Below are 72,089 nucleotides of genomic sequence, written 5' to 3'. Positions count from 1 at the left end.
GTAAGGCTCACCAGCCATGGTGCGTACCTGAGGAGGGCTCGCCAGCCATGACGCGTTGTAAGGCTCGCTAGCCATGGTGCGTATATGAGGAGGGCTCACCAGCCGCGATGCGTAGTAAGGCTCGCCAGCCATGGGGCGTATCTGAGGAGGGCTCGCCAACCACGATGCGTAGTAAGGCTTGCCAGCCATGATGCGGTCGGTTAATGGACCGTGAGAATAGCCGCGTCGGATGGGCTTGTTTTGAAAGTAGAGAACTCGTGATGCCGCCGTGGGAATGGTGAATTTGAATTTTCACTATTACTGTTGTTGGAATAAGCGGGTTCTGCGAGGAAGCCCCCTGTCGACATTTGAAGGAATAGTGAATTTAGAATCTTCATTATTCATTTGCTTTTTGAATTTGAAGTGGCGGTTTTGATCGCCGTCTGTTCGAATTTTGAAGGAAAGAGCAAATTTTGAATTTTGCTATCGCGTTTGGAGTGACGGTTTATGTGCCACCGTTGACATCTGAAAGAAATAGTGAATTTGGAATCTTCACTATTATTGTCGAAGTGACGGTTTATGTGCCGCCGTTGACGTGTGTGGGATATAGTGAATTTGGAATCTTCACCATTATTTTTGAAGTGACGGTTTATGTGTCGCCGTTGACATGTGTGGGAAATAATGAATTTGGAATCTTCACCATTATTTTCGAAGTGACGGTTTATGTTGCCGTCGTTTGAATTTTGAGGAAATAGTGAATTTTGAATCTTCACTATCATTTTGTTTTTGGAGGGAAAATGGCGGTTTTGATCGCCGTTTGTTTGAAATTTTTTGAACAAAAACAGTGAATTTATATTTTCACTATTTGTTTTTTTGTATTTGAGAAAACGACGGTCCTTAAGGTCGTCGATGAAAATTTGAAGTTTGTTATGTGGAAATTGGGCCAAAGCCCAAAATTCGCTGAATAGAGCAAGGGGAGGCCTGGTTTAGGTGCGAGCCACCTGGCGAACCAAGGGGGCTTCCCTATTTTCTGTAAAAGACGCGAGGCTTGGCTGCATATCATCCTCACTCATCTTCAACCTTTCGACACAAGAAAACCCAAAAAACGCCATTGTTGGCCCTTTAGCTTGCTTTCATTTGCGCCGATATCATCAATGTCATCTCAAGGTATGTATTTGCTCTTGAATCCATTTAAATTTGTTGATCATTTGATAGATTTAATTAGGGCGAATGTTTTACCATAGAAAATGATTTGGGCGTTTTTGATTGAGCCCATTTCAAGCGAAATTGATGATTGCATTAGGTTAGAAACCTGTTTAGGAGTATGGGGGTGCTTTTAGTTTGCATTTTGGTCCCCGTTCCCGCTCCCTATGCTCGAAAAACGTGAGTGAGGTGAGAAACCGTCTCATCTCGGAATGCCAAGTTTATTTGCTTGGATAATGGGCCCCACTAGGATGCATTGTAGTCGGGAAAGACCGTATTTGCCATTGTAGACCTTTGTTGGGTATTGTGGGCAAAATTGGAGTTTTTTGCCTTTTGTGACGGTCTTATGTCTGACAAAATAAGCGCTTGTTTGAGCTTGTATTGAGTCTGTTTGCCTTGAAATGGACCTTATTGGTAGTTTAGGTCAGCTTGAGGCGCGATATAATCACGTTTTCCTCTTTGCGGTCGTTTTTGAATTATTGACCGGCTTGTGCTCAAATTGGCGTATAAATTGCCTTTTTGTGCCGTAGAAAAATCTTCCGTTGCATTGGGAATGCATTTTGGGTTGTTGGCGGACCTCGTGTGGGTCATGGGGTGCCATTTTTGTTTGTTGTTCTGACTCGTCTTTTTCTTGAAAAGAAGGGCGAGTCGTTTTTGTGCGTTTTAGTGAATTGTTTTTTGTTTGGTTGGGTTTGGGGCGGGATTGCCCTTACTTTGCTTTGCAGGTTGTTTTTTTGTTCTGGGTTTGTCCAATTTACGCCGTCATAATGCCGAAATTTCGGCTGACGTTTTTTGTTTATTCTTTTGATCGCAGGGTACCATTTGGGACCTACGGGGCCCGTCGTGGAGACCTTGGAGGAGGAAGATGATCCTGGAGGGGAAGGGTCGACTGTTTTTTGTTACAGGCTTGGTTGTGTTTCTCCCTGGCGGCCTTTGCCCGGCCAATGATCGGGTATCGATCATTGGTCGTTGTCTGCAGAGGTTCGGATAACTGATGAGTGGGGTTCAATACGGGCGTGTTATCCCATGTTTCCACTTTTGATCGTTGTCGAATTCTGGTGATTGGGGTTCAACATTGGGGTAGCGTCCTGAGTTATGATCCTCGGTTGTCGTGTCGTCCGAAATCTGACAGGCATCATTTTTCTTTTTGTCGTGGAGCAGGAACGAGGTATTACCGCCATGGTAACCACCTCTGCTTCCGCTGTTGCTCCTCTATTTCTTGTGTTGCTCCCTTTCTTTTCTGTTTGAGAGGATAGAGAGTGCTTAGTTCGGTAGGTGGCGGATAGCCCCCAGTTCGTTGTCTTAGGCCAGTGTCTGTATGATAGATGGTTGTTTTAGGCCAGTGTGTGTATGATAGATGTCTGTACTGGATCCTATTTGTATGGTCAGTTGTCCGTATCAAACGTGTGCTGATGTATTTTGCGTGAGGCGGTTTGTATATATGTGTTTTGGATTGTGGTTCATCTTGTGATTTTGGCTTTTTTGTGTTGTGTTTCGGAGGAGCGCTGTCAGCTGTCGATTATCCTTTTGCTATGCACTAGTTCCTGCATCGTTAGTGTAGAAAACAGGCAACAGATAGCACATATACATAAATGCAAACACGTAAAAGCATTTGATTGAAAAACAAAAAATTAACCAAGATGAGTTGGAGTTAAAATTTGAAATTTGAAATTTGAAATTAAGTTTGAAATATTCCGCGACAAGTCGTCACGCTTGGAATTCAAAAGGAATTAATTTGAAAATTGAGCAATTAACTCGTGTCGTGAATTAAATTGCATCGAAATGTTATTGAAATTGATTTGTGACTCGAAAAATTTCAAACTCAATCCGTCAGGGAAGAATTTTTAGAAAATATTTTTACGAGCATATTTGATTTTTGAGGTCAAGACTCGAATTTGTGAGTGCTTGAAATTTTGAGGAAAACTGATGTCGTGTTATCAATTTTCGATTTTTATTTTTAATGGGAAAATTGCGAAAAAGCGAAATTTTTTTGGAATTTCGACTGACATGGAAACGATCCGTCGCGGATTGGGGCCACTAGCCCTTCCCCCCTTTGAAAAAAATAAAGAAAAATTCGTATGTTTAAAGCTGCGTCATGGAAACCGTGTCGGATTTCGTAAAACGCGAAAACAAGGAAATGTGAGTGTGAGGAAACACAAAATGTCCTGGATCATCCAAAGAGGCGCGAGCGTCCTGGCGGGAGGTTTTAGGTGTCAGAAGAAAACACAACTTGAAAGAGACAAGTCAAAAGCGGGAATCCTGGAGAAGGCCTAAAGAGGCGCGAGCAGCCTGGCGATGGAATCCAGCTCTCCCCTTTTTCTGAAAAACGCGCTGATTGTTTTTGTATAAATAGTGATGTTTGCGCTTCATCGTTTCATCATCAAAAACATCTCTACAATACTTCTTCCTCTTCTTCTTCCACGAAAATATTTCATGGATGCTTTTGAGAATGCGTTGTGACAATGGTGCCGGGATTTGTCGCCTCCCAAAAAGTATCAACTTGTTTGCGTGGGAGTTGGTCAATTGTTGGTGCTCCATTAAGTCAAGGTGCAACCTTCATTTCTCGAAGCATGTTCTCGGTTTTGGGATTCGAAACACCATGTTTTCGTCTTCCCGAAGGGTGAAATTTGTCCTCTTGCCGAAGAAGTTGGAGCCATTGGCGGGTGGCCGGGTTGATTTCCGTTGCTTCCTCCGACTCGGTTGTGCTATTAGGAGAAATTCTGTTCTATGTTGGGTTTGTCGACGAGTCAAGTCAACTTCCTCCTTGCTCCACATGGTGTGGACATGTTAGCTCTTATCAACATCTTTTCCACTCGGTTAGATGCCAATGTTTCGGAGGTGGCTAGGAGAAGGGCCCTTGTTCATGTGGTTGAGCAAATGGAGCATGGTAGAGATCCATCGTGGTTGGTGCTTGGCGAGATCATCCAAGCCTTGGACAAGGAAGGCTCTTGTGGAGAAGCTCCTTCATTTGGGCCCCCAAGGATCCTTCAAGTGTGGCTATTGGAGAGGCTAAGATATGTAGAGCCTCCGGCTGATTCTTCTTCTTATTCCTTCCGTCACCTTACCATGAGGAAGAAATTGTACTCGGATAGTTTTGCTTCTAGCGAGGCTTATTGGGCCGCAAGATTGGCGGAGGAGGGTGGTCCTCACATCCGTTGGGTGGTGCCATGGTGGCACTTGAGGTCCTTCACTGGGTTGTCCGCTTCGGGTGCTAGTCCTCATTCTTTGATGGTGGTGGGTTTGAAGGTTGCTTCCTTCATTTATCCCGAAAGGCTCATGAGGCAAATGGGGTGTCAACAAAAGGTGCCCTCTCAAGATACTCTTGTCCAAGAGAATGTCTTCCGGAACTCCGAGCTTGTGGATGTCTTCAAAAGGTGGTGGGTCACTCGGCCGCTTTGGGAGGTACCGGACCCCGTTGCCACGACATGGGTGACTCCCGCTTATGTCAAGTGGTCAAGAGCTCCGTCCTTGGAAGAGAGGTCCAAATTCCGTAAGGACAAGGTCGTCGACTTGAAGTATCGAGAGGTTGGCAAGGCCAACCGTGCCTTCTTTGAGGAGTATGTTGATGGGGTTAGCTCCGATGTGATAAGACCACCAAAGAGGAGAAGCTCGGGTCCCAAGAACATGGTGGGCCGTGCATTGGCTCGTTTTGGGTCGAACATGGGGTTTTGTGCTAGACCGGAGGCCATCGCCGTCTTAGATCCGTTGAGGATCCGTTCCGAGGAGGAAATCCATGCTAGACGGGCCAACAAGAAGAATAAGGGGAAGATGTACCCCGAGGGAAAAGTCAAGGGTAGAATGGAAGAATGAAGACTTCCATTACCCACTTTATTATTATGTTGTATTATTGTTGTGAGTTTTTATTATGTTGTACTAGCTAGTTATTGTGTGTTTTGTGATAGTTTTATTATGTGAGGTGTTTCAGTTGACAGCTTAGCTTTGACAAGTTGTAGACTCGTCGAGCTTCATTTGTTGTTGAAATTGTAATCCCTCCCATTATTAATTAAATAAGGGGATTGCTCGTGTCGAAAATTGTGAACACTTGTTTCTTCCATCCATTCTGTAAAGGCAATTCGATTTGAATTATCCTAAACATATGCACTTGGGAAAGTGGTATTTATGTGAGGAAGGGAGAAAAGCTTATTGTTGTATTTTGTGGGAAAGGGGAATGTCTTTCCCTTTCTTTTTTTTGATGGGGATGATGTTTTATATGTGGGTGATGTTTCTTTTTTGATTATGGGGATGGTTGTATCCTCCTTGTATAAGAAAGGACTGCCTACGTATTCACCTGAAGAGGTGAAATCAAACCATGATCGTAGTTCGAAATGCTTTGTAAATTTGATTGGGTTTTGTGGTTGTATCCCTCGCGTATAAGAGGGACTGCCTACGTATCCACCTGAAGAGGTGAAATCAAACCATGCTCGTAGTTCAGGGTTTTTTTTTTGTTTTAGTGCAAATGGATGTTGCCTTTGACAGATCAAAGGACATTCGAAACGGGCAAGGTGCCGCAGCTTAGACTCGATAAAACATGCAATATCAAATCAGAACGCGTTTGAGGAACTTGACTTGAAAAGGGTTGAGGTGGTTGCTAGTTGTAAAACTAGGCTAGGTCGTTGGTTGCTATGGTTCAAGGGTAGTATTTCTTGAGTTGGTCTAGGTTGGTTGGGTTTGTGAAATCCTCCCCATCTAGGTTACACAGTCTCACTGCACCCCCCGAAAGTATTTTCTTGACCAGGTATGGCCCGACCCAGTTGGGTTTGAATTTTCCCTTCGGATCGATGGGTAACGGTGCTCGGACCGACTTGAGGACCAAGTCGCCCTCCTGGATGTTCCTGGGTTTGACCCTCTTGTTAAATGCCCGTTGTATACGTCGTTGGTATAGTTGGACGTTGTGCAAGGCGTTGAGTCGTCGTTCGTCTAGAAGAGTGAGTTGTTCGTACCTTCGACGGGTCCATTCCGCCTCAGGGATTTGACTCTCCAGTAGGATGCGTAGAGAAGGGACCTCTAACTCTACCGGTTGAACCGCCTCCATGCCATATGCTAGGTAGAATAGTTGTCTTGCATTTTCTTGATACTGGCGACAAGAGTTTTGTTAGCTGCCTCCACCGCTCCGTTAGTTTGGGGACGGTAGGGGGATGATCGATGTCGTTTGATCTTGTATTTGTCCAGTAAGGCCTGAGTTTCCGCCCGGAAGTGAGAGCCTTGATCGCTGATGATCTCATGGGGTACCCCATATCGGCAGATGATGTTGTTCTGGATGAACATGGCCACTTGTTTGGCGGTCAAGACTTTATATGACTACGCTTCCACCCATTTGGTGAAGTAGTCGATGGCGACGAGGACGAACCAATGCCCCTTAGTGCCTATCGGGTTAACCCTCCCGATGATGTCGATGACCCAGGTTGAGAAAGGCCAGGGTGAGGTCATTGTGTATAAAAGGGATGGTGGTATATGTTGTATGTTGGCGAAGATTTGGCAATTGTGGCAATGTTTGACCTAGCCGCATGATTTTCGGGGTAAGCATCATTGCGCTCATATGAGGGCCATATTCTCCGTCGTGGACCTCTCCCATGACCTTTTTGGCTTTGTGATGGTCAATACAAAGGAGGAGAATTCCTTGGGGTGTTCTTTTGTATAGTCGATTTTGGTTTATCACGAATTGTGATGCAAGTAAGCGGATGGCTCTTTGTCCTCTTTGATCAGAGTTGGGAGGGAATTCGTTTTTGGTTTTGTAGTTGAGGATGGCTTGGTACCAAGGTTCGGCATGGTTTTCCTTGTCGTCGTTGATGGCACAAATGTTGATACTGTCGTAGAGTACCAAAGATAAATTTATAAATTCCGATCTACTACTATAGATAGTGGCAGTCAGGGTCGAACCTCAGGGAGGCGATGCAATTATTAGTCGTCTAATTTCAGTCTAAGGTAACAGTTATGAGGGGGTTTGATTTGAATGAATCTATAACTAATGGCAATAAAATTTAAATTAAACTAAAGCAAATAAAAGAGCGATTAAAGAAATAAGATGAAATCAAATATTAAAAGGGTGCTAAGATGGTCGGTTCACTGTAGTTTCGGCGGCGGTATCCTAAGTAAGTCTAAAACAATCACGTGAGACGGGAAAATAAGAAGTCCTCTCGGTCCATTCTTAACAGGTAACATCTTTCGATCTAGCAACGGGTCCCTAATATCACTAATACTGACTCTCGTCCTGAAAAGTGATTTAAAAGTCTAAATTAACTTATCTCTCGATCTTATTAATTTAGTCGTCTTAATTAGGTAGTCTATTTCCCTCCCCTATCTTTCGATCTTATCGGGTCGGTCAATTCTTAAGCATTCAACTAGTCGCGTGCACTCGATTCGTCAAATATAACAATTAAATTAATTAAAACGAAGGTAATCTCACGTGGCCGGTCGATCGACCAGGTAGGCCAGTCGATCGACCATGGCGCGATTTCAGGTCTACCAATTCTAATGCCGCCCAACCTACAGATCCCCTACATCTTAACACGAATGATTTAGCTACTCATGATATTGATAATAACAGCAATAAAATTAACTAATAAAGTAAACGAATTCATACTTAAAATAACTGAACAAATAAATACCATAAAACGATAATTTGGCTTCGGGAGATCTAACCTAGCAATTCTAAACTATGAACGAATGAAAGCAATGAAACTGAATATAAGAAAAGAAGAATACCGTAAAAAGAATTGAAGAGGAAACATCAAAACCAAATGCGGAATGTAAACTTTATTGACGGAGAATTAAACTAAAGAACCCTAATTAATTTGATGATAAAAGACTTGATGCCTCCTGGTTACGTTATATAGATAAACATACGTAACTTTATTCTAAAACCTAATTACAATGGGCTTCGGAATTCTCGTTCTTTTAATTCTCGTCAGATTCACGGTTTGGTCGATCGACCACTGGGACCGGTCGATCGACTGAACTGTGCTGAACAGTAGCTTCTGTCTTGTTTCAGGAATCGCGCGCTGGTCGATCGACCATAGGCATCAGTCGATCGACCACTGTAGCTGGTAGTCGCTTCTAAATTCTTCATAAAGTTGTCTTTCAGGCCTCGAAATGCGCACCAAGTTCGTTTCTCGAGTAAATACTTCACGTCAAATGCAATGCAAGGTACTTAGGGACGGATTCGGCTCGATTTCCGCTGGATTCTTCACATTTCTGCAATATAATACAAAAACACGAAAGTAGACGGAAATAGGGAAAATAGTAGCATAAACTACTTGATTGAGCTCTGAAATGCGTGTAAAATGGGGTGTAAAACATCATATTTAGGACATGCATCAAACTTCCCTAAACCAAACCCTTGCTTGTCCCCAAGCAAGAACTAGACTCGATCCTAAAACCTAATGGAACGAGTTCAATCTCAGAGCGAAATGCAAACTGTAAAGCCTAAGCCAATTTAATGCAACAAATCAACAATCAATTAGCAATATGAATCATGCAAACGAGTTATGTAGTCGTTAAAAACTGCTGAACCGTCAACTATAGAGACTTATCATTATGGACTCTCACGGGTCGCTCATATCACACAATGAATACGGGTGAGTAAATGTAAAGATAGAAAGAAGTAATATTGTAGAGACTCTCACGTAACTACGACCTATAAGACCATGCCTGCAATCTTGTATGAAAATAATCTCTACAACCGTACATATGCATTCCAACCAAACAAATGACCATGACACATGCCGAGGTAAATATGGATATGTGAGGTACTGGGTAAGAAGGGCAAAACAATTATGGGAATGTGGAGGTATAGGTGATCAAGCTAGTACCTAAACAAAACCATATGACAACATCCAACTTCTTGCTCAAGATTTTCGATAAAACCAGTGCTAATTATCAAGCACTAAACTCACAATCTCCAATAGATGTAACTCCCCATAAGATACAAATACAGCATGGGAGCAAAAATCGCCATTTAATAAATACTTTGAATTATGCGATTTTGATTTCTTTATCTTCTCGGGCTTCAGTCGATCGACCAATGAGTCCAGTCGACCGACAATAGATCGAACTTGTTTTTCTTTTTTTTTTCTTTTTTTTCTTCTTTTTTTTTCAATTCTATTTTTCTTTCTTTCTTTCCTTCCTTTTTCATCTTCCCAACATCATCTCAAAATGAGCATTAGCTACCAAAAACAAAGTAACAATCCCAAGAACATAAACTACTAGCTTGACAAGGGCAGGCTAAGTGTAGGATGTAGTAACGGGACAAAAAGGCTATTTCTGGCAGTGTGAAGTTTATGGGAGAAATGAATAAAGGGGTGACCTCTTCCACATATGTCAACTAACCACGAACCGAATGCATACAGGTATTAAGCAGATTAAGTTCATATTTGTGCATACTGATATAACATGTCTCATAAGGAGTGACTACTCACATCCTAGATGAACTGGTCATGAATGACACCAGTTATAAGCTCTAAATCTCAGAAATATAAGTAGCTTGCCATAAATCTAAGTCAAGTCTCAAGATTCAGCGAGTAAATTAACGAAAACTCGTAGACTATGCATATATGATTCTCTTAATAACATGTCAATTAAGCAAGGCTTAGGCATAAACAACTGCAAATGCAATGTCATCATTGGAATACTACCGTTCCGACTCGACCTATATGCTAAAATAAACGTGAAATTTTTTGAAATTTTCCAAATTTTTTTGAATTTTGATTTTTTTGTATATATAGGAAATAAAATAACCAAATGCAAACTGAAGTGCAATAAACGTGAATGCAAGCAAATGAAATGCAACGCAAAACCCTTCCCCAAACCAAATCACACAATGCCCTCATTGTGTAAAATTATGTAATGAGATAAACAAAGGAAATGGGATTTTGCGGTAAATTAAATAAATAAGACATGAAAAGGACTCGGAAGCTCACAAGACTTTAAGCGCAGCAAAAGGAAACCTCCCCAAACCAGCGTGAGCTAGGAGGTTTCAGTAGCCAGCAGTACTACCATAAGTACCTGAAAAGAAACAAAATACCGCGCGTAATTCCGAGAAGGCAATTTATTAAACGCAAAATTATGTGCAAAATACGAAAATAGAAGAAAACAGAAATGAATCGGAGAATAAAGTGGAGAAAAAGACTCCCTCAACTCCGCAAATCGACCAAACACGGCAGGGGAGTGATCGAAAACAGGTACAACAGCGGAAGCGGTCGATCGACCATATCAGGCAGTCGATCGACCAGAGTGAACAGGAACAGAAGCTCCTGGTGTCGCGGCTCAGTCGATCGACCAGAGTGAACAGGAACAGAAGCTCCTGGTGTCGCGGCTCAGTCGATCGACCATAGGAGGCAGTCGATCGACCAGAAAACCTGCTGTAAGTTCTGATTTTCTTCGAATTAGCTCAATAAATTGAGCTAATATGGTCTATGAACCTGCAAATACACATAATAAAGCGGCCAAAATTGCGCAAAACCCAAAGTAACAGTCTAAAGTATAAATAAATCCTAAGCAAACTTATTAATGCGAAGTCTCGCGCAAACCAAAACAATAAAAAGTCTAACAAAAGCAATAAAATGTTTTGTTTAAAAAGCCTTAGTCAACTAATAGTTGATCAAGAATGGCCACGGAATGGCCCACTTGCTCGGCTTCTGTCTACAAGAAGTAGCCTCTACAGTGCTCATCTCCTCAGCGGCACTCCTAACAACCTCGACATCCACAGAACTCAACGGATCAACATCTCGGACATCTTCCCAGTCAATGACCTCGTCTGGCTCGTCGAAGTCCAAATCGGACTCTGTCACTTTGACTGGCTCCTCATCAGGCTCCCCATCTGTGCCATAGCTAAGACATCCTAGGCCGCCTCTTTGAACGATTGGCTCCTTCACAGCTGGAGCAACATGCGGCTCTTCCTTCCCCAAACCAGTTCCTGCAATATCCAAAACAGAAGAATCTTCCTCCAATTTGCTCCCAATCTGGGGCGGAGGTGTTACAACAGAAATAGGCATAGAGGCAGGTATGTCAGAGAGCACAAAATAAGATTTCTTCTCAGAAATCGCATTACAAGTGACTGGCCACATAGGATCTTTCTTCTTAGCTGTCTGGGCAAAGACAATGAAATGTTTCCCTACATTAAAGGTCAATGTCCCTGAGCCAACATCTGTAACTGCACCAGCAGTGTGCAGAAATGGTCTACCCAAAATGATAGGAATGTGAGCATCCTCGGGCATATCTAGCACAACGAAGTCAACTTGGAAAAAGAACTTTCCTATTTGCACAGGAATTTCCTCTAAGACTCCTATAGGCTGGACCGCAGAACGATCAGCCATCTGTACTGTCATGTTGGTGACTACAAACCTAGTCAATTTCAATTTCTTAGCAAGACTCAAACGCATAACGCTAATACTGGCTCCTAGATCACATAATGCCCTCTCGATTGAGAAGGTGCCAATATTACATGGGACTGAAAAGCTACCTGGGTCTTCTAGCTTATGAGGTGCAGCATGAGTTAAATAAGAACATGACTCCTCAGTTAGTGCGACAGATTGCACAGTATCAAGTGGCTTCTTTTTAGACAAAAGTTGCTTCATAAATTTCATGTAAGCAGGCACTTGGTTAACTAATTCAAGAAAGGAACTTGCATATTTAAACTACGAATAACATTTTCAAATTTGTTAAACGATACCTGTTCCTTTGTCGGCACCAATCTCTCTGGGTACAGGGCTATAAGAAGCAACTTATCCCTCTCCTCTAGATCTCTCATACCGGCATCAGTGGATTTAGGCTGAAAATCCACTACCTTCTCCTTGTTGAAGCTCGAACCTTCTTCAGACCGTCTCAAGAATGAGCCATTAATCGTCATTGGTTCATACTTTGGAACCGGAACAGACCCATCAGCATTTGGGTCTTGCCTCAATAATTTCGGAGTTGTCGTACCCCGAAACAAGTGGTCCCTCAAGTTATTTGGCATTGGAGGACGAAAAGGTTCAACATCAGCAGCGTTTTCAGTCGATCGACCATGTTGGTCAGTCGATCACTGACTTCCTCAGAACCAGAAGCAGTAGTGTTGCGCGGACTGGTCGATCGACCGGGTATATCAGTCGATCGACTGATATACCTGGTAAACGTCTTTTTCTTGCTACTGTTCGTTCCAGCCTTTTCTTGCTTGGTTCCGCCTCATCTTTTCCAGTAGCATCCTCGACCATAGCGGTCCCATCAAAGGTATACCCACTCCTCAAAGTGATAGCATTTAGGGTCTCTTTTTGATCCGACTGCGACGGTAAATGCCCCGGAGCTCGAGTTGAACTTTTGCTTGCCAAGTGAGCAATTTGACTCTCCAACATTTTCGTAGAAGTCTCTCTTGCTTGAGACTCCTTTTGCAGCACACCCGACAGATTTTGAACCTGTTTTTCAACTCAGAAATGTCGGAACTTTGAAATTGCTGCTGCTGAGGCACATAGGGAGGCTTTTGAAACTGTTGTTGCTTATGAGGGGGCACATAACTTTGCTGCTGCTGCTGCTGTGGACCCGGATTAAGGACATTCTGGTTAGTCCACCTCAAATTGGGGTGGACATTAGAGGAATCGGGATATGTACCAGTCTGTCTATAATGTTAAAAGGCAGCACAAGACTCATAGGGACTAGGACAAAAATCCGAAACATGTCCCTCAGCTTCACATCTTTTACATGTAAAGGGACCGTCTGAAACAGCATTAACTTGGTAAATACCTCCCTTTTTAGATCCTCTTGCAAGCTCATACTTATCAAATCTCGCCGTAAGAGCCTCTAATGCAGCTACAGAAGGGGATTCAGCAGCTCTCCTTTGATTTCCCCTGGAATTTCCATGCTCAGCATTATGGGTGGCCATATCATCAATGATTTTCCACCCCTTTGTTTCTCCAACATTCTCCTGGAATATGCCATTAGCTGCAGCATCCAGGATAGCCCTCTGATCGTCATAAAGCCCATTATAAAACTGATTGCATAGGCTCCATTTCTCGAACCCATGGTGCGGAATAGTTCACACCAGCTTCTTGAAACGGACCCATGCCTCATGAAAATTCTCATAAGGACCCTGTTTAAAGCTCGTGATCTGAGCTCTAATGGCATTGGTCTTCGAGGCAGAGAAATATTTCTTTTAGAATGCTAGGGCCAGCGAATTCCAAGCAGTGATCCCGTTAGCAGCTCGATCCAGATCTCGGTACCACTCCCTTGCGGCATCACGAAGTGAGAATATGAACATCGTCTCCTTCACCTGGTCTTGGGTCACACCTGCTGGTGGGGGTATGGAGCAGCAGTAGTCAATGAATGTCTCCATATGTTTAGCTGCATCTTCATTTGCAGCTCCCCCAAATTGGTTTCTCTCAACCAAATTAATATAAGACGGTTTCGGTTCGAATTTTCTGTCCGTCCCTGGTAGTGCGAATCCCTTATAGACATTCTCAGCTGTTGGCTCGGAGTGACTAGCTATACTTGCTTCTTCAGCCATGTGTGGAGATGTGACGGTCTCAGCTGAGGAAGTAGAAATAGGTGACAAAGGTGGATCCTCCTCAAACAGCTTGTTCTCGTAGTAACTAGACAGAGTACTCAGCTCTTCCTCTATCGGCAATACTCTAGATGATCGTCTCAACTCGCGCAAAGTCCTTTCGATCTCAGGATCTAATGGTCGCAATTCACCACCCTGTGACCTGCGCATAAGAGGAAACTACAAGTAGAATATGAGAATAGTTTAAGGAACAGATGTCCCTTAAACTAAGAGAAAGACTAAAAATAAAACAACTAAAAATTTTAAACAATTGCCTCCCCGGCAACGGCGCCAAAATTTGATACCGTCGTAGAGTACCAAAGATAAATTTATAAATTCCGAACTACTACTATAGATAGTGGCAGTCAGGGTCGAACCACAGGGAGGCGATGCAATTATTAGTCGTCTAATTTCAGTCTAAGGTAACAGTTATGAGGGGGTTTGATTTGAATGAATCTATAACTAATGGCAATAAAATTTAAATTAAACTAAAACAAATAAAAGAGCGATTAAAGAAATAAGATGAAATCAAATATTAAAAGGGTGCTAAGATGGTCGGTTCACTGTAGTTTCGGCGGCGGTATCCTAAGTAAGTCTAAAACAATCACGTGAGACGGGAAAATAAGAAGTCTTCTCGGTCCATTCTTAACAGGTAGCATCTTTCGATCTAGTTACGGGTCCCTAATATCACTAATACTGACTCTCGTCCTGAAAAGTGATTTAAAAGTCTAAATTAACTTATCTCTCGATCTTATTAATTTAGTCGTCTTAATTAGGTAGTCTATTTGCCTCCCCTATCTTTCGATCTTATCGGGTCTGTCAATTCCTAAGCATTCAACTAGTCGCGTGCACTCGATTCGTCAAATATAGCAATTAAATAAATTAAAACGAAGGTAATCTCACGTGGCCGGTCGATCGACCATGGCGCGATTTCAGGTCTACCAATTCTAATGCCGCCCAACCTACAGATCCCCTACATCTTAACACGAATGATTTAGCTACTCATGATATTGATAATAAAAGCAATAAAATTAACTAATAGAGTAAACGAATTCATACTTAAAATAACTGAACAAATAAATACCATAAAACGATATTTTGGCTTCGGGAGATCTAACCTAGCAATTCTAAACTATGAATAAATGAAAGCAATGAAACTGAATATAAGAACAGAAGAATACCGTAAAAAGAATTGAAGAGGAACGATCAAAACCAAATGCGGAATGTAAACTTTATTGACGGAGAATTAAACTAAAGAACCCTAATTAATTTGATGATAAAAGACTTGATGCCTCCTGGTTACGTTATATATATAAACATACGTAACTTTATTCTAAAACCTAATTACAATGGGCTTCGGAATTCTCGTTCTTTTAATTCCCGTCAGATTCACGGTTTGGTCGATCGACCACTGGGACCGGTCGATCGACTGAACTATGCTGAACAGTAGCTTCTAACTTGTTTCAGGAATCACGCGCTGGTCGATCGACCATAGGCATCAGTCGATCGACCACTGTAGCTGGTAGTCGCTTCTAAATTCTTCATAAGTTGTCTTTCAGGCCTCGAAATGCGCACCAAGTTTGTTTCTCGAGTAAATACTTCACGTCAAATGCAATGCAAGGTACTTAGGGACGGATTCGGCTCGATTTCTGCTGGATTCTTCAAATTTCTGCAATATAATACAAAAACACGAAAGTAGACGGAAATAGGGAAAATAGTAGCATAAACTACTTGATTGAGCTCTGAAATGCGTGTAAAATGGGGTGTAAAACATCATATTTAGGACACGCATCAAATGTGAGCTGGCTCGCTCCTTCTCTCGACACATAGGGGCATCGATGTCATGTCGTGAGCGCGGCAAGTTTTGCCAGGGCATCAGCATATTGATTTTTCTCTCGTGGCAAGTGGAAGTAGTCGACCTGGTCGAAGAACTCGGCCTCTTGATTGATCTTTGCTCGGTAGGGAGCTAAACTATCACTTCAGATTTTCCATGACCCCGACACCTGATTGATAATGAGCGAGGAATTGCCGTGGCCCCTCGGTCTTTTGATGCCAAGTGTGATGGCTGTTTGCAGGCCGATGAGACATGCTTCATATTCGGCGGCATTGTTGGTGACGGCAAAGTCTAGTTTGACCAAGATCGGAACGTGTTCTCCCTCCGGTGATATTAGAAGGATTCCTACCCCGAGGCCTCTCAGATTAGATGTACCGTCGAAGTATAGGTCCCATGCGTCGGAGTCGGCACAACGGATGTCTTCGTCAGGAAGTGACCAGGTGTCGGTCGTTAGATCCTCGTTGACGGGATTCTCTGCTAGGAAATCGGCAACTGCTCTTCCCTTGATAACCTTGAGGGGTACAAACTTGAGATCAAACTCGGACAGCATGAGCGTCTACCTAGACAGCCTTCCATTTAGTACGGGTTTTTCGAAGATGTATTTGACCGGGTCCATCTTGGAGTAGATGTGGACCGTGTAGCGAAGCATGTAATGCCGCAGCTTCTTTGTTGACCATACTAGGGCAAGGCATGTCTTTTCCAGTTGAGTATACCTTGTCTCGTACTCGATGAACTTTTTGTTGATGTAGTAGATGGCTCGTTCTTCGCCGTCGACTGTTTGTGCTAGCATAGCTCCCATGGCCGTGTTGGTAACAGTCAGGTACAGGGATAGAGGAATCCCCTGTTTAGGTGGAATGAGGACAGGAGGTTTGGATAGGATTTCCTTTATCCTGTCGAAGGCCTTTTGACAGTCGTCGTCCCAATCGGTGTGATCGGAGGCGCGAAGTTTCTTGAATATCGGTTCGCAAATCATGGTGAGCTTGGCAATGAAGCGACTGATGTATTGGACCTGACCGAGAAATGCCCGAATCTCTTTCTCGTTCCTAGGCCGTGGCATTTGTTGAAGGGCTTTGATTTTGGTTGGGTCAATCTCAATGCCTCTTTTGCTGACGACAAGTCCCAAGAGTTTTCCGGAGGTGACCCCGAATTCACACTTCTGAGGATTTAGTCTCATGTTATACTTCCGCAGACGAGCGAAGAATTTCCGAAGGGCGTTGATGTGGCAGTCCTGTTCTCTTGATTTGACAATCATGTCATCGACATACACCTCTACCTCTTTGTGCATCATATCATGTAAGAGAGTGGTAGCGGTTCTTTGATAGGTAGCCCCGGCGTTGATGAGACTGAAAGGCATAACTGTGTAGCAATATGTACCCCACTGTGTAGTGAAAGTAGTCTTGTTGATGTGACCATATTTAGCGCATATTTAGCCCCCGAATTAGCCTTGTTCCCTTGCTTTTTAGTGCATATTTGGGTCATTTATTATCTTTAGTTCTATGTTTTGCATATTCTTTGAGATTTTGATCCCTTGGTAGGAAAGGAGTAAGAATCTTGCATTTTCATGGCAAAACAAGACTAAATTGATTGAATTCAATGACCAAGCATCAAGGAGAGACAAGATTAGAAGGCCTTTATACATATGATAGTAGATGCGCAATGTTGAGAAAGGATCCTTGAGTCCCCAAGGAAATCCCCAAGGAATTTATGAAGAAAAGGGAAGAAAAGAAGAAGAAGTCTTGCTGAGGCACAATCCGTGCGGATTGTCCACAATCCGGCCGTCCTCCACCTGCACAATCCGTGCGGTTTTCCACCAAGACGCTCGGGTTTGTCCTCCACAATCCGCCCGGATTCTCTCCAATCCGCTCGTGTTCCTTCGCCAGAATCCGCCCGTCCCGACCCTAATCCGCCCGGATTCCTCTACAGCGCGATTTCCTCTTCTCCAAGCAACAAAGAAAGAAGCCCTTCCTTCGAAAAATACCGGCTCCTCCCTGCTCAATCTAAAAAGTGTAATGACTAGTTTAGCCCTTAGTTAACCCTAATGCATCCCCCTAATTTCCACTATAAATACCCCATTAGTCTAATTAGAAGAGCATGTTCTTCTTATCAATAATTAGAGTAGTTAATATCAACCAAATCTCTCTTTAGTTTTGTAATCAACAATTAATCAAGTTCTAATACAAGTTTTATTTCCTTAATCTCTCTTTTGTTCATCCTTTATTTTGGGTAATTGAAGATTATTTGGGTTATTATTGGGAGATTGACAACCTCTCAATCAAGCATCAAGTACTTCTTTTATCTTTGCTTTATTATTGGAATCATTAGTAGGTATAATTCTCTTCATCCCTTTTTAATTATTGTTAATTACTTTCATTTATTCATCATGTTTCATTTTGTTGGTATGATTGACAACCTTGCTAGCATGATCAACATGATAATGAGTGAGTAGTCTCTTAGCTAGGGTTAATGGGTGATTAGGGGAAACCAACATGGGGAATGATTCATGCTTAAATTAATATGCTTTCATGTTTTATTTGCTTGCTTGTTTTGATCTCAACTCATGCACATGTTATATTTGATGAAATGCTAAGCCTATGAATCCTTGCATTTACCACCATCTCCTATCTTTTCAATGAGACTTGTAAGACATAACCCAACTCGAGTCTCATTAGACCATGCATGTTGTTGAGTAGGGAAGATTAAGTCGACTTGTAGGTGTTGTACAATCTAATCGATTGGGCTCCGGGACCCAAACTTTCCTAGGATTGTAAGATATAACCCAACTCAATCCATCACAACAATAATTGCTTGCTTATAATTTGAGAACATGTTTGTATGATCAATTCCCATGATTCCCCTATGATCCCATGACACCCTAGTGCTTTTTAATCAATTGTTTACACCTCTTTTAATTCATCTTGCTTGTTTATTTCCATTGCTATTTTAGTTAGTGACCTTCTACATCAACCCAAATTGTGACACCCCTAAGACACCACTAGTTTCAATAGAAATCTCATTTCAATACCCGTCCCTTGGGATCCGACCTTTACTTGCCTCTTTACTAATTGTAGAGTTGTTTGTGAAGTTATAAATTGTGTTTTGATTCGGACGTGACCCAACGACCACACCTTTAATTGTGAACACGAAACGGACCGATCAAAAATGGCGCCGCTGCCGGGGACGGTGTTTGTTTGATTTAGATTTCCTTTTTATTGTTATTAGTTGTGTCTTTCTTCACCTTGGGGAAGTAAAACTCCTCAAGGTTTGTTCTAATTGTTTTTAAGTTGTTTGATATTTTGCATGTCTAGAAGGTCACAAGGTGATTTGTTACCTTTTCACCGTGAAATTGAAAGAACCTTGACGAACAATAGGAGACTTGCTAGAAGGAATTTGAGAGGTATTAGTGAAGTTATTCAACCAACTATTGAGTTCATCAACCCTTTCGCAATAGAAGGAGAGGAGAACCCATTACACAATACCCCACAAAATCAACCTACAATGCCTAAATTCTCGTCACATTCCGTACCCACCGAGGATAACCTACCCAATGGTACTCCTACACCACAACATCTAACCGGAAATTCTATTGCCAAATCCGCCTTTATCCAATTAGTCGAAAGGAGCCAATTTGGGGGGATGCCTAGTGAAGACCCTCATTCTCATATGGAAACCTTTTGCGACTATTGTGATGCAATCTCTCAAACCGGTGTGACTCAAGACCAAATTCGATGGGTCTTATTTCCTTTATCTCTAATCGGCACCGCGAAACAATGGTTGAAGGGCCTTGATAAGGCCACTCTCGGAATAGATTCTTGGAAGAAGTTGGCTCTAGCTTTCTACAAAAAATTCTACCCACCGGAAAAGACTAACATGCTAAGAGCTCAAATTCCGGGTTTTAAGCAAAGGGATGAAGAATCTTTGTATGAAGCTTGGGAGCGGTTCAAGGGAATTTGTCGCTCATGTCCTCACCATGGACTTAGCGAATGGTTCTTGGTACAACAATTTTGGAATGGTTTATATGAAGATTCAAGGAACATTCTCAACATGGGATCAAATGGAATGTTCACCGAAGTTGATGACAATCAAACATGGAACAAGATTGAGGAAATGGCGGTCCATAATTCACAATATAGTAGACCTCGCAAGGCTACTAGAGGAGGAAAGCATGAAGTGGACTCCGTTACTCAATTGGGTGCTCAACTTAGTGCTCATATTGACACAATCAATTTGAAGTTTGAAAAAGCTATGGCTAGACTTGAAGAAGTCTCAAAATCACCAAAGCATCATGTTAATGCCATGACGGCATCCTCATCAATCCCAAGTGGGATATGTGAGAATTGTGGGACTTTGGGACATGACCAAGGTGAATGTAGGGGAACAAATGAACAAGTGAATGCTTTCCAAGCATACAAGAGTGGTACCCCTTATTCCAACTATTACAATGAAAACACCAAATTCCATCCAAATCTCTCATAAAAAAGCCAAAATGTCCAAAACCCTCAAACAACATACACTCCACCACCCATGAGAAACCAAAATCAAAGACCCTTTTACAATCAAAACCAAGGTTACCAAAATCAAAATCCATACAATCACCAAAACGACCAAGGTTTTGATGTCCAAAAAGCGGTCCTCCAAATGCAAATGAATCAACAAGAGTTTTTCACTCAAATGCAAAAAGATAGTCAAGCAAAGGAAACCACCATCAACAACATCCTAGCTCACACCAAGATGTTGGAAACCCAATTGACTCAACTAGCATCTTCAAGCTCACAAAGACAAAAGGGGCAATTACCACCTCAAAGTAATCCCCCAAGACATGAAACGGTTAGTGCCATTCACTTGAGAAGTGGTACAAGGTATGAAGCACCGAAGAAGCAAGTTGAGGATGAAGTTGTGGAAGCTAGTGATAAGGAAGAAATTGTGCAAAACTCCAAAGATGGAGAATCATCAAAAGAAGGAAGTTCAAAGAAAGATGAAGACAAGGTCAAGGAAAAGGAGCCCATTGTGATTAGACTTCCTTTTCCAAGTCGTCAAGCCAAGCCCAAATTTGACGATCAACTTGGAAAGTTCATGGAAATTGTGAAGAATTTGGAAGTCTCGATTCCTTTCACGGAATTAATCAATCACGTGCCGGCCTATGCGAAATACATGAAAGATATCCTCACAAAGAAGAAGTCAATCCGGAAACTTGAGACTATCGCCTTCACTAAGGTGAGTAGTGCAATACTTCAAGGGAGTTCACCTCCAAAACTAAAGGATCCGGGAAGCTTCTCAATACCGTGTACCATTGGCGACACAACGATCAACAAAGCCTTATGTGATCTAGGGGCTAGTGTGAGTGTTATGCCGTACTCGGTGAGTAAAAGGTTAGGGATGGGAGAGCTTAAATGCACCAACATCACACTCCAAATGGCCGATAGATCGACGAAGACACCATTAGGGATATGGGAAGATGTCCCCGTACGAATTGGGAAGTTTTTCATCCCGGTGGACTTTGTCATTGTTGATATGGAGGAAGATTCCAACATTCCAATCATTCTAGGAAGACCTTTCCTACACACCGCGGGTGCGATGATTGATGTGAAACATGGTGAGCTCACTCTAAGAGTGGGAGATGAAAGCATAACCTTTAATCTTGACAAGACTATGAGAGCTCCTCGTTTGCATGAATCGTGTTTCATGATTGATCATTATAGCCGAAAGGATGAGAGGAAGAAATCGGAACTCCAATGGAAGAAGAAAATTGAAGATGCTCCATTCCAAGAGCAAGTGAATTGTGACAAGGAGAGCTTGCAAAGCTCCTCAAAATCAATCAAAGAAGAAAAGGATGGCCTCATCGGCCAAGAGAAGAATTTGGGAGAGTTGTCTCCATCAAATCAAGAAATTTTTAATGATCAACTTAATGAAGTTTGTGGTCTTTGGGACGACGAATTTGAAGGGATTTTTAATCCCTACATTGGTAATGCCATCAATCAAGATCAACAACAAGGGCAAAGGACTATTGAAGACCTGTACCATGATAATGAACAAGCTTTTGATTACTTTTTCAAGGTGTTGAGCAACATCAACAACACCTTGAACATGCCCCCTTGACATCTCATCAAGAATGAGAGTTTGGTGGAGTCCTCCCTAAACCACCATTTGTAAATATTTCTAACTCCCTAACTCGCATTTCAATACTTGTATTACATTTTTGTCATCTTTGGATTTTTATTTACTTTGATCAAGATAATTGTCATGTTTGAGAGAAGTGAGGGAGGGACTAATAATTTCAATTGATGTGTAGTGCTTTAGCTTTGTGTGGGGATGACGATTGCCTAGGCTAAATCATGCCTTAGTAGCGCCCCCACAATGACGAACACGAGATATGAAGAAGAATGAAAGGACGATAAGGGATATGCATTGTACACGGATGGAACTGAATCCGGGTACAAAGGGGTACAATCCGAGCGGATTCAAGAGAATCCGCCCGTTTTCATGCAATCCGAGCGTACTGGGCAGAAGACGCACGTCCCTATGAGATGCAATTTTGAAATATTTTTGACTGTAAGAGAATCCGGGCGTCCTGAGCAGCAATCCGCCCGTCTCTGAAAATCCGTCCGTCTTGGAAAGAAGACGCCCGTCTTCTTTGCTAAGGAAAACAGGAAAAATTTCCTGGACTGAAATCCGTCCGTCTTCTGAAGAATCCGCCCGTCCTGTATCAAGCAAATCCGAGCGTCTTCTCTTGAATACGCCCGTCTTTAGGCGAGTTTTATCAAACCCAGAAAGTGCAGAATCCGCCCGTATTGGGCAGAAACCGGACGGATTGCCCCTGCAGTTTGAATTTTTCGGTCTTTATAAAATCCCTCCCACCTTCATTCATTCATTCATTCATTCATAACACTACTTCAAAACATCAAAACCCTCATCCTCTCCATCACAAAAACAAAATTCCTCAACTACATTCACCAAAATCAAATCAAATCATCCTTCTAACAACAAATTAATCACTCCTTCTTCAATAAAAATCAAAACCAAGCACAAAATCTTCAACCTTTGAGTCGATTTTTGAATTCATAAAGGCAAAGCCTTTCACCTTTAAATCGATTTGGGTACACTACAAATTGAAGATTTTTCATTCTTTTCTTGGTTAATTCATCAATGGCAAGGACTAAGGGAGCAACAAAGGCAACAAAGGCACCAAAGACACTTTCACAAAGGCAAAAGGCTCTTTAAGCAAAGAAAGCATTGGCTATGGTGGTAGCAACACCAAACTTGGAAGTGCAACAACAACAACAACCTTCTATGGGAGCAACAACATCTTCTACTCCGGAAATCAATCAACTTTTGCATTATCCGGAGGTAACTTTTATTTCCGAAACCCATAGAAATACTTTTGCCAAGTTTGCTAGGAAATCATTTCAATCCACTAAATTTATTTGTGAAGACACCTTGGGAAAGTTGGGTGTCCTTGAGCAAACTAGAGCCTTTTTCAAAGCCATGGGGTTAGAGAAATTATTTGAATCAAAAGAATTGACATACCCCTCCCTTACCTTGGATTTTTTGAGTTCTTTGAAAGTCACCAAAGTTGAGAGTAGGGAGAATCTCGAGTTTCGTCTAGCTAATGTTAGTAGACGCATTTCCTTTAGGGAATTGGGTGGAATCTTGGGTCTTAGTGATGAACCGAGTTATTTTAAGAATTATGGAAAGTATGACCCCGACCCTCTTTGGGAGGCAATTTCTGGAAGGAAATTTGAGGACTTTCATGCGAGTCGTGCTCTTTTAGTCCACCATCCGGGCATAAGAGTATGGCACAAGGTCATGGGAAACACCATTATTGCAAGGAAAGATACCAACCATTTCACCAAACTTGATTTTATTCTTCTTGAATCGGCTTTGAACATTGGAAGAGTACACACCAAGCCTTACAATTCTTTGAGGCTCTTGGTAGATAGATGGCTCAACATTGATTGTGGGAAAAAGGGCACTACCGTTATTGTCAATGGCGGCCTAGTCACTATCCTAGCTAAGTACTTTGATCCTAACTTCAACAAGGATAACAAGTACAAAGCAAAGGAGGGTGGTCATCTTGTTGATTTGCATACTATGATACACAAGTACAAGTGGGTTGCCCATAACCCCCTTGACACTAAGTATGGATGGCTCACTAGTGAAGCTAGATCGTTCACTTTGCCTTCAAAGATTTGTCGTCTAAGTGTCCACCGGACCAATTATCTACTTCCCCTTTCTAAAGAGGCCGAGTATATTATCCAACAACAAAAGGGTGAACTTGAAATACCCTCCTCTTCCATTGTCATACCACCTTACCCCTTTGAGTATCAAGAGTTCAAACCGGAAGGAGTTGAAGCTAGAAATGATTATTTAACTCTTCTCATGCAAGCAATGCACAAGCAAGCCTTTGAGGATCGGAAAAATGCTTACTTGGCTCAATATCCGCCCCTCTTACACTTAGCTAGGCAAGGACTACTTGATCCATCATGTCCTTTGCCTAGTTGGGCGGATAGAGAAGTCCTTTTTCCGGGTGCATCTAGGGTCGTTTCGGGTGACAATGAGGTTGTTGGTAATGAAGAAGTTGATGATAACATTGATGAGAAAGCAAGTGAAGAAGGAGAGAAGGATGGTAAAGAAGATGATGAGCAAGATAAGGAAGAAAGTGATGAAGCAAATGAAGAGGGAAGTGGCAATGAGACCACTTCTAATGAGGAAAGTGATGATGGTGATGATATGATGGAAGATTAGCAAGCCTTGGAGGCTCCTACCCTCTCATGGTTTGTCTATATCTCTCTTTGTTTTTAATTATTTTTCTTGATCATTGTTGGAGTAGTCCTAGCACCATAGAGGACTCACACCTCGGTACCATTGAGGTGTTCTCATTTTATTGTTCCCATTTTCAAAATCCAAAATGACAAATTAGTTTCATGTATTGCATAGTGTGTGCATGAACTACACCCATCCTTGGACATTAGCATTAGTGTCTCACTCGGTTTGGGGAAGTTAATGCATACACAACGGGAGGTAATCTAAATTATCCTCTCCGTCATAACAAAAACCATGCATCATGTAGTATAGCTTAGTGTAGATTGCATTTAGTATAGAAATCATGCATCATCTTTGCATAATTTCCATCACTTTGGCCATTGAGGACAATGCCCATATTAGTGTGGGGATGGGAATTCTAACATTTAACTCTTATTCAAAAATCCAAAAAAATTGAAAAATTTCGAAAATTATAAAAATTTGAAAATTGAAAACCCAAAAACATGTTTATTTCCTTTTATAGTCTTGTGTATATTGTTTTGTATATATTGTGTTTGTTCTATCCTTGTTCACATTGATCGACTACGCCACATCCGAGACATGAGGATATTGAAGACCGCATGGTATGATCTTTCCAATCTCCTTTTTCCTCTTTATGTTAATGACTATGTGGCTTTATTTTGATTGATGCGGTATAACAATGTGAACTTAGGACTTGCATTTAGTTTATATGTCATATTAGTTGGTAGAATCATTTGCATTAGGATGTTTATATGCTAGTTGCATCATGGCATGTAGTTGCATGTTAGAAAATTTTGTGAAACCGTCTACTTGGGAAGCTTGACAAGTGTATATAGGCCCTAGTAGATGCTTTTTGTTCTTAAGACTTTGCTTGTTAGAATGCTTGTAAAACACCCTAGGATGTGTCATGCTAGTATCCTTTGACCCATGGATTAAGGCCTAGTCAAGATTACCTCGTGGTGTGATAACTCCTTGGCTACCGTTTATTCCAAGGTGACCCTTGAAACCATGCAACTATCATTCATCCATGTTCTACCACATTTTTGTCAACAAAAGGGAATGGGCACAAAAAGAAATCAATTTGAGTTCAATGAAATGAAAAGTGAAAGAAAGTTTGCAAAAATGCATCAAATGAAAAGAGGAGCAAAAATAGAACTCCTATGCTTCAAATATAAGCCACCCTCACTACATATGGGGTGAATTTGAAAATGTTCAAAAGAAAATGCAAAAAGTTGAAAAATTGTCAAGTGTTGAAAAGCCAAAAATCAAAAGAAATGGCAAAGAAAGTGTTCTCAAATGTCAAATGCCATAAATAATTGGGGGGAAAAACAAAAACAAAGCAAACTCCCAAAGTGAAACTCAAATGTGTATTGATCCCTTTATCCATCATATCCATTTTTGTGCATGGTAGAGAGGGGACGACCCTTCTTCTTGTCTAGGCAAGAGGGGGAATTCCGCGATCCTCCAGTGTTTCTAACACCATAGGGAGTCTACTCTTGACAAAAGCATTAAACGATCGAGGACAAAGGTAACCTAGCTTAACACAACTTGGAGGTGATTTATTGGTATCCTTCTAGGCTTAGTATTTTGAAGAAATTGCATCTATGAAGGAATGTGTACCCTTGAATTGCTTCCCTTGTAGATAATTTCCGCCACTTAGATGAGGAAAGTGGCTATTCTTTTGTAGATGCATCCATTATGTGATTTTGTGTGCTTAATGTTTGGATGTGTCGCCATTTTGGCAAGACCCACCTTGCCTTGCAAGAAGGCATCCTACCTCATGGTTGTCTTGTTGTGAGTTGAAGGGGCGGAGTGAGACCCGCTAATTGTCTCATATCGGCTATGTTATTAGGTTAGTTTAAATAATGGTCCTAGTCTTTGTCACCTCTTTACTCGGGACGAGCAAAGGTTCGGTTTGGGGATATTTGATGTGACCATAATTAGCGTATATTTAGCCCCCGAATTAGCCTTGTTCCCATGCTTTTTAGTGCATATTTGGGTCATTTATTATCTTTAGTTCTTTGTTTTGCATATTCTTTGAGATTTTGATCCCTTGGTAGGAAAGGAGTAAGAATCTTGCATTTTCATGGCAAAACAAGACTAAATTGATTGAATTCAATGACCAAGCATCAAGGAGAGACAAGATTAGAAGGCCTTTGTACATATGATAGTAGATGAGCAATGTTGAGAAAGGATCCTTGAGTCCCCAAGGAAATCCCCAAGGAATTTATGAAGAAAAGGGAAGAAAAGAAGAAGAAGTCTTGCTGAGGCACAATCCGTGCGGATTGTCCACAATCCGGCCGTCCTCCACCTGCACAATCCGTGCGGTTTTCCACCAAGACGCTCGGGTTTGTCCTCCACAATCCGCCCGGATTCTCTCCAATCCGCTCGGGTTCCATCGCCAGAATCCGCCCGTCCCGACCCTAATCCACCCGGATTCCTCTACAGCGCGATTTCCTCTTCTCCAAGCAACAAATAAAGAAGCCCTTCCTTCGAAAAATACCGGCTCCTCCCTGCTCAATCTAAAAAGTGTAATTACTAGTTTAGCCCTTAGTTAACCCTAATGCATCCCCCTAATTTCCACTATAAATACCCCATTAGTCTAATTAGAAGAGCATGTTCTTCTTATCAATAATTAGAGTAGTTAATATCAACCAAATCTCTCTTTAGTTTTGTAATCAACAATTAATCAAGTTCTATTACAAGTTTTATTTCCTTAATCTCTCTTTTGTTCATCCTTTATTTTGGGTAATTGAAGATTATTTGGGTTATTATTGAGAGATTGACAACCTCTCAATCAAGCATCAAGTACTTCTTTTATCTTTGCTTTATTATTGGAATCATTAGTAGGTATAATTCTCTTAATCCCTTTTTAATTATTGTTAATTACTTTCATTTATTCATCATGTTTCATTTTGTTGGTATGATTGACAACCTTGCTAGCATGATCAACATGATAATGAGTGAGTAGTCTCTTAGCTAGGGTTAATGGGTGATTAGGGGAAACCAACATGGGGAATGATTCATGCTTAAATTAATATGCTTTCATGTTTTATTTGCTTGCTTGTTTTGATCTCAACTCATGCACATGTTATATTTGATGAAATGCTAAGCCTATGAATCCTTGCATTTACCACCATCTCCTATCTTTTCAATGAGACTTGTAAGACATAACCCAACTCGAGTCTCATTAGACCATGCATGTTGTTGAGTAGGGAAGATTAAGTCGACTTGTAGGTGTTGTACAATCTAATCGATTCGGCTCCGGGACCCAAAATTTCCTAGGATTGTAAGATATAACCCAACTCAATCCATCACAACAATAATTGCTTGCTTATAATTTGAGAACATGTTTGTATGATCAATTCCCATGATTCCCCTATGATCCCATGACACCCTAGTTCTTTTTAGTCAATTGTTTACACCTCTTTTAATTCATCTTGCTTGTTTATTTCCATTGCTATTTTAGTTAGTGACCTTCTACATCAACCCAAATTGTGACACCCCTAAGACACCACTAGTTTCAATAGAAATCTCATTTCAATACCCGTCCCTTGGGATCCGACCTTTACTTGCCTCTTTACTAATTGTAGAGTTGTTTGTGAAGTTATAAATTGTGTTTTGATTTGGACGTGACCCAACGACCACACCTTTAATTGTGAACACGAAACGGACCGATCACTTGTGCATGTCTTCCTCAGCCCTTTTGATCTGGTTGTCCCCAGCATACCCATCCATAAATGATAGGAGAGCATGTTCAGCAGTGTTGTCTACCAGAATGTCAACGTGTGGCAAAGGGAAGTCGTCCTTTGGACTCGCCTTGTTCAGATCCCTGAAGTCGACGTAAACTCGAATTCTCCCATCTTTCTTCGGTACAGAAATAGTGTTGGCCACCCAGTCAGAGTATTCAAACACTTTGATGAAAACAGCCTTGAACTGTTTATCTACTTCTTCCTTGATTTTCAGGGCCCATTCAGGACGCATCCGGCGTAGCTTCTGCTTCACGGGTTTAGCTCCGGGCTTAATGGGTATCCGGTGCTCCGCAATTTCCCAATCCCGGCATATCTCTCAGAGGACCAGGCGAATACGTCCTTGTATTCGTGGAGGAGGTCAATGAACGGTTGTCTTTCCGAGGGGTCCAGGGTTATCCCTATCCTAAGTTCCTGAGGTGTGTTGTCGGTTCCTACGTTAATAGGTTCGGTCTCCTCAATGATGGGGGTTCTGGTTTCCCGTTTGTCAAGTTCTTTGGCAAGGTGAGGTGGGTAGTCACTCAAGTCGAATTCCTCATAGTCATTCAGAATTGCATTGCAGTTAAATTGAGACGAGTCATAAGCAAACTTAGCGTTCATTAAGTTGACACGAGCGAAAAGCTCGGAGAGGACAGACATCTCGTGGTCGTTCAGAGGTGACACAGCAGAGGAGGTGGCCCCTGGAACAGGCTCCAGGTTGTCACCTTTCATTGGAGTGGGGGTGACCCTAGTAGACTCAGCCTCTGAATCAGCTACAACCTTATGATAAAACAGTGGGAAGGGGACCTTGACTGGGACATCAGGAGTGTTAGGAGCTATGACAGACTCTGACTCCGACTCAGACTCAGATTCAGATTCTTCTTTGCTTCCCTCTTTGAACATAGGGCCTTCTCCAGTTGTGATCTTGAGAATGCGGCCTTGGAGATCTGTCCACTTGACGGTCTTCCTCCAGCCTTGTGTAGCTTTCTCCGGGTCAGTGTCGGAGATCAAGGCAGTTGGGTCAAACTGATTGTCCTTCAGGACGATACTGAAATTGTCCTCATATTCGTGGTGTTTGATGTTATCTTCTCCAAAGAGAAGAGTGACAACTTGTCCGTCGAGGCATGAGGACTGCTTAGACTCGGTTGATGCAGCTTCGGTGTTGTCGGGGATGAAGTAGCGGTCCTAGAAGACTTCCACACCCGGGTACCTGGCCTTGGCAACAGAGTCATAGATCGGCTCCGGAAAGCCATGGTAGAGCTCTGACTCTCCCTCGGGGACAAAGTATCCATTGAGGGTCGGATGATATGGACGGAGGATAACTCCGTGCTTCTTGCGTTTTTGAACTAGGAGGTACATCTCCTGGATATCTTCATCAGTAGGCTTATATCCCAGCCTGAAGGGAATGTTGGGGATCTTAGCCTTTTTCAAGGGAGGTAAGGTGCTCTTCAGTGGAATGAGGGGCAAACCCGGGAAGTAACCCTGGCGCATCATGATGCGGTTGACTGTGAGGTTGGCAAACGGGTCACAATGAAAGGGTGTCGATTCATCAATTATGGCATCCACAGCTTGGAATCCCCACATTTCATTATCATCTTCCTCAATGGTCTGGGAGGCTATTCCCTTTCTCATTACAGCTTTGGTCGGGGAAGCAGGAATCGTGATTGTTTTCCCGTTGAAGGGGACCCTGATTTTCTGGTCGAGAGTCGAGGTAACTGCCTTGACGGCGTGAATCCAGGGACATCCCAGGAGCATATTGAAAGAGGCGTCAATGTCGACCACTTGAAAAATGGTTTGCCTTTCCAGCGGTCCGGTTGCGACAGTCAGAGTGATAAGCCCCACAACCTTGCGACGAGTGCCGTCGTAGGCGCGTACTCCTTGATTTGTCGGGACCAAATAAGCTTCCTTAATACCCAGTTACTGAGCAGTCTTGAGGGGAATGACATTCACTACGGATCCATCATCCACAAGGACCATGGGCACATTCATCTTGAGACATTGTACGGTAATGTAAAGGGCAAGGCTATGATTGGCTCCGAAAGGAGGGATATCTTCGTCAGAGAAGACGACTGGGTTGTTCAAGTCAGGGGCGTCCCTTGTCATATGTGCCACTATTTCTTCGGGGGAAGAGGTGGAGGGCACAGTTAGTTTTCCCAAGGCCTGTAGCAAAGCCTGTCGATGTTCAAAGGACGTCGCGATCAGTTGCCAGATCGAGATCTCGGCTTTTGCCTTCTGAAGCTGTTTGAGGATTGAATTCTCTGGGGCCTTCGGTTGAGTGTCTACTTCCGGAACAACTTGGTCGTTTGTTGTTGGAACGACCGTTGAACTGTTCGGGTTCTGATAGGGGCGTCCGGACCGGGTAAGGTGACCGATCTCTTTCGCCCTTTTCTCTTTCCCTGGGATAATATAGACATCTTCAACATCGTCTCTCCAGATGCCATTGATTTCAGGATCTCGAAGGCACCTTGGAGGGGTATTCCTTGGAGGCAGTTTTTGTGAGGGATATTTCTGTGAGGTTATTTTTGTGAGGGTAATTTTTGTGTGTTTGATTATTGTGAGGGTGATTATTGTGAGGATAATTATTGTGAGGTGCATGCCAGAATGGTCGCGGGAGCAATCCGTCTTGGTGAGGGTAGTTTTGGGCGCTCGGGGGACTCTCCCTTGAGCGTGGTGGTGGAGGATTAAAGATAAGTCGACGGTAGGCATCGTCAAGTCGGGTAATCCTCTCGGAAAGGCTGGCTATAGCTTCCTCAACCTGTTGGAACATGGTGAGCATAGTCGCGACACTGAACACAAATACCCCGTCTGAGGGATCTTTCTCCAAGGCATTCACCTCGTCATCAATTGGCAGGATGAGGTGAGAGAAGTCCAGAGTTGGCTCATCGTTGGAGATGGCGTGGATTCCCAGAGGATTTGTTTTGTTGTTTGGCTTAGTTGGTGGGGGTAAAGGCAAATCCCCTTCTCAATCATGTCTTGGATGATGTGTTTGAGTTTGAAGCAGGTTTCGGTATCATGCCCTTTCCCTTGATGGTACTGACAGTAGGCATTGGGATTCCAGAAGCAGGATTTCTTAGCATCGATCGGATCTGGGGTGGGTCCGATTGGTTGTAACTTTCCCTGGTCCATGAGCCTCTTCAGGGCACTTGCATAAGTTGACCCTATATTAGTGAACACTCTCTAGGGGCGTTCAGCTCTCTTAGCAGATGGTTCAACGAGGTTGATCTCATCGATCTTGTTTGTTTGGCCATAAGGGCGAGACCCGGTTGAGGCGGATCCTTGGTAGCCTCTGCCAGTGGTCTTGGCTAGGACACCCTTTCGGAGGCCATCTTCAATGCGTGTTACTAAAATTTGCAGATTCTGGAAGATCTTTATATTTTGGTACCTCAGTAAGTTGGCATACACTGGGCGGAGATTGTTGACGAACTTTTCCACCAAAGTTGACTCACTCGGCTTGCTGACAAGCTGAGTACTTACCCTCCTCCAACGGGTTAAGAACTCGGTGAATCCCTCCTTGTCGTTCTGGGTTAGGACCTTAAGGGTACGGGTATTGGCTTGGATTTCAACATTGTCAGCGTATTGCTTAGAAAATTCAACCGCGATCTCATCCCAGGTAGTAAGGTTCTTCGGGTCGAGGGAGTAGCACCACTGACGAGGGATCGGTTCCAAGGATGATGGGAAGATCCAGGTGAAGAGTTCCTGTTTGACCCCTTTTGATCGCCATATAGTCTTTGAAGGCACGGATATGATTGAGCGGGTCCTCCACTCCTTTGAACTTAGGTACATCAGTCAGGGTAAAGTTGTCAGGTAATTGATCCCCAACAGGTTCGAACCTTCGGTTGTTCTCAAGATGGATATTGTTACCCCGTGCTAGGAGCTGTTCTTCCAAGAGCTTTAGCCTCTTCTCAGTTTCAGTCAGAGGTGGAGTATTATGTTCTCCAGCTTCCTTCTTTTCCAGGGCTTCGATACGGGTCTCAAAGCGATCCAAGGTGACCTTAAGAGCAGTGAGCAGGCTGGCTAGGTGATCGGTCGTGACATCTCTGTTGTTATCATTGTTGTTGGACGAAGCTGAAGACGAGGCCATGGCTCTGAGGCAGAAAAACGGCTCACATTAAAAACTCAATCCGACACGGTTCAAAGACTGAACGCAGACAACACACGGAAGAGACAAAGATCAGACTCAACAGAACGAGGATGACCATGCGTGGTACCTCGGTGCTGACTCGATTTATGACGTGACGGTGTTGACCGAACTTTTAACACGTGTCCAATGTAACGGCGTGATGCCATTGGACGAATCTCGTGGTGAGACGACTCATAAGTAAAGACCCATAATTATGTTTGCTTCGACTCGATAGACACGAGGCGGAATTGGAATGGTGGACTGAAGTTTTCGAAAATAGAAATTTTCAAAAAGATTCATTTGTCACTTTGCGGACGGCTTCCGAAGATAGAGATCTCCGTAAGTCGGTCAGTTGAAAGGGTTGTCTTGAGTTTATTTTCAAAAGACGGTTTTGAGTTTGAATCGGCTCGGAAAACAGTGTATTGCCTCCCAAGACGGTTTTGAAATTCAAAATTGTATGTTTTGAAAATCAAGTTTGGAAAGTTTGAAGAGGTCTCGGGGATGGTGCATGGTCCTCGGGATCTCGAAAGTGTCTCGAGAAAAGGGTGTGTGCTTTTCTCGGGTTTTGAAAGAGCCATTGTCGGCGCGAAACGGGGTAAAATCCGTGTCTAGACGCGGCGATTATAACGGCGTAAAAAGGTAATTTAAAATGGTTGTAGAAAACCGAGTTTGAAAATCGTCATTACGACGGCCTAGAAAGGCGTGTTGAAATGGTTGAAAAAACTGGGTTTGAAAATCGTCATTACGACGGCCTAGAAAGGCGTGTTAAAATGGTATTAAAAAACCGGGTTTGAAAATCGTCATTACGACGGCCTAGAAAGGCGTGTTAAAATGGTTGTAAAGAACCGGGTTTGAAAATCGTCATTACGACGGCCTAGAAAGGCGTGTTAAAATGGTTGTAAAGAACCGGGTTTGAAAATCGTCATTACGATGGCCTAGAAAGGCGTGCAACGGTCGGCGAAAGACCGAGGTTTGAAATGGCCATTATAACGGCGCAAAAAGTTGTTTTTTTTTTAAAGATTTAAAAAATGACACGGAAGGACTTATGATCAAGTAGCACATAAGAACTCACAATTCATTATATTATGCATTATGCTGACACGGGTTTTGGCTTAGAAGGGTGGGTTACACACCAAGCAATCAAACCCCGATTTGCGAGAGGGATACCAATCCAAACAAAATGTGTAAGGAGGGTGCCCTAGCCTCGTGCTCGAAAGTGATGAAAGCTCTTTGACGAAACAGAAATGTGCAACGTCAACGGTATGCTTGACTCAATCGGGATTCGAAACACGGGGCTGAGAAAACTCACGCCGACAAGACGAGACAATTGGTCGATGAAGGTTAGGCTGTGGGCCCGGACAAGTAACCCGACCGTGACCGTAATATCATTTAATGCATTCCAACCAAGACCTCGTTCGAGTCTCACCATCTAGGGATCACAAAGACACAAGTGTCCTAGTTTTCCCCAGCGGAGTCGCCAATCTGTGGACATGGCCCACCTGCAGGTCCTGTTCGATCTGCGGACGTGCAGCGGTCTTTTTGAAAGCCACGCTCGGCGGCGTCAAAATGCTTTCGACCGGATCATTTTAGATCGGTCGGTTTCGTCTCGGTAAGAGTATCAAAACGATTAGAGATGTTCGGAGTCGCCACCAAGCATTTATGGGATGCTTGGAACCCGTTCGAAATCAACTTTATACCTCGGTCAAATCGAAGCACAAAGCAGCGTTTGACATAGGTACTAAAGATAAGGAAATCGTCCCTCTTTAGCATCCTATCTCTAGAATGACTCTCGTACGCCCTGGATAAGGTCATCCACTATCCAAAGTTTCTGAGTAAGAGGTGAAGGTACGTATTAGGAAGCCCTTTAATCAGACACCCAATCCCGCCCGCGGTAGCGGCCTCTACTGATCGATCTTGGTTGGTTGAATGCAAAAGTCGATAAAACGGTTTAAATGCATGAATGCGCATCCAATAATTTAAAACTAACATGTGAGAGCTTTCTAAGTCGGCTGATTTAATCCAAGCATCAAGTATAAGATGTCGAGTTGGATTTATGCTTGATTTGCATGTAAGATGGAAATTAAACATCCATTTACCGTTTTAGGTTTATGGTGCATAACGTGATCCATTTGTCTTAGTAAAACAATTTGCAAATATGATTTTGAATGAGCAAATAGTCAACTGATTTGAGGAACGGAACTCGAATATTCATCATTATTTGACCCGATTTGATTTGAGGAACGGGACTCGAATAATCATCATTATTTGATGATATTCAGTGTCGGGTTCGACTTTGGACAAACTTGACATGAATAGTTTTGAAAATGATTATGAACTAATTGTTTTAAGTTCATTTGAATGTAATTATTCGATACTCATCATCGTACCCGGGTTAACATCCAGCATGGTATGTAGAACCAAGGATAACTCTGTGTTGGTGACTAATATGCTTGTTTTGAAAATGTAAAGAAATGATGAAAGGCTTTAAAATACCTCCCAAAAATGAAATAAAAGGTTTTAAAATACCTTTTAAATGTTATTAACCAAATATTATCACCGAAACACGGATTTAACCGTCATGGTATGAGGAACCAAGGGTGAAAAGATGTTTTATGGTTAAAACAAATAAAATGAAATAAAAGGGTTCGAAAATATTTGAAATAATAAAAACCGGTTGTAAATATGGAAATGAATTAAAGGGAAATGACGAGAACAAACACGGTTGATTTCTGACCTGGACACCCCATTGAGGCGCGGGCAAACCGGCGAACCAAGGGGCTTCTGTCTCAGGCCAAAAATCAGCTTTGGCTCGTTTATTCCATGTTTTGGTTCATGTTAAGCATGTTTTAGCATGTTATAGTCATGAAACAAATAAAAACATGATGAAAGAAGGATTTTTACACCCTCATACTTACATGTTTGGTTATGGCGAGTGACCGACGTAAGCGTAACAACTCGTTTGGTCGGAAAAAACTCGGTTTAAAATCGTTTTGGTAAGTAAAAAAGAGTGTTTTAAGATTAGTGACGGTGTAGTGGTCGAAGTGGTCGGTCAAGTGATTTAATGCACGATGACGGTACCAAACAATGTGTAAGGCTTGTATTTACGATCGGTAGGTCGTAAATACGCGTCGGATTGTGACTTAAGAAGTCGAGTCGAGAATTTTAAGGGAGAAAAGAGGGGGCGGACACTCGCGTGAGTTCTCAAATGTGGGCATTTGAGGGGTATTTATAGGAGAATGAGTGGTTGTGTGAGTTTTGAGTGACGTGGCCACCTGCACGTCGCAGGTCTTCGAGTTGTCTTGTCGCTTTCACACAAGAGCAATCATAATTTGTTCTATCCTAGGATTTGTAGTCATATGTTTGGTACTTGACCATTCATAAATCCGGGAAATCTTAGCATAGAAGGTTTTGAATGTTTGTTTTTGTTGTTGACTCGGTTTGACTCGTTGTTGGAGTCAGGATTTGAATTTTTGAGTCGGTTTTTGGTCCGATGTTGGTTTTCATTCTAGTTAGTGTCATTGCGACCCCGTCGTCGTTCATTAAACACTCCAGGTATTTTTGAAATGTTATGAAATGCTTTATTTTCGAAATCGTTTTAAGTTTTCCGACGTAAAGTTGTACACAAACTGTCGATCAAACGCCGCGATTCCAAAGCATGTTATAGTCCGATAATCATTGGGTGTTTGTTGGAGTCTCAGCAGATACTGGGTATCTACATGTCTATTCCTATCAAGTGTGACAGTCAAGCCGATATTCACATTGCCAAGAACCCAGTCTTCCATGAGAGGACCAAACACATTGATCTTGATTGCCACTTTGTGAGAGAGCAGCTGCAGGCTAGTTTGATTACTTTATCCTACATCCCTACTACTGTTCAGCCAGCTGATATTCTTACCAAGTCCCTGCCTGGCACCCATCATCACAATTTGCTTTTTCTTCTAAGTGTTTACTTGATTAAGAATTTAACTTTCGAAAAAACAAAGTTAACATTGAGAGAGAAAGCTAGAGAGAGAAAGCTCTAAAATTCTAACCTAAAAGTTAACAATGACGGCTGTTAAAGCAACGCAAAATCATTTTTCTCCTTTAATAACTTCATCTTCTTCACTGAAAAATGCTCAAAAATCACAAAAACATGTTACTATCAGTGGTAGGAGTCATGAACGTCCGAAGGTTACTACCTTTAAGGCTCCATCATCTTTTGATGCAAGGAAAACTCGGTCTATGCACGATATTCAGGGTTTCCCTGTCTTACAGCTCCCTAAAGATGAAGTGCAGGAAGTCACTGAGGATGATGGTGAGCTACAGGAAGATTGGATACTTCACCATGAAGGAAATGGCATCCCAGTTATGCCAACAATCCATGACAAGGAAGTACCTGAAGAGCTCTTACAGTTTACCCATGATGATATCAAAACAGAGGTAGAATTTTGGTCTCATTCTGTTATGTGTTACATTTTGGGTGCAAACCCTTTCTGGGCAATGGTAGAGGATTATATTTATCATGTCTGGGGTAGGTTTGGGGTTGAAAGAGTTTCGTTTCTCGACAATGGGGTCTTTATTGTTAGATTTACTAAAAATGAGGATAGGGAGGCCTTGTTACACTCTGGTTACTATCTTTATGACAATGAACCTCTTGTTATTAAGCCATGGACTGTGGATATGGAGCTTGTTAAGGCAAAAGTTGATGTTGTTCCTGTATGGGTGAAACATTTTAACATTCCTCTGAAATTTTAGGGGAGTTGTTTACCAGCAATTACAGGTTTGGTGGGTAAGTTTGTTAAGAAGGACCAAGAGACTCATGGTAAAACTCGTTTAAGCTATGCTAGGGTTATGGTGGAATTGTCCATGGATCAGAGTCTACCTGCCAAAGTCAAGTTTTTGGATGAGTCTGGGCATATGGTTTTTGTGCCTATTGAGTATGACTGGAAACCTATCTCATGTACCAGCTGTAATGGGATTGGGCATAATGCTGCACAGTGCAAGAAACCTGTTAAACAAATTCCTAAGCCTAAACAGCAATAGAATCAAGTTTGGAGGCCATTTAAGACACGTATGGTTCAAGATGCAGTGGTAGAACCTGCGACCACCTCTCCCATACTAACTCCAACCAATTTTCCTCCTCCACATACTGTTAGATCTGTTCCCATACAGTCTACTTCAGCAAAAAATATCATGAGGTTGAATAGGCAGGAGACTATGGTGGGGGTGAGACTCTCTGCCAAATTTAGCAAGTACTCTTTCTAGATGCACTAAACAACTCTAATGCTTCCAGGGGGTAGTAGAGAGTGGAAAGGACCCTCCTGGAGGCACTCTCAATGCATAGTATATGATTTTAGAACGTGAGGGGTCTAAATGACCTGAATAAGCAGAAAGTGGTTAAATGGTTTATGCACAATAATGGGGTAGGCTTGTTTGGCTTATTAGAAACTAAACTGAAACCTGGATCTTTAATGAATAAAAATACTTCAATTTGTGATGGATGGAGCATTTCCACTAACTGCAGTTGGCATAGAGGAGGTAGAATTTGGATAATGTGGAAACCTGATTGTTTTGATGTTAATTTTATTTCCTACAGTGCTGAGCATATCCATATGGTAGTATGTTCTAGAGTTAATAATAAGACCTTCCAGCTTACAATGATATATGCTTTTAATGATTTAGAGGAAAGGGTGGCTTTATGGAATACTCTGAAGGAGATTTCCCTTAACTGTATTGATCCTTGGTTGTGGTTAGGGGATTTCAATACTGTTATGTCACCAGTGGAGAGATTAGGGGTAGTACAACTGATGCTGAAATGGCACATTTCCAGGATTGTGTTTCTATTTGTGGCATGGAAGATATACCTTCAACTGGAGCTTTGTTTACTTGGTCTAATAAACAAAATCCTTCTAATAGAGTCTATAGTAGGTTGGATAGGGCAATGGGAAATCAAGCATGGTTGGATGGGTTTGATGATAGTTATGCACACTTTCACCCTGAAGGCTTGTTTGACCATTGCCCCTGTACTGTGTTGGCTAAACAAACTACTTTGGGTTGCAAGAAAAACTTCAAGTACTTCAATATGTGGGGATCTGCTAGTCAGTTTAAAGATATTTTGAGGACTGTGTGGAGTCTCAAGTTTCAAGGCCCCAGAATGTTCTCCTTCATTAAGAAATTAAAAGCTTTGAAGCCTGCTTTGAAGTGTCTGAATATGAGTTGTTTCTCTGATATAGAAAATAGCACTAATATTGCAGCTCTGGCCCTTGAGAATATTTAGAAGTTGATGGTTGATAACCCTGGTGATCCTGATTTATTGCAGCAGGAAATGGATATGGCTCAGGACCTAAGAGAACTTATCTCATCCAGAGATAGTTTTTTGATTCAAAAAGCCAAAATTCAGTGGTCCTTGGAAGGTGATCTGAATACTAATTACTTTCATCATGCTATTAAGAAAAGAATTCACCTAAATAAAGTGTTCCAAATTGAAGATATGGATGGACTTTTACGTACTGATGGAGAATCTATTTAGGCTGCTTTCTTAACTTATTATCAGAACCTCTTAGGGTCTCATACCGTGACTAACAGAGTGAATCAGACTGTAGTGAGACAAGGAGCTTGTTGCACTGTTGAGCACTGGAACATTCTGATTAAACCTGTTACAGCTAAAGAGGTCAAGCATTGTTTGTTTAGTATCCCTAAAGGGAAATCTCCTGGACCTGATGGTTATGGTAGTAAATTCTTTAGGGATGCTTGGGATATTATAAGAGATGAGATTTGTGCAGCAGCGATAAATTTCTTTGATTCTGGCAAACTCTTGTCTTAGATTAACTCTACCATTATCACTCTTATCCCAAAGATGGAAAGACCAACCACTGTCAAGCACTATTGACCTATTTCTTGTTGTAATGTGATTTACAAAACCATTTCAAAACTTATTTGTGCTAGGCTTGCTTTGATCCTTCCTGACATCATTAGCAGGAATCAAGGAGCATTTGTTAAGGGAAGGAGCATACTTGAAAACATCCTGATATGCCAGGATCTAGTTAGACTGTATAATAGGGGTATGACATCTCCTAGGTGCATGTTTAAACTAGATTTGCAGAAGGCTTATGACACAATAGAATGGAAGTTTGTGGATCAGTTGCTTACAACTCTTAAATTTCTAATAAAATTCCAACAACTGATCATGGTTTGCCTTACTACTCCTACTTATACTTTAAACCTTAATGGAACTCATTTTGGTTATTTTCCTGGGAAAAAAGGTCTGAGGAAGGGGATTCTCTTTCTCCTCTCTTATTTTGTATTTGTATGGAGTATCTTACAAGAATTATGAATTATGCACCTGATAAGTGGTACTTTAGGTATCATCCTTTATGTAAGAGTCTCAAGCTGAATCATCTTCTATTTGCTGATGATCTTCTGATGTTTTGCAAAGGAGACACTCAGTCTATCATGTTGCTCCTTAGAGTTATAGCTACCTTTTCTACAGCTTCTGGTTTGAAAGTTAATGCTGCCAAATCTAAAGTTGTGTTCAATGGGGTGCCTACTAGCTTGAAAGATGATATTATTCAAGTCTCAGGATTTCAAGAGGGTACTTTGCCTTTTAAGTATTTGGGAGTCCCAATTCAATCTGGAAGATTACTAAGGAAGGATTGCAGAGTTCTCACTGATAAAATTGTTAGGAAAATCAGAGGTATTGGGGCAAGGAAGCTTAGTTATGCAGGGAGGCTAGTACTTATTAACTCTGTGCTAAATACCTTGCACAATTACTGGGCATCTATTTTCCTAATACCTAAGTGTGTGATCCATCAAATTGAAGCTATTTGTCGAAATTTTTTGTGGGAAAGTGGCACTGACTATAACAGGTCCCCTTTGGTTGCTTGGTCTGATATCTGTTACACGAAGAAAGAAGGTGGTTTGAGGATTAAAAATGCTGGGGTGTGGAATGTTGCTAGTGTGGGGAAGCTGGTGCATTGGCTATATACCAAAGCTGATAGATTGTGGGTCTTGTGGATTGATCATGTGTATCTAAAAGGAGCTGATTGGTCTAGTTATCAACCACCTCCAGATGCTAACTGGAACTGGAGGAACATATGTAAAACTAGGGAGCTGCTGTCTGGTGGTTATCAGGGTAATCACTGGGGGATGCAACCTACTATTATTGGTTATACTGTCAAGTCTGGATACTGTTGGTTACAGGGAACACACCCCCCTGTCCAATGGTACAAGGAAGTTTGGGATCCGTGGAATATATCTAAGCAGGCGTTTATTGGTTGGCTGATTCAAAGGAAAGCTTTGAATACTCGAGTTAAGCTAGCACAGTTTGGAGTCTGTCTCACTGATAGGTGCTTGTTGTGTGAAAATACTGTAGAATCACATGAACACTTGTTCAATGACTGTGCTTACAGTTCAAGGGTGATTGCAGGGGTAGAACATTGGTTGCATCTTACTCTCAATGGTAGAGTTGGTTATTCCCAGACTCAGGTTAAAACCTGTAGGATGGCTAAGATGGCAATCTGGTATAACATATGGAATACAAGAAATGTTTGCAGGCTGGAACATAGAGTGAAGAGGCCTTATATATTAGTCAAAGAAATTACAGCACAAGTACATTAACGTGTCATTCAAAAGATTGATAGAATAGGTGCTTTGAAGGATAGAGATTAGTTAGCAATGTTAAATATTCATCTCATATAATGATGTAGACTATCTCAATAGTTTACTATGAAAGTACTATCATGTAATGGTTTTCTATTTTAATACAAAAGCTCACATTTAACCAAAAAAAAAAAAAGAATTTAACTCGATTTATTTGCAAAATAATTTTAATATTGCGAAAAGTTAATTTGAAATAATGAAGCACATGTGTATATATAGTAGAGTAGACAACTAAGGTTTGATCGAAACCCTAATAGTGCCGTGAGGCATGATGATTTGTTTCATAAGAAACAAATCTTCTCTTCCCTTAAATTAATCCACAAAATATTTCAATTAAGTAAATAGGATAAATCTAAATAATTGTTTAAGATAAAAATATCCTATGACAATCTATTCTAGATTTAACCTAGTAGATTACTTATGCAAGGAGTATACTCGATATGAGAGACGGCTCATAAGCCCAACTCATTCGAAACCCTAGTCGAAATAAGGAGTGTGGATTTAGGGTATGTGTTTGGACAATTTAGCAAATACTAGGTAGCATGAAGACTCATAAGTCGTTTTACTAACCAATAGGATACATATAAATTATTCAACCTAATTGTACCCGTAACTCATCTCAATCATACACACACATATTTTCGAAAATATATAAATGATTTGAGCTTTTGAAAATTGATTATAAAACCTTAAAATCGTGCCTTCAAAATGCAACCTAAAATTATAGAATAAGTGACTATTACATTAAGCTTGGTAAGTAAAGTTATAGGTGAAATAGCTATAACTTTACCTTCCCAATATTACTTCCAAAGGTTATTAGATGATATCCTATACTAGCTAATCTTCCTGGAGATCTTCAGTAATAGGATCATCTCTTCATCTTGATCATAAGCTGTTCATCTTGAGCTTCTTATAGACTTGATCATGCCTTTTGCTTGAGTGATCATCATACTTGTGATTGAACTAGTCACAATGATGCTTTAGGAATCTTCAATATTATAGCTCAAGCAGCTATAACATTACTTCAATGATGCTTCACAAATCTTCAAAGTTATAACCATGGATACTATAACATTGCTTGCTATTATTGTAACCTTTATTCAATCTAACAAAGACTAACAAACGATTATGCGCAAAGAGTATATACATTATAAAGAACACTTGTCATTATCAAAACAAATCATATAACTATATGGTCCAACATGTGCCTATACCACCCTACCCTAATGCCCACCAACCCTACGTCCCACACTATCTAAATAAACCCCCAATTATGGAAACCTTGATGGGGATGATGAAACACGTCGAAATCGGGGTGCACCGGGGGCATGTTGATAACTACTTGGCCACCCTCCCTACTACTTCATGGCCCAAAAAGGGTATATTGACCCGAATAGACTCTTGCCTTCTTGGGCACAACCGCAGCTCTTATTCCCGAACCAAGGCAATCAAGGCAACCAAGGTTAACAAGTGGACCAAGGAAATCAAGTAAGGGATTTTGGGGATTACAACAACTATGATGATGATGATTGTGATTTTGGCGGCTAGAGACTCTTAGCCATGGTGAACGACAATTGTATGATACCTCCGCTCCTCTCTCTCATGTATAGTTTACATTGTATTATATCTTAGGTTAGCTTGCACTATAGTTTACTTATCATTCTCATCTACACTTGCATTTAGTTATATGTATACATTCATCTTGCATCCATATAGATAATTCATACAACATAGTTGATCATATAGCCTAGATTTGTATTTGTAATTGTAATATATTTCATATCACATTTGCATTAGGTAGTACATATAGTTAGTTGCATTTAGTTAATTACATCTTGCATTAATGCGTGGTCACTCATGACCAAATCCCTTTCGTCCTACACTTGCAATAGTGTTTAATTCGGTTTGGGGAGGTTTGATCATAAGTAATCCAAGCTAATTTAAATTAGCTTCCCAATTAATAGAACATGCATCACTTTAAATTAACTTAGTGTAGTTCCATCATTTGTAATATATGTCATCTAGATAGTTGCATCTACTTAGAGCATGCATTCATCCATATCATGCATTGCATTGCATCTTGCATCTGTATTTCAATTTTCAATATTTAAAAATAGAAAAACATGTCTTTTCTTTTTATTTCAGACTCCTACCATGTACATTGAGGACAATGTCCAAAATAAAGTGGGGGATGGGAATTTATATTCCAAAAAACATATAAAAATTTGCAAATTTAGAAAAATCTCAAACATATGTCTTTAATTTTATAAAAACCAAAACACATAAAAATTTAAAAAATCTCAAAAGGCAAAAACACGTTCTTTACTTTAGTAGTGTAGAATTGTATATACTTGTGTGTATTGTTCTCTTCTAATATAGGTACAACACTCCATTTGAAGCATATCCTAAGAGAATAGGAAGACCGCATGGCATGATCGTTTTAACCCCTTTCTCCCTTCCATTTCTTTTTATTTATATGGAGGGTAGACCATACGTTTATGAGGATGTTGTGGAGTTTTTGTGCCTATGTGTTGTTAGGAGCTTGCATTTAGATTGTATGAAATTTAGCTTGATAGTTGCATTTGAATTAGACTTGTATATATGTTAGTTGCACCATGGCATGTAGTAGCATTTATGCAAAAGTTTTGAAATGCCTAATTAGGAAACTTGACAAGTGTACATGTGCCATCATAGATACTCTTTTTCTTAAAGACTTTGTCTACAAGAATAGATTTAAGACACCCTGGGTAGTGTTATACTAGTATCTTTTGTCCCATGAACAAAGGTCTAGTCAAAGGTTTGCATGTGAGTCACACATCCAATCCTATGACGTGATATGGACTTGGTTAACTTGTCTAGGTGAGCTTGATTGACTTGGTGGCTTGACAACCAAAAATACATTTTCATGAATAAGCTTGAAGTGCTCATTTCAACGATTTTGTGTTGTGGAATCGTTTAAATTGCCAAGGGAACCTCAAATTATTTTGAAATGTTACGAAAGTAAGTTGTTTTGATGGAGGCGTACCACTTCGATGTCTTTGGATGGGATTCATTGAATTGAGCCCCCATAATGGTGTGAATTCGGTCGTGACCAAAGATAGAGTGACTATCACCCCGAAAAGCTATTGTCTAGAGGTTAATCGATTGTTAATAAGCGATTGACGAAAGCAAAGGATACTAGCACGCGAGGAATAAACCCCATCTCAAATTTTTGAATGTGAAAGTTGAATGAGGTCAAGTTTTGAATGCTAATCAAATCCATTTTTATATAATGACTTGAGCATTTCATTCCCAAAAATATTGTTGTTAATTATGCCACCTTGTTGGGGAAGGGATGATCCTTGACCTTTATTATTGTGAAAAATTCGAGATTTGTCATGACATATGCCACTAAGATCATAGGGATCATCAATCCATCTCATCCGATCGCCCTTGACGAAAGCTTTTAGTGATTGTGGACAAAAGTAGCCTAGTTTGACTTTACCTGGAGGTGATTTGTTTGTATCCTCTTAGACATAGTAGTTTGTAGAACTAATAAAATATCTATAATGGAGTGTGTATCCTTAGATTTGTTTCCCCTTATAGTTAGTTTCCGCTAGTTAGATGAGGAAAGTGGTCATTCTTTTTGTCAATGCATCCTTTGATTTGTTTATGTGCTTAATGTTGGATGCAACAACATTTTGGCATGCCCCACCTTGCCTTGCAAGAAGGCACCTTACCTCATAGGTGTAACACCCCCATACTCCAAGTGCCTTACCAGGACCACTTAGGGCATGGAAGTGCTACCATCTCGGTTTTCCGAGGCAATGATAATCATAAGACAATAACGAAACATACTTAAAAGTAAATAATATTTAAAGTGATTACATACCAACTCCAAAACTGATAAAAAGAAATACAGGACTCTCAGACGGTCTACTGTTAAAACTATCAAAGCTATAAAACATCGTCTGACACAGCGGAAGACTTCTAACTGCCACGTGATGACTCATCCCAGCTATCCCATACGCGTCATATCATACCTGCTCAATAACTGGTCACCACCCCCGAATGGATCACCACGGTTTTTAAAACATTAAACGGGGTCAGTATTAATCACACAATTTATATAACCAACAACACAGTAAACAAGCAGCTCAAACGGTCACACACACAATCACACCCACACCAATCAATCTCCGTCACCGACTGTCCACTGGACCAACCCTGCCAGTGGGGGACCGCAGCCGTACCCACCAAATCCCCGCTCATCATACCGAGCGATAACCCTGTCCCATTAATGTGCACATCCCCTCCCGTGGCGGGTTCCACGGAGGGCGAAACTAGGGCGTGAAGCCACTCCCGCAAGTGACTCCACTCAGCCGAGAACGCATCTCGAGAACCAGAGACAAACAATCACAACCATCAACAGCAATCAATCAACAACCGTCATAAAACCAATACGATAATAATTAGCAATTACACAACACCAACAATGCATTATGGGACTAATACTGAGTAGGGAAACCCTACCTGGAAAGCAACACAATCAGACGGTCTCAACAGCTGATATCAAAAGGCTTCTTCTACGAATCCTCCTCCTAACATACAAACATATAATCACTACCAATCACGAAATACAACAAAACCTCCAAATCCCAATATTAGGGTTTAACCAACTTTAACGAAACACTATAAAAATGGTACGTAGATCTTACCCTCGACGCAAGGATCACAAAGGTACAAAGAAAGGTAAAATCCGACCTTCCAAGCTCCGGGATTTGCCAACAATGCGATTGATGCGAAGAACGTAGTTTGTTTTCTCTTTTGAAAGCAATTAGGTTATAAAAGTGTTTAAAGAAAAGTGACGGAAGTAATTATATACCTAATCGCATTATTAACAAAACCTGACAAATCATCACCCCGTAAACCGGCTACTCGATCGAGTAGCTGAGGTACTCGATCGAGTGCCCCCTTACTCGATCGAGTATCAAGGTTACTCGATCGAGTACCCAACAGTCGAAACTATTTTTAAAATGCAACACACCCTTACTCGACAGAGTAAGGCCTACTCGATAGAGTACCCAGAGACTCATAAAACCGTAGTATTACAGTCTTCCCTCCTTAAAAAGAACTTCGTCCCCGAAGTTCAACCCATACATAAAAGCAAACCTACCAACTTGACTAAGATACAACAACGCAACTAAGACTCAAAACAAAACCTCACCCTATAACACATGAACTCTTAACACCAACTCCACCAACTATACTTACCTCTACAATATGTCTCACGATATCGTATCAACTACATCATATTCTCTCTCGACACCAACTCCCAACACCACCAACTACTATCCACAAACGCTGCTAGCTCCGTAACATATTATCCATTAGAAAATCCAATATCAAGACATTCACAAACATCAAACGGAATGTTACATTCTACCACCCTTAAAAGGAACTTCGTCCTCGAAGTTTACTCACACTCATAACCTCATCCTCCAACAGTCAACACTATAGAACTTATATACATCATCATCCAACTGTCAGCACTATATAAAATATTCTCACACTCCGAAGCATCACACTACTACAAGCACGACCATGACCTTTAACAAAATCAACCACAACACGAATCAATCTTTTATTCGACATCAAGACTCAAACTTCCAAATATATTACCATATGCACACCCATCAAAATCTCTTTTATCGCATCCTACTCCTCTTAAGATAAATGTTACGTCCTTGTAACTCACTAATACTAAATCCTAGCTATATCTTTTCATTATCCTCATCACCACCGCATGTCAAAGATAACCACTGAAGAGTCTATTGATCCAAAATACTCAAGAGGGGGGGGGGGGGTGAATTGAGGATTTAAAACTTTTTAAAGCTTTTTCGAATGTGCGTATGTAATTGATTATTTAAAGTTTATTGATTAAACTTTAACTAATCAATTAACGATAGTAAGCAAAATAAACAAAACAAACGAAAGAAGAATAGACACACGGATTTTTGAAGTGGTTCAGTTTCACAAGTCGAAACCTACGTCCACTATTCTCGATTAATAAATTTAGTACCTTTCTACGGATTACAAATTTACTAACCCAACTCGTACAACTAACTCTAGCTGTAACTCAATGAGTACCGTTAAATACTCGAGTGACTAACTTACGCTAATAAGAAAGCACTAATGATTCTAACAAAGGTTCACGTTAATGAACAAGTTAAGAAATCAATCTAAGCACTATTATCTTATAACGATAAATGAAGAACAAGTATGTGAGTTTTATGACACACGACCTTTCAAAATTGCAAATCGACTTTTCGGTTTAAAAACACACGGTTTGCTTTTTAAATATGAAAACAATTTTTATGCTTAAGGTCTCTTTCTTAGATGTTGTAAATAACAAAGTATTTATAGGAAAGTAAGAGGTAGGCTACACGGTTTCTATACGAACCCTAATAGCCGAAATAACAAAATATAATTACAAATTATATCTTCTTATTATCTCTTTCTTAAAAGCCTTAAAAGATAATAAAGAATATTCTAAAAGATAGAATATAATCTTTATAAATATTATCTTTACTATAAATTCTAAGATTATGATATGATTTTCTAAAACAAGAATATCTTTTACCATAATTAAATATATTAAGTAAGATATATAAGATATGTAAAGATCTTATTATAGAATAAAATCTTTACCTAATATCTCTTAGGTAACACGGCATATCACGGCTCATATGCTCGTGAATCATGCAAACCCTAATCTTAATATAATTAGAATTTAGGTTTTAAAGAGAGGCTATATGGAAACCCTAATTAGTAGTAAAGTCCAACTCATAAGTTGATCCATCATAACCACCAATTAACGCTTATCATAAAACCGGACTCTTCACTAAACCGGGCTTTATAAAATAAATACTTTTATTAAAACAATTAAGATAAACTTTAAACAATAATAAAACGATTTTCGAAAAGTTTATTAGTCGTGTAAAAAAACTCAGCACTTCAATGTTATAGTAGAAGAGCTATAACATTGAGCTCTTTAACTAATAAGGTTATAGCTGCAAAGCTATAACTTTACTAATCAAGAACCTCATTCTTGATTACCATTATGAGATAATCACCTATACTATTCTAATCTTCAAGGAGATCTTCGAGTATAGGCTACGTCATCATCCAAGCTTGATAAATCTTTAGACGAACTTCGTCTTCACATGATACTTGAATGAATCTTTAATTTGTTTGATCTTGAACGAAGGCTTGAACTTCTCATGCAATTGTCACAATCCTCTTTGTTGCTCGTAATAGGTTAGTTCTAAGATACTTAACAAACGATTACACGCAACAAGTATATAAAATGTAAAACACCTTGACATCATCAAAACATAAACATATAAGCTATATGGTCCAACAAATTCCCCCTTTTTGATGATGGAAAGTCTCCTAAAATTGTGACTAATTGAAAGGTTCCCTCTCAATATAATACCGTTATCTTGATAATAAAGATTAACGCAAGATCAAGACAAATTTATCAAACCCGAAACTTTAAGGACTTTAAGAGACAATTGGTCTTGACAAGGAGCAAGCTTAGGTAGATGCTTACTATAGACGTTCTTTCCCCCTCTTGACATCATCGAAAAGCTAAGAACAAATCAAAAATGACTAGAATAATATAAGACGAGACAAGAGATAAAAACGTCATAAGAAATAATAATAACACGCAAAACTAGAAGCATCCAAAAGATAATTAGAATACAAACTAAGAATTAAACATGTTTAATGCCAAAGTGGGCCGAATGAACACATGTTTAATAGAACACTTGGGCCATAACCTCAAGTGCATTGCCAAAATGGGCCGAATAAGAGTTTGTTTAACACACCATTAAGAAAAATAAAAGAAAAGCTAATTAAGGTAAGGGCTAATGAGGGTAGGACGAGAGGAAATCAGATGTTGCGGGTCTTATACGGGTTCACGTAGTCGGGTCTAGTACGGTGCTCCAAAGCATCCAGACGGTCGAACGAGCTCCGAACCAACTGTGAAAGAGTACAAATGCTCCTTTCAAAATTAAGCACCTTCAAAGAAAGAGCCTTTGTAGCTTCCAACGTGAGAGCTTGATCACCCGCCATCGCTTTCCCGTGCATCACCAAAGCACCACCCTGACTCGTAAGGAAAGTGATATGATCACCGTGTGGGAACACTTCCCCACGAATAGCCTTCAACTCCCTCTCAAAACCCGCTAACCTTTTGTCTACGTCCTCCATCCACGAGTACACCCGACTAGCATCCAAACCCGAGTCTAAAGACCGAGATGGTCCAACCCGTGACAATGCCGTAGCCAAACTAGCCGAATGCTCCTCGAATTTCTCCATTAAACCACTCATAAACCCCTCAAACTTCGACTCCATAGCTCCTAAACCCGAATCCATCGGGGCTTTCTCAACATCCTTTGCAAGAATCAACTCAGGTCCATCAACAACAAGACCCATGAGCTTGATCAATTTGTCACACATACAATCCCGAGCACTAACACCGTAAATCACAAAGCCCTACCACTCTCTTAATTTCCAACAAACGAGATATCCACATACCATACGGCAAATCGATTGTAGTGCTCAACTTATCCTTAGTGACCGTAAGACTAGTCTGAATGATACGATGCAAAACGACACTACCCAAATTCACCTTTTGACCTTCCAACCAAGAATAAACCATTATTGCTTCATAACTTGACACCTTATCACGGCCTCCTCTCCTCGGCACCACTATGTTCCACAAAAAATTTAAGAGGAACTTGATCTTAGCCGAGAGAGGTCGAACCACGATATTGACACCCTCCGTCATCTCCTCAAAATACTTCTTTACTAACAACTCCTTCTCACTCACAACATTTGACCACTCAAGACTCGGATTTAATTCGATTCCTTCATCGGGAACCGAAAAAGCAGAGCAAAAATCCGAAACAGAGACGGTAACATCGACTCCATTAACAACCGCATGCAAGACACCTTTCTTGATTGACACACTAGCAAAGAATTGTACCACCTCAACCGGGTATATAGGACCCGAAAACTGACTAATGTGACTCCACCCTTTAAAATCAAGAAAATTAACAAAGAAAGCAAGAGCGGGTACACTAACCAACCAAGATTTCGGATAGTACCGACCACCATGAATGGAATACCTCAATACTCGATTAACTAAGATGCTTTCATCATGAGTAAGCCGAACACGATTCAACCCTTCATTTGTCGCGGCTTTCGAAGCATCCCTAAGCTGAGTACGAGCAACACCATTCCGAACTATCACCTCGGGTTCCTCCACAATAGCTTCACTATCATCAACAACAACCTTATTTTTTCCCTTGAAAAGACGGCGTCTTTTGCCTTCGGAAACCGATTCATCCCGACTACGAAACAGGGGTGAGTTTTGGTTTGGTTGTGGTGAAGAATGATTCATGGAATGAGGATTATGTGGTGGTAAAGGTGATGTTTGGTTAGGAAAGGGACGGTTTTGGTGGTGACGGGTTGAGGATCGGGTGTTTTTTGCATGAGATGGATGCATGATGATGGTGATGTGTTGAAAAAGGGGATGATGGTGATTGTTTGAGTAAAGGAGAAGATGTGTAATGATGGTAAAAATTTGGAAGAAGAAAAAGTAAGCAAGTGGGGATGGGTGGACGGGTCACGCAAGGGTAGATATAGGTGTAGGTTTTAGGGTAAACAAGTGGAGGTGTAATATGGTAAGTGTCTTTAATTAGGAATAGGAAAGTGATCAGTATGGAAATTTATGGTGATAAGACATGAATTAGGAAGTTGGTTTGATATAGGAAAGATGAGCCGTGTATTTGTGAGCTTATTGAGAGATTTTATGATTTGGAAAGATATGGTGTGTTTTGTTTATTGTGATAAGAATAAGTTTGTATATCAATTAAATTCTAAAAGCAAATAGAATCTTATGATAAACATATTTCTATAAACGAAATTATTCATGCAACGCAATATACGGACACAGTCATACAATCTTAACTTAGCTAGTCAGTCATAAAAAGATTGAACAAATACAGAAGCTTAGGTACCACTGATTAAACCAATTTCCAACCATAAAGTCTCAAATCGTTCTCTAGCTAATGATTTTGTCAAAATGTCTGCCCATTGTTTTTCAGTACTACAAAATTCAAGTTTTATATTCCCCTTCTCAACATGGTCTCTAATAAAATGGTGTCTTATTTCAATGTGTTTGGTACGTGAATGTTGTGCGGGATTTTTAGAAATAATTATCGCACTAGTATTATCACATAAAATAGGAATACATCCTACATCAACACCATAATCACGTAATTGTTGCTTAAGCCATAAAAGTTGAGTACATACCAGTCCTGCGGCAATATATTCGGCTTCAGCGGTTGAGAGAGCAACTGAATTTTGTTTCTTCGAGCCCCATGTGATGATACACGGTCCGACAAACGTGGCGACACCTAACGTGCTTTTTCTGTCTAGAGAACATCCTGCGTAGTCGGCATCAGAATAACCGACTAGGTCAAAATTGCATTCCATTGGATACCATAGGTATAAATTGGCCGTTCCAATCAAATAACGTAAAATCCTTTTTACGGCCGTCATATGCGATTCTTTGGGAGATGATTGATATCTCGCACAAACGCATACACTAAACATAATATCGTGTCTACTTGCGGTCAAATATAACAGTGACCCAATCATCCCACGGTAAGTAGTTTCATCAACTGATTTACCGTTTTCATCCAATGTCAATTTCTTGTTCTCGACCATTGGAGTAGGCATAGCATGTGAATTTTCCATTCCGAATTTCCGAATCAACTCCTTGATGTATTTCTGTTGATTGATTTTAATGCCTTCATCAGTTTGTTGTATTTGCAGACCTAGGAAGAATTTCAATTCTCCCATCATACTCATCTCGAACTCGGAAGTCATCAACTCAGAAAAATATTTGCGTAGGCTTCGGTTGGTCGATCCAAAAATGATATCATCGACGTATATTTGAAAAACCAAAAGGTCCGAACCCTCTGTCTTTAGAAATAGGGTTTTGTCGACGGATCCTCTACTAAATCCACTGTCAAGTAGAAACTTGGATAATCTGTCGTACCAAGCCCTAGGTGCTTGCTTCAATCCGTATAGGGCTTTATCTAATTTGAAAATGTGATCCTCAAATTTGATATTCTTAAAACCAGGGGGTTGTTCAACGAAGACTTCATCTTGTAAATATCCATTCAAGAATGCCGTCTTGACGTCCATCTGGAAGAGCTTCATTCCCTTGTGTGCGGCGAATGCTATCAGAAGTCTAATAGCTTCAAGACGAGCAACAGGTGCGAAGGTCTCGTCATAATCTATTCCTTCTTGTTGATTATACCCTTGAACCACCAATCTTGCTTTGTTTCTGACAATGACTCCGGCATCATCTAATTTGTTCCTGAAGACCCACCGAGTTCCAATGACTGTACGATCTTTTGGTCTAGGAACTAAATGCCAAACCTTGTTTCTTTCGAACTGTTGTAGCTCTTCTTGCATAGCTATAATCCAATCTGATTCAGCAAGAGCTTCATTGATGTTCTTTGGTTCGATCATGGATAGGAAAGAGTAGAAAGAGCAGAAGTTGTTCAAGGAACGTCTTGTTTGAACACCCTTCTTAATATTCCCAAGAATATTATCCATGGGGTGTTAATTCTTGTATTTCCACTTCGTCGAAGTGCTTGGTTCTTCATCGTTATTTGAGCTTGACCCGACTCCATTTGGTTCAGAATTAGAGGAAGTTCCCCCTGAATCCAATCCGGGTGTTGTGTTTGAGCCGATTATAACCTCGGACTCTACACCTTGATTTGGATTCAATGTTACAGTAACATCATCTATAACATTGGTTTGGGAGTTCTTGTCTTGAGCCAATGTTATAGTATCATCAACTATAACTTTGCCTTTCCCCTTTTTATCTTTTGAGGAACGATCAAGTTCATCGTTTATTCCCTCAATCTCATTATCCTCTAATTCCAAATCCGGGGGATCGTCTCTTGAAAGACGAAAGTCAGGTTCATCCAAGTCTTCTTCCTCATCCTGTAATGGCTTATCGAACACGTTATCTTCATCAAAAATAACGTGGAAACTTTCTTCAATACAAAGAGTTCTCTTATTGAAAACTTTATAAGCCTTGCTATGATCTGAGTATCCTATAAAAATTGCCTCGTCACTCCTAGGGTCGAATTTACTTAAACGGTTCTTACCGTTATTATGTACAAAACATTTACTCCCAAAACAGCGAAGATGGGAGATATTAGGTTTTTGACCTCTAAGAAGTTCGTAGGGGGTTTTCTTGAGGATAGGTCGGATCATAGCACGATTATGGATGTAGCAAGAAGTACTTATGGCTTCGGCCCAAAAGTTACGAGGTAAACCACTACACAAGAGCATTGTTCGTGCCATATCTTCTAAGGTTCTATTCATACGTTCAACAACACCGTTTTGTTGTGGAGTTCTTGGTGCAGAAAAGTTATGCCCTACACCATTAACTCTACAATATTCTATAACTGTTTGGTTGTCAAATTCAGTGCCATGATCCGTACGAATAGATACAAGATTAGTCTTATATTTGTTTTGAACACGTTTCATAAGACAGTAAAATTCATCAAAAGTTTCGTCTTTTGAGTGAAGAAAGATAGGCCATACATACCTTGAGTAGTCATCTACAAGAACAAAGACGTACCTGGATCCTCCTCTACTCCTTACCTTCATAGGTCCACATAAATCCATGTGCACTAGTTCCAAGGCTTGATTTGTGCTCACTACTCTTTTAGGTTTAAATGATGATCTAACTTGTTTACATCTTGCACAAGTGTCACACATCTTTTCTTGGTCGAACTTGATCTTAGGCAACCCCTCAACCAAGTCCCACTTCTTGAGTTTATTCAAGGTTAGTGAGCTAATGTGACCGAAACGTTTATGCCATAAACAGGGATCATCAAGTGTAACTTTCATACACGAAAATGAGTTAGTAGGCACAGCATTTAAATCCACCATATAAACATTCCTTTTTCGGTGGCCTTCAAGAATAACGTTGCTAGTTCCTTCAATAATAATGCGACAGCTATCAGTATGAAAAACTACTTTGTTATCTTTGTCGCATAGTTGAGATATGCCTAGCAAATTGTGTTTTAAACCATCCACGAGGTAAACGTCACTGATTGCGTGAGATTTGGAGATTTCGATTTTGCCAACGCCAATAACCTTTCCCTTTTTGTTATCCCCGAACGTCACTTTTCCTCCGTTGAAGGGCTTGAGTGAAAGAAATAGATTCTTATCTCCGGTCATGTGTCTTGAACATCCACTGTCAAGATACCATTGATTGTTTTCTTTCACTTCTTCCTGCAGAAAGGATTAGATACAGTTTTTAGGTACCCATGCTAAGTTGGGTCCCTTATGATTAGTTACTCTATAAACTAAGTCCTTTCGAATCCAGACTTGTCTAATGACCGTTTTTCTAACCCTTGACTTTGGAGGAGTTCTAGGGTTAGGGTTTTCTCTAAGTCTCGAAATTTCTCTAGGTCTCTTTTGGCTATTTGCCTTGTGAATAGGTTTACCGGGTTGAGATCTGCAAGGGCTTTGTGAAGTGCTAGGTTTCTTAGAGTAGTCAAAGGCCATGTCATAGAACCAACGGAATTTATTGTTCCTTTCTTCGTTAGGTTCGTTAGTGGGGGTTTCCTCATCCTCGACAACTGTGTCAACAGTTTTGGCATGTTCGGCATTTTTTCGTAAATCATGAGCCTTTTTGACACAATTGATTTGGATATAACCCGTATGACCACAGTAATTGCAAATCAAATATTCAGGAAGATCAGCATACTTCCTTTTTCTAAAGTCAAAATTCCGAAGGTGTTGATTTGCATTTAGAGTGATCTCTACGGCTGTAACACTCATGTCCCAACCCCATCTTCATATTATTGTCAGACTGTTCGGTTAGGAAGTTTAGGACTTTTGTGCTACCTTCCCACTTGTCATGGACCTTTCTTGCGTGTAGAAGTAGGTCTTTTAGGGTTTTAATTTCCTCTTGACATTTCGTGTGATCTACATCATTGTCCTTTTTAAAATTGTCACGAAAGTCTTGAAATCGTTTGTTAAGTATAAACACAACATCGGTGTGGTGTTTCTTAACATTGATCATATCGGTCTTAGATTCTTTCAATAGTTTTGAAAGAGAATCTATCTCTTTCTTTTGATCCAAGATAACTTCTTCATTAGACGTGACCTTAGTTTCCAAGAGTTCTTTGACTTTTCTAAGGTCTAAAGTTATAGCTTCATTAGCTATAACTTTGGCTTGAAGATGCTTGATGTTAATCTTTAGGTCGGAAGTTATAGCTTCATTAGCTATAACTTTGGACTCTAATTCCTTCTTTTCAGCCATAGTAGAATCTAATGTTATAGCTTTCTCAGCTATAACTTTGGATTTCAACTTCTTAGCTTTAGTCTTGAGAATATGATTCTCTTCCGCGATTTCGAGAATCTGTTCCTTTAGATCTTTCAATTCCAAATCCTGTTCGTGACATTTGTCAAGATATTGTTCAAAGTATTCAATTAAAGCACTTTTAGACAATTTCCTAACACGTTTCTTAAGCTGGAGATAACTTAAAGCTCGAGATAACTTACCTCTTCATCGTCATCCTCGTCTGATTCTCCAAGAAAGCAATAGTTTGAGTGGGAGTTTGTGCTTTCATCGTCGCTGTCGGAGATTAGGTCAAGACTAACACTGCTGAGACAAAGGTTTGCTACTTCGTCGTCTTCAGATTCCTCGTCATCTTCTGAGTCAAGGTCTCCCCAACACGAAGCCATCATAACTTGCTTAAATTCTCTCTTTGTCTTCTCACGTTTCGTCTTGTCCTTTATCTTCTCCCATGTTGGACAATCTTTGATCATATGACCAGATTCTCCACACTTGAAGCAACCTCTATTTGCGAAAGACGACTTTGATTCATTAACCTTTTTGTTGAATGACTTGTTGTTATTGTTGTTATAGGATGATTTTGTTTGTTTATTTCGAAAAATCTTATTTTTAAAACGTCGTGCAAACAAGACAGTTTCATCCTCTAGGTCTGAGTCCACTTCTTCGCTCTTCAAGGCCATACTCTTATTGCGACTTGGTTCAGCGTCGTCTTTGTTAAGAGTGATTTCATGGGCCATGAGAGCACCAATGAGTTCTTGATAGGAAAGGGTTTCAAGATCTCGTGATTCCTCCATTGCAGTGACCTTAGCACGCCACTTCTTAGTAAGGCTCCTAAGAACCTTTCTAGCAATGTCCTCGGTACAGAATTTTCTACCTAGGTTTTTTAATTCATTTATTATACTTGAAAACCTTGCGGACATACTATCTAAGGACTCATTAGGCTCCATGATGAATAGCTCATATTTTTGCATAAGCAAATCAATTCGGTGCTTCCTAACAATGGAAGTACCTTCATAAGCTAATTCGAGCCCATCCCATATCTCCTTGGCCGTGGAACATGAAGAGAACCGATCAAACTCGGTAGAAGTCATTCCGTTTTGCAGAAGACTTATTGCTATGGAGTTCTTTTCGGCCTTCTTATAGTCGGCCTCGACATAGTCCTCTTCTTTCTTTTCATAGGTAGTGCCTTCCTCGGATGCAACAAGGATTTTGTGCGGTCCGTTCTGAATAATCCTCCAGCACTCCCAATCGTGTCCTTTCACATAGTGAGTCATCATGTTTTTCCACAATCCGTAATTCTTCCCATCAAAGACGGGACACTTGAGATATTTGGAATCCATTTATCACGTGATAGGCAGCGGAATATAAACGAGAAGATAAATGAAAGACAAAATAGATCAGCCTCTTTGCGGTTAGGCAATCAAGAGCACGAGGCTCTGATACCAATTGAAGAGTCTATTGATCCAAAATACTCAAGAGGGGGGGTGAATTCAGGATTTAAAACTTTTTAAAGCTTTTTCGAATGTGTGTATGTAATTCATTATTTAAAGTTTATTGATTAAACTTTAACTAATCAATTAACGATAGTAAGCAAAATAAACAAAACAAACGAAAGAAGAATAGACACACGGATTTTTGAAGTGGTTCAGTTTCACAAGTCGAAACCTACGTCCACTATTCTCGATTAATAAATTTAGTACCTTTCTACGGATTACAAATTTACTAACCCAACTCGTACAACTAACTCTAGCTGTAACTCAATGAGTACCGTTAAATACTCGAGTGACTAACTTACGCTAATAAGAAAGCACTAATGATTCTAACAAAGGTTCACGTTAATGAACAAGTTAAGAAATCAATCTAAGAACTATTATCTTATAACGATAAATGAAGAACAAGTATGCGAGTTTTATGACACACGACCTTTCAAAATTGCAAATCGGCTTTTCGGTTTAAAAACACACGGTTTGCTTTTTAAATATGAAAACAATTTTTATGCTTAAGGTCTCTCTCTTAGATGTTGTAAATAGCAAAGTATTTATAGGAAAGGAAGAGGTAGGCTACACGGTTTCTATACGAACCCTAATAGCCGAAATAACAAAATATAATTACAAAATTATATCTTCTTATTATCTCTTTCCTAAAAGCCTTAAAAGATAATAAAGAATATTCTAAAAGATAGAATATAATCTTTCTAAATATTATCTTTACTATAAATTCTAAGATTATGATATGATTTTCTAAAACAAGAATATCTTTTACCATAATTAAATATATTAAGTAAGATATATAAGATATGTAAAGATCTTATTATAGAATAAAATCTTTACCTAATATCTCTTAGGTGACACGGCATATCACGGCTCATATGCTCGTGAATCATGCAAACCCTAATCTTAATATAATTAGAATTTAGGTTTTAAAGAGAGGCTATATGGAAACCCTAATTAGTAGTAAAGTCCAACTCATAAGTTGATCCATCATAACCACCAATTAACGCTTATCATAAAACCGGACTCTTTACTAAACCGGGCTTTATAAAATAAATACTTTTATTAAAACAATTAAGATAAACTTTAAACAATAATAAAACGATTTTCGAAAAGTTTATTAGTCGTGTACAAAAACTCAGCACTTCAATGTTATAGTAGAAGAGCTATAACATTGAGCTCTTTAACTAATAAGGTTATAGCTGCAAAGCTATAACTTTACTAATCAAGAACCTCATTCTTGATTACCATTAAGAGATAATCACCTATACTATTCTAATCTTCAAGGAGATCTTCGAGTATAGGCTACGTCATCATCCAAGCTTGATAAATCTTTAGACGAACTTCGTCTTCACATGATACTTGAATGAATCTTTAATTTGTTTGATCTTGAACGAAGGCTTGAACTTCTCATGCAATTGTCACAATCCTCTTTGTTGCTCGTAATAGGTTAGTTCTAAGATACTTAACAAACGATTACACGCAACAAGTATATAAAATGTAAACCACCTTGACATCATCAAAACATAAACATATAAGTTATATGGTCCAACAACCACCTAAAATCTACACACTCGCCATGCATATATCTAAGGCTCTCTTACTTAAACAACTCTCATACTTCACTTCACTCATCACACCACCTAACCTATACCACAAAATCGTTAGCTTAACTCAAAACTTCACTTGTTCCCTATTACCGCCCAAAACGACATAATCCTCTATACCTGTACCTATCTCCACACTCATAACTCATGATCCACAATTATTACATACACTCACACTAGATCCTCAAGTTCTTTTCTTTCATTACCGCAAAACTCATACAAAACTTAACATGACACTAATTCCCAACACCCTACCCTCACTGTCCCTAAATCTGATTATGAACCACCTGCAGCGTCTAGATCAATACAACACATGTTCCACTAATCATTTACCATGACTATGTCTAAAGCCTCATCTTAAAACAAGATCAAAAGTACTGTGACAACTTCTGACAACTGTGTCCCATCAGCAGAATGTCACTATACCATGACAACAACAAAAACATATACAACTCTCTTTCATATCATACTCTACCCTCATTCCAAAACTTAACTGGTAAGAAACATCAATAACAAAACAACTGTCTATCTGTACAAACTGAAACTCACAGAAAGCAACATCAAACAAAACAACAATTTATGTGTAACTGGTATGTACTTTCGAAACTCGAATCATAATCATCCCGTCTACTCCACCACAACCGGTGACGGCATCACAACACCGCCACCAACAGCCACACCGCAGTGTGAAAATACCCGCATCACAATACTAAATACCGTGCCCGGATCACCACCCGAGGCACCACAACCACATGGATAGACATCACAACTTACACAATCCCATAAGCACTGACTCAACATAACTTCTCGGACAAGAAAAACTTACTCAAATCCACTTTACTAAATCACAAAGCAACATACTATATGAATTAAACAGACAATAACCTCATGAATATCATCCCCTTACCACATCACAGAATAACATATATCATGAATACATACAAGTATAACCAGTCATGCCAGATCAATCAAATTATTACCTTTTTGAATATCATTCAATTAAATTACCGTGTCCAACATATATTACAGAACATTCAGATAACAACTTTATAACTATCACACCATACCACTTCCCGTGAGGTCAGAACCTCACACCAACATTTATACACATCATAGACCCGTAATTACATCCAACTGGTCAGTCCTGATCACGTAAGTTACCACTCGATAAAGGTTACCTGTCGCCCGAACTTAACTCATATGCCCCTCATAACATATTCCTCCATTCGCATAACCATCACCTTATGCCAAGTATAACCATACCATTACTATTCAACTATCAGCACCCGCCTCATCTATCCATATCTTACACTTCCTAACAACCATACATATCGATCCGGCCTCTACAAAATCAACCTCATTAGAATTGCTACCTTTCTAATATACCATCACCCTTAACCACTAGTCACAAACCATAACACTACCACTGTCCGGGCATCAAACCTCTTACACTCATCTCTAAACATCATGATTTCTTTCCTATCTGTGGTTAACATCGCAAATAATGAACATCAAATCCATCAACAACATTACCTCAACATTCTTCCCAATACTATCCTTAATTGTGTCATCATCTAACTCTCCACCAAAATCTCATATCATGCAGATATTCTACCAACTTCTTACTCCCTTAATTCCTCGAAACTCGTGATTAATCATGTTGTCCTGAAACTTCTGTATAACCATTAACTTACTTACTCTTAATAGTATCATACATCTCGACGATTCCTTACTTTTATGTCACATAACTCCGGTCAACATTTTCCTAGTTTTACTCCCCTCATTCTTTTCTTTTACACTCGACAAAATCAATTAACCATTCAACTCCTTATCACTTCTACCTAACTCTTAAGTGTTCCGGTTACTTTCTCATTGCTCCAAAACTCACATCTCATTATTTCATATCGATATCATCTCACTCTTTCTTACCATAAATATTCTCTTATTATGCCATCAATCACCCTTGCCACTAATACATCGAGAGAATCAACGTTTACTGTTTGACAATTGCATCTCCTTTGTACATCTCTAGAAATCAAAATTCCTTTCATACCGTTAATTGCCCAAGGAAATCCCACAGTAGTTTCACCTCTTAATAAACCAAATCTCCCAAACTCACTCAGATCACTGTCTACAAATCCACCTCGCGACATGTCACCACAAAGTTCACTATATACCACTCTTCTCAACCCCTTTAAAATGAACTTTCACTATGTATATTCTTAACCCACACGACTCCTAACCATCTCCCTCCATGATTCTTTACACATCTCAAGTTGCCACCATTTGCGTCCCTCATTTCAATCTTTTCATTCTCACGTTCCATAAACTCGCATCATCCCTTGCCCACATTCATTTACTTTTACATTACTCAACACACAAACATATCACTCATCTCATCTCACAAAACATGCTCTATGTCTCAATTAAGCCATAACGATCTTCCTTTTTCTTTTCCCACTATCTACCACAACCACATATAACTCATCTCCTCCCACCAAACTCATACTCACCATAAGGTGCCACTCACCACCCCATAAGATTGGGTAACTTACGTATCAAGACCAACATATATGTAAAACAATGCATAAAGAAGCAAAATAACAACTTTGAATTAAACATAATATGCAACGAATTCAAAAGATAAGTATATGACCCGAATCATGGGTCACTAGATTGAGTACTGGCCACTAGATCGAGTAAGGGACTTACTCGATCGAGTAGGTGAAGGTCAGAAGCACGTAAAACAAATCACCAGGGCTACTCGATCGAGTAACTAACGTACTCGATCGAGTGCCGCCTACTCGATCGAGTACCAAAACTACTCGATCGAGTACCCTACGCAATTCTCAGCATTGTCCAGTTTTCGTAAAACAGTCATAACTCACTCATTTCTTGGTCGTTTTGGGCGTGTGACCTATCGTTAGAATCGTAAAAGAACAAGCTATCACCTCCAATTGGAATCACATTAAAATTATTTATGCATCTCAAGTTATAACAGTTTAAAGACAACTTTGCTTTAATCAGACGACATAGCTATTTGATTTTCTCTTTCAAACAACTTAAACATCAACGAGGTGAACAAAAGCGACTCGATATTTATAAAACCACCATCCATAAACACATGCTACTACCTATAAAAACTAAACAATAATATCTATCATGCTCATATAACATTCAACTTATCAAACATGTACTACCCGCATGCTTTAACTTTATAACTTTCATAACACAAATCATACCCATACATTACAAATCCTATTTCCATGTTACTAACATAACAATATTACAAATCCACTTCATCACATAATAAACATGTTCATAATCAAGGAATTCATATTCTCATGTAATTGCCACTTCATCTTTTCCAATCAATTCATCTAGTTCTATCACATTCTTTATCTCACAAGCGGATATGATACAACAATAGACAATTATATGAACTTTTTATACAACAATAGACAATAGTCACACACACAATCACACCCACTCCAATCAATCTTCATCACCGACTGTCCACTGAACCAGCCCTACCAGTGGGGGACCACAGCCGTACCCACCAAATCCCCGCTCATCATACCGAGCGATAACCCTGTCCCATTAATGTGCACATCCCTTCCCGTGGCGTGTTCCACGGAGGGCGAAACTAGGGCGTGAAGCCACTCCCGCAAGTGACTCCACTCAGCCGAGAACGCATCTCGAGAACCAGAGACATACAATCACAACCATCAATAGCAGTCAATCAACAACCGTCATAAAACCAATACGATAATAATCAGCAATTACACAACACCAACAATGCATTATGGGACTAATACTGAGTAGGGAAACCCTACCTGGAAAGCAACACAATCAGACGGTCTCAACAGCTGATATCAAAAGGCTTCTTCTACGAATCCTCCTCCTAACATACAAACATATAATCACTACCAATCACGAAATACAACAAAACCCCCAAATCCCAATATTAGGGTTTAACCAACTTTAACGAAACACTATAAAAACGGTACGTAGATCTTACCCTCGACGCAAGGATCACAAAGGTACAAAGAAAGGTAAAATCCGACCTTCCAAGCTCCGGGATTTGCCAACAATGTGATTGATGCGAAGAACGTAGTTTGTTTTCTCTTTTGAAAGCAATTAGGTTATAAAAGTGTTTAAAGAAAAGTGACGGAAGTAATTATATACCTAATCGCATTATTAACAAAACCCGACAAATCATCACCCCGTAAACCGGCTACTCGATCGAGTAGCTGAGGTACTCGATCGAGTGCCCCCTTACTCGATCGAGTATCAAGGTTACTCGATCGAGTACCCAACAGGTCAGAAACTATTTTTAAAATGCAACACACCCTTACTCGACAGAGTAAGGCCTACTCGATAGAGTACCCAGAGACTCATAAAACCGTAGTATTACAATAGGTGCTTTGTTGTGAGTTGCAGGGGCGGAGCAGGACCCGTTAATTGTCTCGTATCGGATATGTTATTAGCATAAGTTTTAATAAAGGTCTAAGTTTTAGTCACCTCTTCACTGGGGACGAGTAAAGGTTCAGTTTGGGGATATTTGATGTGGTTCATTTTAGCGCACTTTTAACCCCTTAACAAACCCCATTTCGCATGCTTATTTGCATTTATTAGGTTCATTTTGGCGTCTTTAGCTTCCTATTTGTATTTTCATGAGATTTTAGCCCATTTGTAGGAATGGAAGCAAAATGAGAGGAAATCGTGCATTAATGGAACAATTAGGAGCTTAATTGATTGTACTAATGACCAAGCATGAGGAGACAATGGAAACCAAAGACTTGTAACCAAGATATAAGGCAATTGGAACCATCCCCCATGACCTAAGGTAATCCCCACGGGCTTTGGGGCATCAATTGCAAAAAGGACCATCTACTAGTGGAACCCGGGCTAGCAAACCTCCAGCTCGGGCGAGCCGACCACCAACTCGGGCGAGTTTCTAGGCATGACTTCATGAGCCGAGCCCAAGTCAGATCACCAACGGATCTGATCTGAACTGAACTGAACTTATAGGATCTGAACCGAAATGAACTGAACGTATAGGATCTGAACTAAACTGAACAAAACTTATAGGATCTTAACAGAACTGAATTTATTGGATCTGAACTGAACTTATAGGATCTGAACCGAACTGAACTTATAGGATCTGAACTGAACTTACACGATCCGAATTTAAATTAACTTAAATTAATTTAACTTTATTATTATTATTATTATTATTATTATTATTATTATTATTATTATTATTATTATTATTATTATTATTATTATTATTATTATTATTATTATTATTATTATTATTATTATTATTATTATTATTATTATTATTATTATAAAAGGATGCGCGCAGCTTTCATTCAGAAAAATAAAAGTTTACATGAAATTGGTGGAGAGCCGATAAACAATCTGGGCTCCCACACCCTTAGCAACAGCAAAGCTAAGTCTAGTAAAAATGTAAACGGCCACCCGAGCCCCCGCATCCTGAGATACCGAGAATTTATGGATCCGCTTGAGCAAGGCAACAACATCCGAACCCAGCTCCCCAAGTGAAGAGACCGAGAATGGAAGAAAACCATAACCCGCTACCACGCACAAATCCCCGTACTTAGCACACTTACGCTGAGCAGCATCAGCAACATCCCGGCCAGGCACAAAATCCGCCATCCCAGTCTGAGTCAAAGGAGAAGACCCTGTCAAGTTAACGCACCCATCATGCCCTCTGTCCCAAGAAAAAAGCAGCAAATCCGCGGGATGAAGAGAACCACCACGCCCGTCAACCAAACCGTTATCAACCTCCTTTCCCGCAGAAATACCAGACCTATAGTAGATATCGAAAAGAGTGTCACGGACGAGGTTATGCCGATGTTTAACGTCCACAGTACCAGTACAAGAAACAGCGTGCTCCCCAAAAAAATCATCAGCAAAAACCCGAGAGCAAGCAGGACGGGGCCTAGATACCGTGAATAACGGAACACCAAGACGATACCCAAGCACACTACGGTAAGTCCTCCCGTTCATAGTGTGACCCAACCCCGAGATAGGAACCGCACACAGCCAATCAGAGGAGTGGGAACCCTGCTGAGACTGCCACAAAGCAAGCTGGCGTGGTGTCAAAGAGAAAACAGACTCTGAGGCAGCAGCAACCGTCGCGAAATAAACTTACACGAACCGAATTTGAATTAACTTAAATTAATTTAACTTAAATATTATTATTATTATTATTATTATTATTATTATTATTATTATTATTATTATTATTATTATTATTATTATTATTATTATTATTATTATTATTATTATTATTATTATTATTATTATTATTATTATTATTATTATTATTATTATTATTATTATTATTATTATTATTATTATTATTATTATTATTATTATTATTATTATTATTATTATTATTATTATTATTATTATTATTATTATTATTATTATTATTATTATTATTATTATTATTATTATTATTATTATTATTATTATTATTATTATTATTATTATTATTATTATTATTATTATTATTATTATTATTATTATTATTATTATTATTATTATTATTATTATTATTATAAAAGGATGCGCGCAACTTTCATTAACAGAAAAATAAAAGTTTACATGAAATTGGTGGGGAGCCGATATACAATCTTGGCTCCCACACCCTTAGCAACAGCAAAGCTAAGTCTAGTAAAAATGTAAACGGCCACCCGAGCCCCCGCATCCTGAGATACCGAAAATTTATGGATCCGCTTGAGCAAGGCAACAGCATCCGAACCCAGCTCCCCAAGGGATGAGAAAGACAAGGGAAGAAAACCATAACCCGCTACCGCGCACAAATCCCCGTACTTAGCACACTTACGCTGAGCAGCATCAGCAACATCCCGGCCAGGCACAAAATCCGCCATCCCAGTCTGAGTCAAAGGAGAAGACCCTGTCAAGTTAACGCATACTTCACGCCCTCTGTCCCAAGAAAAAAGCAGCAAATCCGCGGGATGAAGAGAACCACCATGCCCGTCAACCTAACCGATATCAACCTCCTTTCCCGCAGAAATACCAGACCTATAGCAGATGTCGAAAAGAGTGTCACGGACGAGGTTATGCCGATGTTTAACGTCCACAGTACCAGTACAAGAAACAGCGTGGTCCCCAAAAATATAATCAGCAAAAACCCGAGAGCAAGCAGGACGGGGCCTAGATACCGTGAACAACGGAACACCCAGACGATACCCAAGCACACTACGGTAAGTCCTCCCGTTCATAGTCTGACCCAACCCCGAGATAGGAACCTCACACAGCCAATCAGAGGAGTGGGAACCCTGCTGAGACTGCCACAAAGCAAGCTGGCGTGGTGTCAAAGAGAAAACAGACTCTGAGGCAGCAGCAACCGTCGAGAAATAAACTTACACGATCCGAATTTGAATTAACTTAAATTAATTTAACTTTATTATTATTATTATTATTATTATTATTATTATTATTATTATTATTATTATTATTATTATTATTATTATTATTATTATTATTATTATTATTATTATTATTATTATTATTATTATTATTATTATTATTATTATTATTATTATTATTATTATTATTATTATTATTATTATTATTATTATTATTATTATTATTATTATTATTATTATTATTATTATTATTATTATTATTATTATTATTATTATTATTATTATTATTATTATTATTATTATTATTATTATTATTATTATTATTATTACGCGCGGAGCTTTCATAGATAAAACAATAAAAGTTTACATAAAATTGGTGGGGAGCCGAGAGACAATTTGGGCCTCCACACCCTTAGCAACAGCAAAGCTAAGTCTAGTAAAAATATAAGCAGCGACTCGAGCCCCTGCATCCTGAGATACCGAGAATTTTTGGATCCGCTTAAGCAAGGCAACAGTATCCGAACCCAACTCCCCAAGCGAAAAGAAAGAGAAGGGAAGGAAACTATAACCAGCTGCCGCGCATAATTCCCCATACTTAGCACACTTACACTGAGCAGCATCAGTGATAACCCGGCCAGGCACAAAATCCATCATCCCAGTCTGAGTCAAAGGAGAAGACCCTGTCAAATCAATGCACACATCGTGCCCTCTGTCCCAGGAATAAAGCAGCAAATCCGCAGGACGAAGAGAGCCACCATGTCCGTCAACCAAACCAATATCAACCTCTTTACCCGTCGAAATACCAGACCTATAGCAAATGTCGAATAAGGTGTCACGAACGAGGTTGTGCCGATGCTTAACACCCACAGTACCAGTACAAGAAACAGCGTGGTCCCCGTAAACATCATCAGCAAAAACCCGAGAGCAAGCAGGACAAGGCCTAGATACCGTGAATAACGGAACACCCAGTCGATACCCAAGCACACTACGATAAGTCCTCCCGTTCATAGTTTGACCCAACCCAGAGATAGTAACCGCACGCAACCAATCAGAGAAGTGGGCACCCTGCCGAGACTTCCACAAAGCAAGCTGAGGCGGTGTCAAAGAGAAAACAGACTCTGAAGTAGCAGCAACCGTTGCGAAATATATGTTTGCCAATTTCTTCATAAGTTTGGGGGCAGCAATTTCACTAGGATCACATAAGACAGCAGAACCTGTAGACTCAGAAAACAACCGTGCGGCATCGTCGAAAGTAGGACTAGCATATACAATACCAGAAGGTCGTAGGAGCTTAGCCTGCAAATCAGCAGACTGCAAACGGGACGCAAGAAAAGCATAGTGTAAAACATCTCTCGCCGCATAAAGACCAAGTCCACCAAGATGAAAAGGGAATGTAGCAAGGCGCCACTGCCAATCCCCAAAACCAGGTCCAGACGCGGTGACAATACGTTCCAGCCTGGAACGAAGGGCAACATCAAAAGGAAGATGGACCGAACCAAAAACACGGGGGGAGCAAGTACGAAGAGAGAAATAGAGCTTAGAAATACCAGTACAAACTCGAAGCATAAGCAACTCACATTGTGGGTCCTTAATTCTCGCGACCAAGTACATAAGCTCAATGGCCGTAGTCACTCTCTTCGCCACAATCTCACTGCCAAAACTAGGACAAGTACTGACAGGTCCACCCAAAACAGAGACACCACGCAAGGGCCAAGCAATAGAAGTGGGGGAAACCCTAGGAAGCCGACTCTGAGGATCCTCAACAGGCCAAAAGACCTCAGTCTTGGAGACATTAAGATGTAGTCCAAAACGAGGGTCATCGGCCATAATCAAATCCAAAACCCTCCCCACCTCCAGTGTGTCCCCAACAATGGTGCCATCATCCAAGTACCATGCCTGCATAGTAAGGTCAAAAGAGTCCCGGATTTTGCACACCAAGGGATGCAAAACCAAAGCGAAAAGCAAAGGGCCCAAAGGATCACCCTACTGGACACCCTGACAAGACCACAAGCAATGCTCCCCATAAAAAAGACGGGCAGGGCTGGAGTAACAAAACTCCACCCAACGGGAAAGAACCAGGCAACGACGGCGGACTTCCTGAAGCATGGTCACACGATCAGCAAGGTTGAAAGCATTCTGGAAATCAACCAGCAACATAAAAAGTCCCACCTCAGCACCACGGGCCTCAATGAGCCAATTCAAGGCATGCAAGATAGTCTCTCCTCCACCGGACACACCCACTCCAAACTATAGACCAGCAAAATAAGAAGACAAAGAAGGACCAACCATAAATTCACCAACCTTTGAGACAAGCCGTCTCCAGACAGTGCCAACAGCAATAGGACGAACACCACCACCCGGTTTAACAAGCGACATGAGAGGGGCGCTAGCAATGTACTCACCCAGAGCAAGAGGACACCGGCCCTCAAGAAAAAGATTAACCACCCTAGTAATAGAAGTGATCAAATCATCAGAGATAGCCACAGCAGCGACACTCAAATAGTCCATAAGGTGCTGGGCACGAAACCCATCCCTCCCACAAGAAGTACCACGTGGGAAGCTCCGGATCATATCCAAAACCACTGTCGAAGAGGAAACCAAAGGATGATGATCCCCAGACAAAGGAGTCAGTGAAGGAGGTGGGGCGACAGGATGCTTCTCACGCAAGGCCACAAGAGTGGCATCGGAGTAGGGGGCAACCCCAGAGGAAGAAAGCACCCGAACAGCAGCAGTATAGTGACCATCACAAATCTTCCGCCGACACTGACGGAGGTTAATCTCAGTCAAATCAGGACCCTCCTCCACATGAAAAGAAGAAGGACCCTCATCCAAACACTCCCGCAACAGCTTCAAACCACCCCCAGGCACCCCCCCCCCCCCCCAAGCGAGGATTGCCCTGGTAATACTCTCCTCCTGACGCTAGCGCCTAATAGCTGTCCTACACTCAAGATTACTCCCAGGAGAGAAGGTCCTAAGCAGACAAAGAGGCAACACAAGCAAACGAATCCAGCAGGAGAGGTCACCAGGAGAACTAGCCACGTCATCCAAAACCCCCCTTAAAGCTCGAGCAAACCCAAGCCGACACTTAGGAGGTATACATTTCACGGTGCGAAGGCCCAAAGATAACAAACGATCCAGCGAAGATATAGACTACTGAACAAGCTCAGACCCATCATCAGACGAAATAACCGATGGAGACGAAGCCGGAGGTCTAGGTATGCCCTGAATGACAAAACTATAGAGGCCGTCAACACACTCCGGAGGCGCCACAATATCACCCCGACTATGCCAACATCTAGCGCGAACGGTACGGGTTTTAAAACACACCCCACACAACCAGAGCCCCTTCCATCTCAAAGTACTTTCGGCATTAGAGAAAACACTCAAACTATCAGTAAGAGTCTGACGCGTAAGTCCCAACGCACCATCATGACAATGACGGTCCTGAAAATGCTTCTGCCATGCAGCCTTAGTAAATTATTATTATTATTATTATTATTATTATTATTATTATTATTATTATTATTATTATTATTATTATTATTATTATTATTATTATTATTATTATTATTATTATTATTATTATTATTATTATTATTATTATTATTATTATTATTATTATTATTATTATTATTATTATTATTATTGTTGTTTTAGCAGGATTTTCCTGAACGGATCCGGCCTGATTAGAGAGTAATTTGGGTATCTAGTTCTATAAGTTTGATATGTTGTATATGAATAATGAGGAAAGACTAGGAGAAAAGAATAGTGTTTATATTATTTTGATAAGCTGAATACAAATTTTGTTTAAGTAAGTGAATGCTCATAAAATGACGAAAAGATAAGTAATAGAATAGTTTCACACTAATGAATAATCAATGAATTTGCCAATGCTAGAATTACAATATTTATAATCATAAAAACGAACGTTGTACTGGTCTTCAACTCCCTTCCCTTTTGTCGGAGCTGTTACCGGATTAATAGGGCATATTCCCTATTAATCCGGTTGACTCGTTCTTATTTGTTTGATCCTTAACTTTCTCTTCCTTTGCACGTCCAGGTTCATGGGCAATATGGTTTTATAATTAGACTTAGTCTTCCTTGAGGATAGGACACGAATATATATCTTTATATAACCGTTTTGCTTCTTCTTCAGCTTAATTTAGCTTGCTTTAATACTCTGCCAGGCTATTCTGTACTTACCATCAGGCTTCTCTTCCAGGATAAGGCAGCCTGATTGCAATAACAGCTAGAATTGTCCGGTCTTCATCTTCTTCAGTCAGTCTTGTAAGGTCAGGCCAGGTTATGGTCAGGCCAGGCTAATCTGGGCCTAACAATTGCCCCTTGACATTTTACCCGTGCTGGATCAGGCCAGGGGTGAGATGTCAACTTTACCGGGTTGAATAATAGAGAGAATCATACTTAATCAATGACTCTTAGACTCCTAGTTACCGTTGAACACTGTAACGGCTAGGTGATGTCATGCTGAGAGTTTTGCAATTTCTAGGGTTTTCATACCGTTATACATCTTCTATAAATACGGTATTTGGGACGAATTTGTTTTTCACCAATTTTCTTCCACTTTCTTTGCTAAATTTCTCTCTAGAATTCTTCCCTATTTCTCCTGAGTTCTTCTCTTGTCAACTTACAATTATTCAATAATTAACATCCATTACAGAGAGATCAAAAATAAAGGATATGGGAGCCAAAAAACGTCCCGTTCCCCGAAAAATCGCCGCACCTCGGAAGGTCAGCTGCGCGAGCTGAGCTCGAACCCTCGGATGTTCGGGAGGAAGAGGTGAGGGAAATTGATCCTCCCGCTCGTCTTTGTGGCTTTTAAGTACCAGGATTCTGTTTTCACCGCCCTTCAATCTCTGGATTCTTCCTTTCCCGAGGAAAACTTACTAAAAACAAACTATGACAAGATTCTAAGGGAGAAGAAAATAATTCCCGAGTCAACCGAGGTATGGATTCCTGAGTCTTGTCCATCGTCAGGCTAACTGGGTGTCACCTGGTTGGTTTTGTATTTTTGAATGGGCGTTCAAAGCAGGCTGTAAGTTACCTTTTACTCCCTTAATGATTGACACCATTCGTGCTATAGAGGTATCACCTTTTCAGATTATGCCAATGGTTTGGAAACTTGTCCATTCTATTGAAAATTTATGTGCTAAACACAATCTTGTAATTACTATTAATGATATCAAGGCAGTATATCATATGAAAAATCCTGTTGACGGTCGTTTTAATTTGAGAATCAAGTCAAAAATGTCTCCATTAATTACTAACCTGGACTCTGGAGATGATAAGAGTTGGGCAAAGACTTTCCTGTTTATCCGGACTGAGACTCTGGGATCAGGCTTTGATTATCTGAGATATCCTCCCTTGGAGAGCGGTAGGTTCCCTGTACTTTTATTTTGCAATATATATTACATGAGATTAATGGATTTTGATTCTTACCTGTGTAATTTTGACGGTTTTTGCAGCTCCTGATTGGAGTTTTGATCCTCTTGATGAGGAAGCTATTTTCAGGATAGAGGCTTTCCTTGCTATTCCTGAGGAAGAGAGGACCTGGCCAGCTAGTTTGGGCAGGGAATTGTTGCCCCGATATATGAAGACCAAGCTGACTGGGGTCAGAGTACCCAAAGGCAAGCCTAGTTCTACTGCTCTTTCCTGTACGTCTTCTGTATGTCTTTATGTTAACTGTTATCTTCTTGTCATTTCTCGTTTGATACGTATATTTTTTATATATTCAGTATTTAGGTCTTCTGCTAGGTTGGCCAGCTTTTCTGCAAAGGATTTGAAGGCTGGGGTGGCTAGGATTGCTGAACAGTCCAAGAGCCAGGAGGCTAGTGGGAGTGACAAAAAGCTTGATATCCTGGTTTCTGATGTCCAGCCTTCTCAAGATCCACCCAGGGTAGCGTCACCGGAGGTCGTCCAGGCTCAAAAAAGGAAGAGGGAAGATGTTATCTTGGAAGAGGAGGAGGGAGAGAAAGAGCCTATCCAGGCTCGCCAATCGAGTATAAGGCCAAAGGCTGCTAGGATTGATGACATGGATGATGCCCGGGCACGGATAGATGAGTTTTCTGCAAAAATGAGCGGCCAGCTATTGTCTGCTAGTACCCTTGAGTCGTCTACCAGAGTGGTTTCTATTCTGACTTCTCTTGTAACAAAGGCTGCTGAACTTGCTTCCCAGGCTAGGGAGGTTAGTTGTAAAGGGATATTTTTAATTGTTCATGTGCTTTTTGTTTTGCCTTGTATTTGGCTGATTGATTTTATATATATGTAGGGATTGGATGCGGGTTGGCTACTCGCTTGTCAGCTCGGGGATG

At 40.5% G+C, this 72,089-nt stretch overlaps 1 protein-coding gene and 1 non-coding gene across 2 annotated transcripts; one reads left to right on the top strand and one right to left on the bottom strand.

Annotated features, from left to right (window-relative positions):
• Positions 1 to 19,388: 19,388 nt before the first annotated feature.
• LOC141650597 (small nucleolar RNA R71) lies at positions 19,389 to 19,495 on the bottom strand. Its single transcript, XR_012546620.1, has one exon. It is a non-coding gene; the product is annotated as a small nucleolar RNA R71 (small nucleolar RNA).
• An 18,914-nt stretch (positions 19,496 to 38,409) lies between these two features.
• On the top strand, positions 38,410 to 38,949 carry LOC141649027 (uncharacterized). The gene is made up of 2 exons (XM_074457730.1): positions 38,410 to 38,598; positions 38,680 to 38,949. Exons 1-2 carry the CDS (start codon positions 38,410 to 38,412, stop codon positions 38,947 to 38,949), a joined length of 459 nt encoding a protein of 152 aa, XP_074313831.1.
• Positions 38,950 to 72,089: the final 33,140 nt, after the last annotated feature.

The sequence above is a fragment of the Silene latifolia genome, chromosome 3, assembly GCF_048544455.1.
Source record: "Silene latifolia isolate original U9 population chromosome 3, ASM4854445v1, whole genome shotgun sequence".
Lineage (NCBI taxonomy): Eukaryota > Viridiplantae > Streptophyta > Magnoliopsida > Caryophyllales > Caryophyllaceae > Silene > Silene latifolia.
Note: the sequence above shows the minus strand (reverse complement) of the source record. Positions and strands in the feature narration are given on the sequence as shown.

Coding starts and splice junctions, on each gene's coding strand:
- LOC141649027 (XM_074457730.1), top strand. CDS start 38,410: ATGGTTGATAACCCTGGTGATCCTGATTTATTGCAGCAGGAAATGGAT. Junction 38,599..38,679: donor AAAGAATTCACCTAAATAAA/GTGTTCCAAATT, acceptor ACTTATTATCAG/AACCTCTTAGGGTCTCATAC.